Source organism: Mus musculus, chromosome 5, assembly GCF_000001635.26.
Source record: "Mus musculus strain C57BL/6J chromosome 5, GRCm38.p6 C57BL/6J".
Lineage (NCBI taxonomy): Eukaryota > Metazoa > Chordata > Mammalia > Rodentia > Muridae > Mus > Mus musculus.
In genome coordinates this window covers 37800838-37871327 of record NC_000071.6, presented here as the reverse complement: position 1 = coordinate 37871327, position 70490 = coordinate 37800838, and the positions used below count along the sequence as shown (strand labels likewise).

The 70490-nt window shown below is 49.1% G+C and overlaps 1 protein-coding gene, 2 long non-coding RNA genes and 1 other non-coding gene across 5 annotated transcripts, besides 2 other annotated features; 2 read left to right on the top strand and 2 right to left on the bottom strand.

Annotated features, from left to right (window-relative positions):
- Nucleotides 1-19287: 19287 nt before the first annotated feature.
- Nucleotides 19288-45573, bottom strand: Gm33993. Of its 2 annotated transcripts, XR_868361.1 has the most exons (7): nucleotides 45442-45573; nucleotides 37833-38058; nucleotides 36842-36917; nucleotides 27586-27642; nucleotides 25227-25309; nucleotides 24727-24954; nucleotides 19288-20721 (listed from the first exon to the last, which is right to left on the bottom strand). It is a non-coding gene; the product is annotated as a predicted gene, 33993 (long non-coding RNA). The 2 variants fall into 2 exon arrangements; XR_868362.1 differs by lacking the exon at nucleotides 24727-24954.
- On the top strand, nucleotides 35795-40758 carry Gm40288. Its single transcript, XR_868360.3, has 3 exons — nucleotides 35795-36547; nucleotides 38649-38754; nucleotides 38926-40758. It is a non-coding gene; the product is annotated as a predicted gene, 40288 (long non-coding RNA).
- Nucleotides 42108-45659: an enhancer, noted in NCBI's record as "VISTA enhancer mm426". NCBI's record gives its function as "enhancer in: hindbrain (rhombencephalon)[7/9] | somite[7/9] | midbrain (mesencephalon)[9/9] | limb[9/9] | branchial arch[7/9] | eye[5/9] | nose[9/9] | genital tubercle[5/9] | facial mesenchyme[8/9] | ear[3/9]" and the evidence as "EXISTENCE:transgenic organism evidence [ECO:0001131][PMID:17130149]".
- Msx1 (msh homeobox 1) lies at nucleotides 46743-50837 on the top strand. Its single transcript, NM_010835.2, has 2 exons — nucleotides 46743-47463; nucleotides 49628-50837. Exons 1-2 carry the CDS (start codon nucleotides 46995-46997, stop codon nucleotides 50068-50070), a joined length of 912 nt encoding a protein of 303 aa, NP_034965.2. The 5' UTR covers nucleotides 46743-46994; the 3' UTR covers nucleotides 50071-50837.
- Nucleotides 48577-50764, bottom strand: Msx1os (msh homeobox 1 opposite strand). The gene has a single exon (NR_027920.1).
- Nucleotides 51683-52676: an enhancer, noted in NCBI's record as "VISTA enhancer mm425". NCBI's record gives its function as "enhancer in: neural tube[5/11]" and the evidence as "EXISTENCE:transgenic organism evidence [ECO:0001131][PMID:17130149]".

The window sequence follows — 70490 nt, the reverse complement described above, 5'->3', positions numbered from 1 at the left end:
TCTAGCCCATAAGATCTTATTATATAAAGGGGAAACCCATGAAAGGGAGGGGAACAACTACAAACTGACAATGGTCTGGGTGAACCACCCAAGGCAAGGAACCCAGGACAGAGCTACTTAGACCTGCTTCTGCCTCTGACCAGATGCACCACTGAACTCAATTACCTCATTTGTGGAAGGGTAGGACTGGGCTGGAGAGACAGCTCTGCAGCTGAGAGCACTTGTTCTTCTTCCGGAGGACCAAGTCCATTCCCAACACCCAAATCAGATGGCTTGCAACTACCTGTAATTCCAGCCCCAGGGGATCTGATGTCTTCTTCTGGTTTCCTCAAACTCACTTTTCTATGACTCAAGAATCTTTGAAATTGCTAGAATGGGATCCAGGGCTCCTGATCAAACCCCTACCCCGGCCCCCATCAGCACCCTCTGCCCACATTGTGATTTTTTTTTTTTTTTAAGAAGGGATAAAAGCCAGCAAGCTCAAGGAAAGGACTGGTAATCAGCTCATTCTATCTGGAGATCATGGCCACATACCCCTTGGGCCAATGACACCTGCAAGAGGCTAGAAATTGGGTCACTGAGAGCTCAAAACTGGAGTGCTCTTAGACCAGAGAAGGAAGTGTCTCTTTCACAGTTGGGTAAACAAAACAAAACAAAACAAACAACCCCCCATCCAAACAAACAAACAAACAAACAAACACTGCTCTTAAAGTAGAGTGCAAGAGGAAGCAGACACTGAGTTGGAAGGAAGAATACCAGACTCTAACTTTCCAAGTGTGATTCGTTAACAGTGCTGCTTCAAATCAAGGTGTATGGATCTCTGGCTCTTCTCGGCCACACCCAGTCCATTTCCCCAAGGGCATCAGTTTGGTTGGAGGGACCTTAGGGAAACCCCACCAGGGTTCTGGTTTCCAGACCTCAGAATTCCCAAGTCACAGCTGCATGAGGATGGAATCTCATGAGCTCTGTAAATCTTAGCTGATTTCATTGTTGTCTGTCTACTAAAGAGGAAGGAAAAAACCTACCTAAAAGGTTGCCAGCAGGATTTTAGCCTCTCCTATGTGAGTTAGAAGGAGCAAACTCAGAGCTTGAGCAGGTCTGGAAGAGTTGGTGCTTGCAGCAACTAGGGTGGAAAAACCTCAGAGTGAGTAGAAGTCTGGCAGAGAATGCAGAGAGAGGTATTTATTGCCGTAGGAAAGGGTAAAATTAGCCCCAGACTAGAGGCTGTCTTGATACCATCTCACAAAGATTTAAAACAAACCTCAGAAGGAACAAATGGTTTCCAAATTTTACCTAATTGCTCTGTAGAAAAAAAAATCATAACAACAGAACTCAAGCATAGTTGTTATTACAGTCTAGGCCGTAGCACCCTGAACGTGGCTCATCTCAGAAGGTAAGCAGTGCGGGACCTGCTTAATACTTGGGTGGGAGAAAAATGACCAGGAGCAGAGAAATAAAATACATGGCGAGAAAAACAGTCCCCAGAAACAACAGAGCAACAACCACAACATGATACGGATGACAGAGGAAAGAGACAAGAGCCCCTGTGAAAATATCCCAGGAAGAGGAGACCACTAAGCCGCTGAGGTGGAAACATGGAGACAGAATGGGAACCTAAGGGCTGAACTTTAATGAATGACAAGATGTCTGACAGAAAACCAAGCAAAAGGAACATTAACAGCAGCTTAGAAACAAACAAGTGAATTTTAACAGCAGTTTAGAAACGAACAAAAGTAACTTTAACAGCAGTTTAGAAACTAATAAACAAAAGCAACTTTTAACAGCAGCTTAGAAACTACAGCAGGAAAAACAAAGGTACCGAGTGCGGAGACGTTGTAACAGACTGAGTGCGGAGACGTTGTAATAGACTGACATCCAAAAAGAAAACATTGGTGGAAAGACTGAGAAAAAGCACCATCTCCAAAGTACTGCCTGTGATGCATCTAGCATGCAAATGTATGTGGACATTTATGTTAATATATGTAGTGACATGCTAATATATGCTAATATGTGTGTCCAGAAAAGGAGTGCAGATGAGGAAGAAAGAGTAGCTTTAATTTTTCCCAAATTGAGGATAACTGTAACCACAAAGTACAAGAAACATGAAGGAAGCCTTATCAAAGGGCATCATAGCAAAGATAACAAGAGACTCTTAAAGGTCCTTTGTAAAAGGAAAAGATACTTGTAGGGAGAGTGGTATGATAAAACTTTAAAATGCTATATTTACATGGGCTGGAGACATGGCTCAAGTGATTAAGATCACTTGCTCCTGTTCATTTGGATTCCCAGGACCCATGTTGGATGCTCACAGCCACCTGTAACTCCAGCTTCAGGGGATCTGACATTCTCTTCTGGTCTGGAAGGTACACCTGCCCACCCCTCACCCCCAAACACACACACACACACACACACACACACACACGTAAAATCTTTCCAAGGGATTTTTTCATAAATAAAAAATGTACCTAAGCTCAAAATACCAGTAAAGAAACACAATAGCTATAAATCAATACATGAACTATAATGGGATAGTTAAAATAAAAAAGGAAGAGGACAGAAAAGATGAAAAGAACAAGGGAGAAGAATGGAAAACAAATGGCGAGATGGCAGGTTTACAGTGTACATGACCAGTCTGAACACTGCAGTTAAAAGGTAGATACAGTCCCTGTGAATTAAAAAGAGATGTCGTCATAAAATCCACAGGAAAACACATGAGATGGAGACGGGCCAGGCTGGTCCTGAGGAGAAGAAAGCCAGAGTGGTTATTTCCACATCAAGGTAGACTTCATAGCAAAGATCCTCACTAGAGAGAGCAGTGATGTTAAAATAACAGGGGCGGTTGGGCTGGAGAGATGGCTCTGAAGTTAAGGGCATTCATTGCGCTTTCCTTGGTCCTGGGTTCAATTCTCAGCACCCACATGACGACAAACAACCATCTGTAATGTCATTTCCAGGGGATCTGAGGATTCTGTTCTTCCAAAGGCACCAGGCACAGATGTGTGTGGGCTCACACACAGTTTCTAAATCTCTCTCTAGTAGACATTTCTAATACCATTCCCTGTGACCAATTTTTGTTTTGTTTTGTTTTGTTTTGTTTTGTTTTGTTTTGTTTTGTTTTGTTTGAGACGTGGCTAGACTATGTAGCCCTGGATGTCCTGGAACTCACTCTGTAGACCAGGCTGGCCTCAAACTCAGAGATCCACCTGCCTTTGCCTCCCAGGTGCTGGGATCAAAGGAACCAGGCCAGGCAAACATGCTTTATATGACCCAAATCCTTTGAAATATACTGAGATTTAAGATCCAGACTATAATCTCGTTTGCTATATATTTTGTGAGTACTTAAAAAATGTTTATGCTGCTTTTGTTGAATGAAATATTCCAGAAAAATCATTTGGGTTAGTTTAGACTATTCAGCCTTTCGTGTCCTTGGTGACCTTTGCCCTGATTCTCTGATCAGTTATTGATGGTGTTCACACATGCGGCTAGCTGTACTTTGCAGTTCTGTCAATTCTGACTGTGGCTGGTTTGTTTGTGGTACTGGGAATTGACATTAGGGCCTTACACATGCAAGGCAGGCTCCCTACCACTGAGCCATGTACCCAGCACTCTTGAGTTTCTTAAATTTTTGAGATGGAGTCTCACTAAGGTCAACCCTAGAGGACCGTAAACTCTTTCAGTAGCCCAAGCTGGTCTTGAACTTGTGATCGTCCTACCTCAGCCTACTAAGTAGTTAGAGTCACAAACTTATACCTCCAGACTTGACTACTCCATATGTTTTAAGGCTTTATTGATATTGATAGATGCTCTATTGATCGTGTAAAAATATTGTGTCCTTTTGAATGACTTCTTTGCTATTTTATTAATTCAAATTTTGTGGTTTTTTTTTCTTTTGAGACTTGGATTTTTTTATATTTATTTTTATGCATCTGAGTGTATTGCCCCCCATGTATGTATGTGTGCCACATACACCCTTAACATGTATCAGATGACCTGGAACTGGAGATGATTGTGAGCCACAGTGTGGGTACTAGGAACTGAACCTGGGTCCTCAGCAAAACAAGCAAGTGCCCTCAACTGCTGAGCCATCTCTCCAGTTTTTCTTTCTTTCTTTCTCTCTCTCTTTCTTTCTTTCTTTCTTTCTTTCTTTCTTTCTTTCTTTCTTTCTTTCTTTCTTTCTTCCTTCCTTCCTTCCTTCCTTCCTTCCTTCCTTCCTTCCTTGCTTTCTTTCTTTCTTTCTTTCTTTCTTTCTTTCTTTCTTTCTTTCTCTCTTTCTTTCTCTGTTTGTTTGTTTGTTTGGTTGGTTGGTTGGTTTTGTTTGCTTTGAGAGAGGGTCTCTCTCTAGGACCCAGAGCTCAATGATTTTGCTAGACTAGCAGGTTCTGGGTATTCAAGTCAGGCCCTCCTCATCCTTGAGTGTCTGGTACTGCACCGATTGAGCCGTCTCTCTGCTTCCCATAATTACAGACAAATCAAGTTATGATTCTTCAAAGTAGCCAGAAGTTGGAGGACATCAAAAAGTCCTTTTGAAATAGGTGAAAGATAGAAACACAACTTACTAAAAGTTTTTAAATTAGTGAACAAAATAATGAAGTTCATCTGATACTTTCATAGATGCACACCATGTACCTTACTGACATGTCATTACACACCTGTGCCCCCACCGAAAATGTTAAGTTCCCTTTCTTTTTTTTGTCACATATAGACATATAAGAAGACTGCAATATGTCTCTCAAGTACCAAGCTTAATATTCTTTTGAGTAAGAAGACAATATACAAGATTTCCCAAGAGAACCAGTAAAATTTGTCATCTGGATGCTTTTCCCCAAGTCAGCTCTTGGCCAGAGAAGGTAATGAGAGTTAACCCACTGTAGGCTCCCAGCTATGTTGTCCTTGTAGGATTGAAGAAACAAGCCAGAGATATCATCAATCCAAAGCAGTTCAGGCCCCAAATTGAAACCCAAACCCTTGGGCTCTGAAGCCTGGGCTGCTGACAGCGGCTACTAACCACCTACCTCCTGCTGTTCCTTCTCAGACAGCTGGAAGCAGCAATATTGTTGGGGTTTGTTATGTGTAGGATGCTTTTCCTGCATGCATGTCTGTGCACCACATGCAAGGAAGCCAGGACATGCATGCATGTCTGTGCACCATGTGCAAGGAAGCCAGGCCACAGCATCGGATTCCCCTAGAACTGGGGTTACAGACAGTTGTTAGCCATTATGTTAGAAATCAGACCTGAGCCTTCAGGAAGGGTACCCAGTGCTCTTAACCACTGAGCCTTCTCTTCAAGGTCTGGCAGCAACAGTGATGACTTGATAGGTGGATCCCCTGTGAAGGGGTCCACAATTCTTGCATTCCCACCCAGAGTTGTAATAGGATGCTTCCTTCTCTTTTCCATCCTCCTCTGAGTTTCCATGGTACCTGTTTAGAATAGCTCAGTTCCAGACCCTTCTAGAATCTTCCAGGCAGTTCTATGATGCTGTGACTACCTTCTTATGACCTTATTACTTGATACGCTCTTTGCTTTACCAGCTGAGGCAGCCCCTCCTCACAGGACTAGCTAGCTCATCTGTCCGGGCTTGCTGACGCCAGCCCCCAGTGCCCAAAGCAGAGTTGGCCCCATTTGTCTCCTGTGCTGTGCCTCATGGAGACCCCGGGGCGGGACAGGCTGGCTGTGAAAGATGCAGACCTCTGGGAAAGGCGCCAGGATGTCATAGTAAATAATGTGGAGCAGAGCAAGGCTAGTTGGGGTTTCTCTTCTAAATGAAACTTTCAATCAGGAACACACAGTTTATCTTATATTTCACAGCACTTAGTCTGTGAACACCATGGTGGGGTTCCTGAGAGCTGATCCTGACATGTCAAGATGACGCGAAGCACCAAGTCAAGGGCATAGTTTTCTCAACATCCATGACACTCCCACCTAGAGCCCTTGTGGTCCAGAGAGATGTTCAAGTTCTTCTCCCTGAAGAGTTCAGCGCTCACATCCCGATGGCCCAAGCCCAAGTCAGTACACCTGCATCAGTCTCATTCCTTATGGTCCACACTTGCCCCTGCTTTTGCCTGCCACAGAAGAAATACTTGGAAATCAGGGTGGTAGGTACCAGAGTCACCCATATCCTAATTGTTAGGACCCTGAGCAGGCCTCTGGCTATGGTAAAGCAGACTCAACGGGTGTTATGAAGTTCAAGATCCTAAGGTAAGGAGGGCATCCTGGGATGCCTGTGGATTTGTGTCATTACAAGCTCTGGGAGAAGGGTAGAGCGGTCAAGTAAAGATCTCAGAGGTGAGAAGCATGCACTTTGAAGAAGTAGAAAGGTCAAGAAACATGGCTGACCTCTATGAGGCATGAAGGGAATGAAAGAGCCTTAACTGTCCCCTAGGAGGAATCACAAAGCCCATTCAAAGCACAAAACACCAGAACAGCCACTGGTCGGGCAGGTGTCCTTTGTCCCTGTTCCTGCTAGCACAAGACCCTCTGGGTTTTTGAAACTGATGTTGCGTTCCACTCACCAGTGATCTCAAGGTCCTGGGTGTGCTAGGGTGCCTGCCACGTGGAGAGTCCTCTGGGGACCTTGGGGCCCTCCCCAACCTCCCCCCCCCAGATTGCACAGAAGATCTCATTTACATTTCAAATGGAGTCCCCCTTCCTGGTCTCCCCTTCCCAAACCCCCCATTCCATCCTCCTCCTATGCCTCTAAGAGAGTACTCCCCCACCCACTCACCCACTCCTGTCTCACCCCTCTAACATCACCCACCCTACTCTGAACACCAATGGCACTGTCAACTGCTTCCATGTGCACAGTTCACACTATGGGAATTCATTACTGTGGGCAGAAGTGGCTCATTCAGACCCTAGTGCTGCACTGTGCGCCTGGGACATTCTGTGCCTCCTCCGGGAGTTGCAAACTTGGTAGAAGCAGGATGCTTGGGTGTGGTACATGTACCTCTGATGACCCCCCTAACTCTTCATTCCCCTCTCCCCAGGGACTGTCTTCTTGGAGGAGAGTAGGTTGCCCAAGATCATGTTCTTTTCTCTGGGACAGTCAAGGAGTGTGACCAGCCAGTGCAGGGAACACAGCTCAGCTTGGTTCTAGACCAGCTGCAGGGCTTTGGGGTTCAGCCTTGACCGTGACAGTGAACTTTTCCACTTTGAGTGTGGTTCCCTCACACTCTTTCTGCATTTCTCATCTGATTTTCCTTAATGGGTTCCCTGATGGTAACTTGCTAGCAAACTCAAAGATAGCAAGCATCAGGTGGCATTGCTGACAGCCTAGAAAGTCAAACACCTTGAGGACCTGCTAAGGAACAGAGACCTGGACCCTAGGCTTAACAAAGTGAGGGTCAAAAGAGTTGAGCCAAGCTGTTTGCTGGGGTAGCCTTGGGGGGGGGGAAGCTAATTAGTGGAGAGTCTTTACTATTGCAAATACATTTGTTACCCCCAGCCATAAGGAGGCTGTGGGCACTGTAACAATGGCCCACATGTGAAGATCTACAGTATGGGGAGCGAGGGAGCTCTGAGTGAATGTGTATTGTTGACAGGAGCCCAGCCATGTTAAGAACCCATTGCCAAGCTAGGCAGTGGTGGCCCGTGCCTTTAATCCCAGCACTCAGGAGACATAGGCAGACTGATTTCTGAGTTCAAGTCCAGCCTGGTCTACAGAGTGAGTCCCAGGACAGCCAGGGCTATATGGAGAAAACTTGTTTCAAAAAAAAAAAAACCAAAGAAAAAAAGAAAAGAAAGCAGTGTCTCAGACCCATGAGAATGGCAAAGCCCTTCCCCCACAGTGATGTTGGCAAAGAGGATGGCAAAGCCTTCCTCTCTTCCAAGTGTGAATGTTGACAGTGTGTGCAAGTACAAGTGTTTACTAATACCTGACCAGAGAGTGCCCAAACCGACCTCTTCCTGCTTCTTCCTTCCCACCAACTGTAACCTGAGGTTGCTTGCCTACAGGGACCTCCCACTGAGACTAGCCAACCCCTCCCACTGTGACGATGTATGTGACATGTGACAGTAAACACGCCCATGGTGCTGAGGTTCCTGGTTATTGCATAGTTGATGCTGTAGTCCACCTAATCCCAGCATTCACTTAAAGATATGGCATCATGTTAGGTGGCTGGCAAGTGCCATTGCAGGAACTGGATGAGGGACCACCTCCCCATTAAAAGGGCAAGAAAAAAAGGTGTTGAGACCCCATGAAGAACTCAGGCCCTGTCAAACACCTCCCCTGTTGCTTTCAGTAGCCGTAACAACGCTCCTTCTCCCTGTTCAGCACATAGGTACACGGAAGCTGAGAGGGGTAAGGGGTAAGGGGGATAACCAGGCCATCAGAAGTTTCCCTTTCGTTTCTGAGGGCCCAGGGCTGCAGCTCATAGAAGACAGGTACCCCTAGAGCTTCCCAGGACAGTGGGAGAAGTCTGTAGCCCTTCAGAAGGGCTGGGCTGGACTGGATCCATATCAGGGGCCGGACAGGGCAGGCTACATGGCACCAGATGATAATGCCTCCTGTCACCCACGCAGCCTCACCAGCCGTGAGTACCACCTGTGGCCCCAGGTTAATTGCTCAGGAGTACAGGGGCTATATAATTTGGATCAAAAGGCCCTTCTTGGTAGAAACTTAATTGTAGCACTTCATGCTGACCTGAGGCGATCTGCTGTCTCTCGGGTGGTGCCTGCTCGCAGGCCTGCCCTTCTCCTCTCCCAGCCTCAGTTTCCTCCCTAGAAAATATTCCCACCCTGATCACCCCACAGGGCTGAAGGAGGAGATGGAGGGTGGGTAGTCCCAGGGCTACCCTCATCCTGAGTTTACACTGACTGGAAACCCTCATTTTTCAAAATTCACCCTGCAGCCAGCCAGCTGTGCCTGGTTGCCTCTCTGTGTAGGGCATGACTTGCAGAAGTCCTGAAGGCCAGGTCAAGGGCATCTAAGAGTTGCCCTTCAGAAGAGACTGACAAGGAGGTAGTCATGAATAGAGAACACAGCTGCTGGGAAAGAAGCTTTGGACTGGGCTCTGCCCACTCGGAGCAGGGTAGGAGGGGACTAGGCAGAGGAAACCAGATGTGGCGAAAGGCGGTATAGTTGACAGAGTGTTGGTGGGAACTTCTCTTTGGCTATAGCTAGGGGTGGCAAGGGCTTTGCAGGATAGTGGGGTTGTCTGGGTTTCATCATTTGGTTACTAGAAGCCATGGAAGGCTTTAAAGCAGTGGGCAGACATCAGCTCAGTCGGGGACCCCCTAACGCCACTATGGATTGTCAAGTCATGGGGCACTGTTAGCAGAGAGGTCAGCAGGAGTCAGCTGCACAGAGGGAGGCTCCCGGAGAGGAAGGCTGGGCACAAGCATTTCACAGGGAGATGCTCACTAGAGGAAGGCTGGGCACAAGCATTTCACAGGGAGATGCTCACTAGAGGAATGCTGAAGGCCTTCAGACTGGCTGGAGCCCCCAGGATCATCAAGCTGCCTCTGTGATGCTGTTTACAGCAGACTTGGAAGATCATCCAAACTTCCTCTTTCTCCTTCAAATGGCATAATGAAAGCTGTGGGAACCCCCTGATGGTCACTTTAGGACACTCGGCTGCCAGCCACTTCAGCCTTTCCAGAGACCAAATCCTGTGTATTAAATTGTCCCCTGAGAAATGGAGGAGCCATTGGATGGAACACCCCTTGCCTGGAGAAGATGCCACACACAAGTGGCTGGGCCAGTGGGTGTAATAGCTGTAGGGAGTATATGGGGGTACTCTGCAATACATTGGAATGCAGAGAAGGGAGGAGGGGAAGAGCTGCCCTAGATGCTACACCTTGGCTGTGTATACCCTGGCTGCCTTCTATGGCCATCCCTTTAGCATAGGCACCCTCGCTCTGTTAGCTCCCCTCCAGCTATTTGCCCATGGCTCTAATGCATGGCCTCTTACTGTGTAGATTCGTCCATGCCTCATACAGGATGCCTTCTCTCTCTAAGATGGTAGATGTGGATAGGGACAGCATCTTTCCTTTGTTCCCAGGTATGCGCTCTGAACATTAGTCTCCCAGTTAGACCATAAGCCACTGCTTCAAAGAGCTATTGCAGCCACCTGAGTCTCCATGGACTCTCGATGGGTAAAGAGAAGGCATGGGATGAGTGACCCGGACAGGGTACCAGTACCTATAACACAGAGCCTGTGCACAGCAGGGAAACAGAAGGCAGACATAGCAGGGCAGACCAATGGTGCTAAAGGCTAGGACTGCTACCTGAGCTGCCTTTTGGAGCCAGGCTTTCCTGTGTGTAACCAGATGTTGGAAATCAATAGAAGGGTCAGGGAACAAAGTGGGACAGTCAATAGCAAACATTTAAATGCCTTGTTACTGAGAACTAGAGTCGTGAGCCCAGTTCCGCTGGAGCCAGAGGACTTCCATGCAAATCACGGTAGAGCCCGCTCTGAGTTCTCAGCCTTGAGTATCTGGGCTTTCTCATCCCTCCATGTACCCTATAAGGAGTGTTGCAAGTTTCTATGCCTGAGACTGTAGTGGTAGGCAGAAAGGAGTAGGGGAGAAGTGGTTCAGGAAGCTGTGGCCACAAGCTTCCAGGCTGCTCCGTACAGGGTAGTCCTCTGGACCGGCTTTTCAGGGAGCCATAACCATCTACAGGCACCCAACACACTGTTTTGCTGGCTATGCGCTGGCACACTATGTTCTGGCATACTATGCGCTGGCAGCTGAGGTCTCCCAGGCTCCTTGTTGGCCAGGGTGCAGGTGTGACAACTTGTTGCTGTTTGGCTACGGTGCTTATGAGCCTGGCTGTCCCCAGTTCCTCGGTGCAAAGTATTTCTGTGTTCAAACAGGAGTTGTTGTTCACAGCAGGCCGTGCAAAGCCCCAACAGATGGACCTCAAAGGGGGGAGGCAGGAGGTGGAGGAGACAGTTACCATGGTGACAACACCTCATCTCTAGGTTTTTAACAAACACCACCACACAAAACACCTTAATTGTGAGCAAACAGAATTAATGCCAAAAACAGAGCTCTGGCCAGGGTGGCCTTGGATCTCTCTGTGTTTCTCAAATAAATAAGTTGGGCACCACGCACTTCTGCAGTTAAAGCCAACCTGATTTCCCCATGGAGCACAGACTGTGGCTTAGCATTTTCTGGCAGCCACTGGCTTTCAGGATTTCATGCAGGTTAAAAATAAAAACGCAAAGCATGATGGTAATCCTTCCTGTTCTCCCAGCATGGGCATGGTCCACTTGAGGAGTGATTTTCCCACCAGCTCTCCCTGTGGACCTAGACAGCAACCCTTGGAAGCTGCATATTTCACTCCTAACAGCAGCAGAAGAAACTGAGGCAGAGTTGTAAGGCAAGCAGAGACAAGACACAGCACAAGCCTTGGGGTTCCATGCACAGTGACTGTTACTCCATAATTTGTGCTGAAACAGAAAGCTCTGGTTCTGAGCTGTCTGTGCATGGGGTATACAGTGCTCTGGGTATATGCTCTTCACGTACAGTGTGAGGTTGGTGAAGATATTAAATGTCACATTCACTTGTTGGTGTCCTTGTCTCCAGGACCTACCCTGAGGGGACATGTCCAAGTTCATATCTTAGCAGTGATGCTAGTTCAGGCCCAATGGGAAAGAGATGGGTTTTCAAGTGTGGTCACTTTAGTGCATCTAATGTTTGCAAAAGGTTCAGGCTACCTCAGTGGGCTCAGGGAACTGAGAATGGAAAGCCAGTGACTTGTGAGTCTGCAGAAGGATTCCTCTCACTATTGACCAACACTGTGTGACCTGCAAGTGAGACTGAGGTCAAAGACCAGTTATTCTGGGAAAGGGCTATTGAGCTAACCAAGAGCTGGCCAGGGTTCAGGTCTCCAGAGGTGGTGACTCAGCGGTGGGCTTTACCCAAAGTTGGGACCCAGTAGAAAATGGAATCTGATGATTACTATGAACACACTGCCAGGCCTTCATAGACGCTCTTGGTCTGGGTCCCCTCATCTCACTGTGAAGATTTCACCAATTGCTTTGCTACTAACTGGCTGTGTAGGCACATACCTGTCACTCAACCTCTCTGAGCCTCAGGTTGTTAGTGTGTAGCAATTCCCCACAGCCTGTGGTTGTATTGTGAGTTGTGTATTTTGTATTGTGCTGCTATATCCTCTGAGAAAGAAGTGAGCGAAGGTGCCCACTGGGGTGGAGCTATGATGCTAAGCTGTGCACTGCACACAAAGGTCACTTGTGTCACCTCTTCCAAGAAGTCTTCCTAGCTAGTGCTGTCCTCCAACCAGCAGACATCTGTGCTGGCTCCCATACTTCTCCATGCTAATCTTTGGAGTCCCCCTAACTGACCCTCAGTGACAATGGAAACTGTTTGAGAACAGGGTCTTGTGTTCCCCCCTCAATGGGTCTAGCAACATTCCTGGCACACAGAGTTACTTCAGAGAGGTTGTTTTCCCAAGTTCATATGCTGACATCTTACCTCCCAAGGTGGCAGTAGTAGAAGGCAGAGCCTTTGGGGGGTGATGGGACCATGAAGGGGGAACTTTAACCATGTTAGCACTCTTATAAGAGAGCTTCCAGAGAGCTGCCTCCCCCATCCCACGAGGACACAGTGAGAGCAAACTATGAATGAGGAAGGTGCTCTGGCTTGATAATGGATATGCCAGCACCTTGATCTCAGCCTCCAGCCTCCAGAGATGTGAAATGAATTGTTGTTGAAGCCATCTGGTCAACCACATTATCATGTACTCTATGAAAGAAACTGAGACAAGAAAATGCCCCTCAGCAAATAGTTATCTGATGAATGAGTGAATGAATGAATGAATGAATGAGATCCTCAGAATGAGAGAGTTCCCTAGCAATGCTGTGAGGTGGTAAAAAAGACAGTGTCGCCCCATTTTACAGAAGGGGAAGCATCTCTTTGAGAGTTAATTAGACTGTCACAAGGACATGCAGCTGGTCTGTGGTTGACCAAATTCCAAGTGCTGTCATGGGCTGTAGGATGATGGATGCAGACTTGTCCACTCAAAGCACTACTCTGACCCTGGAGGAGCACCCAGAGGAGACACTGGGCCTGCTACAGGCCCTGGGAGCAAGCAAGGACTGTTTCCCACTTCAAAAATACAATGGCACCCTATCCCTGTTCACCTTATTTAATGCTCCAAATTTTCTGCGAGGCCTAATTGAACATTCCTCTGCGGACCCCTCGACGCGGAACAATTAACCGGCCTCTTAGCAGCAAGCGGCTCCCTGGGTAGAACGCTCAGATTTATGTCTCCTGGGGAGGCAGCCTATTAGCTGTGGCTGTAAATCCCAGGGTCCTGGCTGGCAAGGTAGGTTTTAATAAAATCAGAGGGGACAGAGCCAGGCTGGGGCTGCAGATTTCCGGGGGGAGAGCCAACATTTGCCTGTAATTAATCGGGACTCCTTCAAGCTCTGGGGAGATGCCAGGGTCTTAATGAAAACTCGGGAGCTGGAAGCAGCAACTAGTTGGCAGCCATACCAGTTCCCAGCTGGGACAGAGATGCAGAGATCAGGGGGAGCCTGGGTTGCCTCTTCCAAGGGGCCTTGAAATTGGGGCATCATTCAGAGGACTTAGCGACCGTGAGTCAGTTAATCTGAAAACTTTCATGCTAGTTGAGAAAGTGCCTCATACCCCTCTCACCATGGACTGACTCTTGGCCTTTAGGGACCCTTGTCTAGAAATCCTGGGGCTGCCATGTAATCCTAAAACAAGAAAAGGTAAACACCTAGCCAGAAAGAGGCTTCTTGATCCCTAGTCATCCTTGGGTAGTGCTCTCAGCCTTCCTTCCAACTTGTCCCTTCAGCCAGATCTGTACATGTTGAAAGGCCTTGGATGTCACCGGACTCCAGACTGTCCCCTCCCCTCCCCTGTCCTCCTCTCCCCTTTCCTTCCCTCTGAGCCCTTCCCTTTCACTTCTTCTTTTCTCCTTCCTTCCTTTCCTCTCATTCTTCTCCCCTCCCCTCCCCCCTCCCCTCCCCCTTCCCTCCCCTCTTCCCCTCCTTTCTCCTTCCCTTCCCATTTCCCTTCCCTTCTTTACCTGGCCTATGCCTGAAGTCCATACTCTCAGATTTCTGATTCAGCATCTTTGAGAGGTCCCATGGCATGGCCTCTCCAACAGTGATCTGCTGACTGCCTCCTCCCAACTCCCTCCTCCCAGATCCCTCCTCTTCTCAGCATCCATCATCCACTTGAGCAGGCAGAAATTCACCAGCACACTAGGCTCCCTCTCACTTTGTCACCCCAACACATCCTGCCAGCTCCCTCTCTAGACCTCTGACACCATCTAGTTTCCTCCTCACCCAGGCCTCTGTGAGCTCCCACTGTGGCCTGCTCCATTGAGGTCTTTGCCCTTCCATCTGTGTTTCGTTGTCTCTCCAGTGTCCCTTCTACAGGGCACTCATTCTTCTCCCATCCTCCCTTCCCTCCCCTTCCCCCTCCCCTCCCCCTCCCCTCCCCCCTCTTCCCCTCCTTTCTCCTTCCTTTCCCATTTCCCTTCCCTTCTTTACCTGGCCTATGCCTGAAGTCCATACTCTCAGATTTCTGATTCAGCATCTTTGAGAGGTCCCATGGCCCACTGGGACCATGGGTCCCTCAGCTGTGACAGCAGACACTTTCCTGGTGCAGGTTGCTGTGCCCAGTGTTTTACATGCTCTGGGTTCAACCCTCTGGGAAGATGATGGGCTGTTGCCCCGATTTTCCCAGTGGCTTCCCATCCTGGCCTCTTCTAGTCTGTTCCCCACCCCCACTCTCATTATCCTACCCAGTGTCCCATACCAGCTGTTGTCACTGTCCAAAAAAACAGCATCTTCTTATGCCTGTATGCTATCTGCCCCACAAGCTTGCCGTCCCCCAGAGTGGGATCAGAATCCTCTGTTTACCTGCACTGGCACACAGTAGGCATGCTACAAACGTGTGCCTTGAACACATTCTGTTTACAGTGGCCGGGAAACTATGTTGGAGCCACGTGATCTGAAATCAGTGAAGGGATTACCTCTTACAAAGGCCTTTGCTGTCCCTGTCCTGTTATTGGGCCCATTTCCTGGAAACCCTGTGGGTTTTGAATTAAAATGGCCCAAAGGGAGTGGCACCATTAGGAGGTGTGATGTTTGAGTAGACATGGTGTTGTTGGAGGGAGTGTGTCTCAGTTCACTTCCTGCTGCTAGCTGATCCAGATGGAGAATTCTCAGCACCTTCCCCAGCACCACGTCTGCCTGCACGCTGAGATGCTTCCTGTCATGATGATAATGCACTAAACTCTAAAAGTGTAAGCCAGCCCCAATTAAATGTTTCCTTTATGAGAGGCACCTTGGTCATGGTGTCTCGTCACAGCAACAAGACCCTAAGAAACTACCTAGAGCTGGACCCTTCTTGTTTTCATGGAGTTTATATAAGGTCGGGAGTGTGCCAAGAGGGCAGTTTCTATGCTAGGCATTGACAAACAGACAGACAGACAGACAGACAGACAGACAGGGACAGACAGATTTATAAGAGTTCTTAAGAATTAGAAGTGCCATAGTTGTTGTCTAACCATTATTTCATCCAATTATATTTTATAAATCACTGGTCCTAGGGCCCTAGACCATTGGTGATGTGCCTGAGCCACAGCCGTTCCTGACTAAAGTCAAACTATCTAGAGGCCAGGCCCCTCCCTGCACTGAAGCCCATGGGCCTGTGTGTGAGTGCGAGAAGCAGAGGGCTCTTCTCACACTTGACATTAAAACTCAGGGTCTGCTTTTTCCTGACTTTGAGGACCTAGGGGAAAACATTGGTGCGTCCCAGAGTGGGGTCTCATGAGGATGCTCTAGAGAAGGCTTTGAAAACCAGCCAAGCACAGTCTCCAGCCCAAACAAATAGGCCAGGACCAGAAAACAGAAATCCAAGATGTTTCTAGTGATTGTCTTTCATCAACCGAAGGCATTTCATAGATGTTTACTTCAGTCCCCCAAACACTAGGGATGAAGCCTATTCCACAAAATGTCATCTCTCTCTCTCTCTCTCTCTCTCTCTCTCTCTCTCTCTCTCTCTCTCTCTCTCTCTCTCTCTGTGTGTGTGTGTGTGTGTGTGTGTGCGCGACTACCTCCCTCTTTTATTCTTCTTTGATAGAGTCTTTAGCCTAGGCTGCCCTCAAATGCCATACACAAAGATGAGCTTTCCAATTCTTCTGCATCTACCTCCCCAGGTTCTGGGTTTAGGGGCACACACCATCATCCTCTGTGTTACTGGGAGTTGATTGAACCCAGAACTTCACTCAAGCAAGATGCTCGAGCACTCTACCCACTAAAGCACACCCTAGTCCTTCATCAGTTTCTTAAGAAGCTGCTGTGTCAAGCTGGAGTTAAGATACCTGCTCCTGAGAGGCCCTTGGTCCTGTGAAGGTTCTATGCCCCAGTATAGGGAAATGCCAGGGCCAGGAAGCAGGAAGGGGTGGGTTGGGGAGCAGTGGGAGGGCAGAAGGGGAGAGGGGATTCTCAGAGGGGAAACTAGGAAAGGGGATAACATTTGAAATGTAAATAAAGAAAATATCTAATAAAAAAAGATACCTCCTCCTCCTCCTCCTCCTCCTTCTCCTTTCCTCTTTTTGTTTTGTTTGTTCTTTGAGACAGGGTATCTCTGTGTAGCTCTGGCTGTCCTGGCACTTGTGCTGTAGACTAGGCTGGCCTCGAACTAAGAACTCAGGAGATTTACCTGCCTCTGCCTCCCCAAGTGTGTGCACCAAGTTTCCTTGACACTAGCTTTTAATAAGAATAGTGGAGGGTCTGGAAAGTCAGGTAGGTGTACAAGGTAGGAAATGAAGAATTCCGAATGAAAACCACTGTGTATGCAAGAGGCAGATGTCACTGTACCATGGGAGAGAGCGCTTGTTTTACTGCACACATCTGAGACAGTCTGTGGAGACAGGAAAATCCATTACTCTGAAGGCACTGAAGGGGGGCAGACAGACAGGGGCGGGGGCGGGGGGGGGGATGCACACAGATCCTGGAGGAGGTAATGAAGTGTTAGTCTAAACAATTACAGTAGAGAAAAATTCGTTTCTAAAAGACATTGGACAGTTTAGACAAATAAGATATCTTACGAGTTTTTTAACAACAAAAGTCAAACAAAAGAATCACAAGCAATAAATGGGTTCTGTGTGCTTGAAAGCTTTGTTAATAGAACACCAGGTCCAGGAATTCTAAGCCCAGTGCAGAGAATAGGTGGGCTCTAGACTTAGGCCTCCAAAGGGCAGAGGGGGCAGAACTAATGTCGCAGACACTGGGGTGTCAGTGCCTGGGAGCTGGGTGCTTGCAAAATGTTTCTTGGAGCAAACTATGTCTCAAAGAAGATTCATTGCTAATGTTTACCAGAAAATTGTCCCAAGACCTCTCACTGGGCCTTGGGGCTAACAGGTGGACAGTGTGGTAAGAAAAATTCTGTTACTTTTCTTCTCCCTAGGAAGCCTTGGGAGTTCCTAGGCATCCCCCTGTAAAGGACAGCAAGAGTCTCCGGCTCTAGGCCCACTTGTGAAGATGCAGAGGCCAGAGAGTGGAAGGTACTCAGGTAGGCCTGGCCCGATGGGCTGGTTTGGGGCAAAGAAATGATGCTGTGGTTAAGATGCTGTGGGCTACTCAACCCAAGGACCAGGGTTTGATTCCCAGCACCTACATGGGGGCCCGAAACTTCCTGTAACTCCAATTCCACATGATCACATGCCCTCTGCTGCCCTCTATGGGCATGGTATGCAGGCAGTATGTATATGTATATGTATATGTATATGTATATGTATATGTATATGTATATGTATATGTATATGTATATGTATATGTATATGTATATGTATATGTATACGTATATACATATATACACACAAAACATTCATACACATAGAATAAAAATAAGTATCTTTTTAAAAAGATGAACTGGGTGATATAATCTCATCTTAACATAACCTGCTACTAGAGGCAGACAGGTTGGGTCTCCATCATACCCTGCCCACTGCTGGACCAAGTAGATTCTCTGGTGCTGTGTTTAGTAGTTCTTTGGTGTGTTTAATGGGTTCTCTAGTGCTCTATTTAGCACGTTTTCTGGTGCTGTGTAGTAGGCTCGTTGCTGTTGTGCTTAGTCGGTTTTTTACAGTGGTGTTTAGCTCCCTTCTTACGTGTCTTGCCTTTGGATTGTGTATTCTCTTGAATTCCTGCAGACAGGCCCAATACCACCATGTCACTCTGAGACCTTTCCTGTGCCAACTCACCTGTATATCCTATGCTTCCTGGGCATAGTAGGTGCTCGTGGAACAGCAGATACAGAAGCGTAGACTGGAGAGACCTGGCTTTGCATTTTGAAATCCTACAAGGCAAGCCCCACAGCCTTCAATACAGATAGATTCTACCCATGAACAGTGTGATAGGTTGAGCAGACTGGAAGACACTGCGTGGGGGCATTCAGCCAGCATTAAGTCTTCCTCGTCCCATTGTGGTTCCTTGGACCCAGCCTCAGTCCTGCTGCAATGGCCTCGAGGGTCTGCTTTGCCTACTGCTACCACTAGCTTTTGGCCTCTAAAAGAATGGCCGCTGTGGACTTCGTCCAGGCCTTTGCTCACCAGGGGCCTGCCTACACCGCCCTCCTCACACACCACAGGGGGAAGACCTTCCTCTTTCGAGTGTCCCTCCTTTAGGAAACCTGGATGGCCACTCTACAGGTGGATCTAGCCACTCTACAGGTGGGTCTAACCACACCCTCCCCCCACACTGCTGCCTCACAGATGGGCCTCATCCATCCACAGGTGGAGTTACTCATCCCAGGGGAGTCTGGTCACCCACACAGGTGGATCAAGTACCCCACAAGTGAATCATCACCTCATAGTTAAGTCTGACAGTCCTAGATGGACCGCTCTACTTGTCTATCTGTCTGTCCTGGACTTACGTCCTGGGTTTCTTCGGGTATATAGCTCAGGTTAGGCACAAGGAGGGGGTCTCAGGGTGATGTTGCAGATCTCTAAATGACAGAGGTGGCCCAGTAGTGCCCCTTCCATTTGTCACACCCTCTAGATTAAACAGTCTAAAAGACATAGGAACACTCATCCGACATTCAAGAATTTAGCAACTCACTGGCATGGTTACCCCGAAACTAGGAGAACCCTCTTGCCTGCCCTGCACACAAGGCAGAATCTCCCCATCACACAGCCCCACTGCCCAAGAGCCAAGAAGCATAATTATATCTCAATAATTGTTTTGCAGTGTAGGATTTATAATTACTAAATGTGTGATAACTGCGTCTTAAATGCCCGTGCTCTTTAAAAAACCTAATTTATAACGTAAAAAGCTGACACTTCTCTGCCGGCTTTATTTTATCTTGTCGGGAGTCATGGAAGAGTAAGTTATTGAAGCCCTTTCTTTTCCATTCGCCTTAAATCCAACGACAATTAATGTGCCCAATTTGATTATAAACCGCACAAATTAAACAATAAAGAGCTGTCTAATGAGAAATTAATTATGAGACTGGGAAGGGGAGCCGGGCTGGATGGAAGCAATAACTCACAGGCCCTGGCGGCGTGTGTCAGGCTTAACGGAGATGGAGGGTTCTCTCCTCAATGTGTGTCTTTGCTGATAGGACCCATCACAGATCAGTTGATCCAGAAACCATAACAGCCTAGTAATTGAAACTGCTGAAATCAATAGTGCTGACAGCCTTAATTAAATTAAATATGGCCATGATGGGCTCCCAGCGCCCGGTGGCGGATGGGCCACTTGACCCTCCGGCTGCGCCTGCCTGATGGAGTGCAGCCACCAAGTGATGGATCTGACCCCAGGGGACAGTTGGGGACCAGGCTCCTGCTGAGAGAGGCTCCAAGCAGGCCGGGGAGTAGCCACCGCCCCGCCTCCTGATGCCTGGCCTGCCTGCTGCCTGGTGGCTGAGCTGGACAGTAACTCTAACTGGGAAGCCATCTGCTGGTGCAGGGGCTCTGCTCTGTGGGAGCTGTGTCCTGTGAGTGCTAGTGTGCAGAGGTGACCCTTGAGAAGAGGGGGTGCTGAGGAAGGTTGACAGCACCCAGTACTTTCATATTCTGCCCTTGGGAAAGAAACAGGGTTCCGACCGAAAGCCAGAACAGGGAAAGCTGGTCAGGGCGCAGTGTGATATCATACCACCATTGAGGACTTAAAGGATCCTGGAAATGCCTCCCAGCCTTGCCAGTCTTCCCTTTTTACTTCTACATTGTGGGTGGGTACATGGGCATGGAGTTACAGTTAGGTGCATAAAACCGACAGCCTGAGGACACAGACTACTGGGGATTGGGACACAGACTACCACATGACCTGTGAATGTGGAGGGTCCTGTTTAGGTTACATGAGTGTCAGGTGACACAGTGAGCAAGCAGGGACTCAGGTGGTACTGTGAGTGGCTCAGAACCTCTGCCCCAGTCCCAGAGTCTGCTCTTCCTACAGGAGCCCTGCCCACGATGAAAGCCTGTCCAGCGTTTGATGAGCTCTTCTTTCCACCTGCTCCTGCCCAGTGATGAAACTGTGGGCTACTAGCCCCATTTCACAGAAAAGAAAACAGAGGTTCCAAGAGGCTTGTGAGTGGCTGAGTCCCTGAGCTCCAGCTAGAACCTTACAACTCAAGTAACTGTTGGCGCCTACCCAACACTTGAAGTTGAGGTCTAGGAGCCAAAGGAACCCCAGACCTTGGGGTGGGAGAAGGCTCTGTTGAAAAATGGACTCATCTGAGCTCCTAGAATCTGGATTCTTCCATCTGCCCAAATCCTGTGGAAGAGGAAACAAAACAGAAGTGGGTCCCGATACTTTGGTTTTATGGCTGATTTTCTTATAATCCACCCTACCTTGGCACGAAGTTAATTCTTTGTGTGTTCATGTGCATCTATGTTTTCAGGTGTGTGTGTGTGTTTGTGTGTGTGTGTGCTCATGCACACGAGGAGGTACAGAATACAACTAAAATGCCATTCCTTAGGTGCTATCTACTTTGATTTTTTTTTTAATTAAAAACATTTGTTTGCTCTGAGTGTGTGTGTGTGTGTGTGTGTGTGTGTGTGTGTGTGTGATTTGTGTGTCTGAGAGTGGATGTGTTGTGTGTGTATCTCCATGTGTTGTGTGTGTGAGAGGGTAAGTGTAGTATCTGTGTGGTATGTGTGAGAGTCCATGTGTGTCTATGTGGTGTGCGTGTGTGAATGAATGTGTGGAGTATGTGTATGGTATGTGTGTGTAAGAGTATATGTGGTGTGTGTGAGTGTGTATGAGAACGTGTCTGTTTGCCTGTGCTGTGTGTGTCCTTATGTCTGTATGAGAGTTTATGTACATATGAACACAGAGGCCAGAGGCACAGGGTGTGCTGGGTGCTGGGAACCCAAATCAGGTCTTTTGGAAGAGCAGCAGGCACCCTTAGGTGCTGAGCCATCTCTCTAGTCCTAGGTTAAAATTTTAAGGAAGATCTAAAACATACACAGACACAGACACACACACACAGACACACACAGACACAGAGACACACAGACACACACAGGCACACACAGACACAGACACAGACACACACACACACAGACACACACACACACACACACACACACACACACACACACCCTTCCTTCTGCCCCTAACTTTGGAGTTCCTGAGAGAGCAGGAGCAGGCCTACCTTGGTAGAGAGACTCTCCCTCCTATGGAAAGTTCTAGTTGGGTGTGAACTTGGATCCCAGTGTTTACCAGCTGTGTGACCCCGATCACGTCCCTAAACCACATCTGCATGTGGACACATGAGTGACTTACTCTCAGAAGCTCCTATGTGTCACTCAGCAAGCACAGTCCAGCCCCAGTGGAGTTTTCCTGCTCACTGGACTCTGGATCCACTAGCTTTCGCCTTGGATTGAGCAAACGGAGTAGGGGTGGGGGTGTGGACATGATCAGATCCTGAGATATTGCTCTTTCCTTACTCCACCTCCCCAGATCCCCAATGACTACAAAGTGTTGACCTTGTAAACACTGGCTTTCACCACAGGAAGCTGAACAAATAAATATTTTCACAGTTTGCCCTGCCGTCAGCTGGCCTGAGCAGACTTCTTAAAGGACTTGAGCGAGGCCCCTGGGTTCCTCCATGTTAATGTTAGCACTAACAAACTGTCCCTTCATTACAGTCCTGCCAGAGATCAGAGGCCCGGATTATTGAAGGGGACTCCTTGGACATGCCCAAGTAGTTGCTATGACAACTCACCAAAGGGTGAGGGTGGGAGGCAGGAGGGCTGCTGACTGTTGGGAGGCTCCTCATGCCTCCACAGAGAAAAAAATTCCCAGCCCCTCCCAGCACACAGGCTTCCCTGATTTGTTCTCTAACCCCAGGGTCCTGCCATCGACCAACCTTGGTAAGTGTGGAAAGGAGAGTTGAAAGCCAGAAAGCCATACTAATGAACATCCTTAGCCAAGGTGGACATCATCCTAACCCAGCTACTCCCCACAGTGCCAAAAACTCTGAATGCCTGTCCAGATATATGACCTTGAACAAGATCACTCACACTCTCTGAGTGCCCAGTGTATATAACAGCTTTTACCTTGTAAGTCTCCTAGAGAGTTTGGGCACAGCTATCCCAAGCTGCACACAGAGGCCAGGGACGGGGACCAGAGGGCATTGGCATTAAGGTTCAAACTCCAACAGTGCTCCTGTCCACCTGCATGGCCTTGGGCAAGCCATCTATCTATTCTCATGAGCCTTGGTTTTTCATCTACTTCCTTTGGATGAGCATAAGATGCACTATGTGGTTAATCTGTGTTTATCATCACTGAATGTTCTAAGGGCACTCAGTTGAAGAGGGTCCTGGTACCTGTCTGATGAGGCTTGCAGGGGCTTGGCACCTCCCCAAAGTGAGGCATCACTGAGACACAAACCATTGGAATTTACACCTTGTGTTGCCCTCCTTCACCTGAAGCCTGATAGCCAACACGGGGAGCAGATAGCACATACATGTGTGTGCATCTCCTGCACCCCAGATCATGAGCAGCTGATGACATCATAGGTCCACTGGGAGAAGAAATTACCACCGAAAGGAAGAAACCAAACCTGTCCTCAAGTATGTGCCATTAACAAAGATCTGTCCTATATGTGTATATGGGAGCTGTCACTGCCTTCTCTGGCCCAGTATCATCCCCAGACATCTAAAGTGACAAGAGAAGATATGACTCACTCTTCCTGCCTGGGCCTGATGGCAGTAGTAAAGTACACAGAGCAGAGTAGGTGGATCACAGGGTGGTCTTAATGCAGCCTGGTTTACTGAATCATCCAAGCATCTTCTAGGCAGCTCATTCTCTGGTTCAGCTACTGTGACCTGGTTCCCACTTGGTGGTGTTATGGAGGAACTAATACCACCATTAGCAAGACTCCTTCCTTCTGTCCTTTGACCTCCATCCTTCCACTCACTGCGCCCCCCACCCCACCCCATTCACCAGGTATGCTCGGACTGTGCTCAAACTTGTCAACGTGACTGGATTGAAAGGACTAGGAGATTGGTAAGGCACATCTCTGCTAATTACCAAGGGATGTATGGGAGGGGAATGTGGGTGTCACCATCCCATAAGTTGGGCTACCAAATAGAATAAAAGGCAGGGGCACTGCTAACATGAACATTGTGTATATACTTGCACTCTCCCCTCCTCTTCTTCATTTTCTCTCTCTTTCTCTCTGCTTCCTAACTGTCATGTCCTCCCCACTATGATGAACTGAACCCTCTGAAACCATGAGTCAAAATAAGATCACCCATCTACCTACCATCCCTCTGTTTATCTGTCTGTCAATCCATCTACCCACTTATATGTACATATTACATAAGCACCTATCTACCTACCTGTTTGTCTACCCATCTACTCACCCATCCAACATGTATGCATGTATGCTTGTATGTATGTATGTATGTACAAATATGTATACACATATAGATACCCATCTATTCACTCATCTACATATGTATGTATATATATACATATACATACACACACACACATATATAATATGTATGTATATGGTATATGTGTATCCAAATTTACAACAAATTACCAGTCTATCCATTTATCATGTCCCTCCATCAGTCTGTTCAGTAACCTAAATGTGCATGGCAACTGAACTTGGTAGTACCTCTAATCTCAGTATCCAGGAGGCTGAGATGGGACAATTGAGTTCAAGGTCAGCCTTGTCTACACACTCTGACTGTATCAGAAGAACAAACTGGAAAAAAAACCCCAAAACAAACAAACAACCAAAAAGTAAACAAAGCACAGGCTGCAAAGAGAGACCTTTAAAGGACTTCCCCTGTACAGCAGCGGGGACAGGTACGTTTGAACTCTATAAAGCAGCAGGCAGAGGGTAAGTTAGGACAGAGCTGACACCATGGGCTGGGAGGCCACACTGTTTTTCTGGGTCATGGTCTAAGGAAACCCATCTTTCTTTGGGACCCTCCATTTATATGCTCAACATCTTTGGCTGCCTGCACTCCAGAAGCCCACTGGCTTTATTTATACTTCTGGCTCCAAAAGTTCATCCATTCCTGGCAACATCCAGACCAGTGTTCAATCGAATCAGCAGGCCCCATCTCCTCTCTCTCTCTCTCTCTCTCTCTCTCTCTCTCTCTCTCTCTCTCTCTCACACACACACACACACACACACACACACACAGAGACAGAGACAGAGACAGAGACAGAGACAGAGACAGAGACAGAGACAGAGACAGAGACAGAGACAGAGAGTGCCATGGGTACTCAGCCTGCCAGCCTTCTTACAGGAGATGTGGTTTGGGATCTAGGTTGCCATAGTCTCCATGAGCGCAGGGAGCCCATGCTGATCTGCAGCTTTGAGAGAATAAGGGTGAGGCTGGCAAAGCGAAGGGGCCTTCCCTGGAGCCAGGGCAGGAGCGTCACTGTTTTCAGGGACAGGTCCACGACAGACACCCGCAGACACCAGCAAGGAGCTCCCATTGCTCTGGCCACATTTCTCCAGCTTTCTTGCTGCTAAGGAATAAATCCAGGGGACATCAGACATCAGTGCACTTGGCCATGATGGCAAGGAGGAAGGCAAGACCTGAACAGCCCTCAGGTTCAGATAGCCCTTCAGAGATCTGACCCCTAATCTATTCTGCAAGGACTCTCCTCTAACACATCCCTGTGCCATGGAAATGAGGGTGTTTATGCACTGCCTGGACTCTCAGCATGGCCTCCTGGAGCCCCACAATATGACCTTGGCCCGTCTCTAGCCAGTAACCCCCATGTCAAAAGAAATTCACCTGGAACCTGTGGAGGTGACCTTCTGTGGAAACAGGTCCTCTCGGCTATAATTAAGATGATGTCACACTGAGTTACAGAGGGCCTGAATAAAATAAGAGAGACAGAGGACTCACTGAGGCACATGGGGAGAAGACAGCTCTCTGCAAGAGAACAAGGGTTAGGTTGGGTCTGTAAGCCAAGAGCTTTCAGCTACCCCGGAAAGCTGGGTAAGAGTAAACATCTCTTAGAAGCCATCCAGGGGACTCAGGATGGATTTGTGGTTTGAAGCTCTTCTGGTTGTTGAGTAGAGCAAGCCCTGAAGTGTACTTATGTCCATCACTGGCCTCAGTGGTCCTTGCTTCAATCCTCAGCAGGAATGTCCCTCCTCTGAAAGCCTATGCTGGCCCTCCAGTCCTGTTCACTGTCCTTTCTCAGTGCTGATGACATCTGGTGACATGGCCATGTTTGCACATCGTTGAACCCAGTGCCTCCCAGGAACTATGGAACCACAAATTCCCAATACAGGGCACTTCCAACTCCGGAGCTCCCACCCTGGCTGGTGCACACCTTAGGAGTCTTGGAAAATTTTGTTCTCCCCTGTTTGACCTGCGGTCCAGCCTCTCTCTGGGACCTAGGTCCAGTTCTGAGCTCATGACAAAGTGTCTATTTCTGGCAACATGGGCCTGGAGGTGTAAACATATACCTAGTTGAGACACAGCCATTCTTATCTTGGACTTCAAAATAAACTCAGCTCAGTAATGGGCAGTCTCCAGACACCACAGTCCCTCATTAAGCCTAGAGGGGCCTCTGCAGGTCAGTGAGGCTGGCTGGAGACCAGGGAGGAGAACCTGACTTCATTGGGTAGCATCTCAGCTCCCCAGAGAACATTAGACATTAGTTCCTCCCTCTCTACCCTCTCTCCCTTCCTCCCTGTCTCCTCCTCCTCTCTTTTTCTCTTCTTTTGCTCCTCGCTCACCTCCCCTCTTCCTCTTCCTTTCTTTCCCCTTTCTTTCTCCTACATCTTTTCCCTGTCCTTTCCTCCTCTCTTCCATCCCCCTTCTTTCTTCCGCTGTTTTGAAAAAGGATCTCCCCAGGAGCTGGGCAGCCAGTCGATCCTCTAGCACTCATCCCATCTCAAAGCTTCATCAACACCCTTTCCCTGCAACTTTCTCTCATCTCCATGACCACAGCCCTCTCAATAAAAACAGCTTCCTCACCGGTTTCCTTTCTCTGCATCTTTCCTCTTTATTGACTTGCTCTAAAGAATCCCAACAAGCACCTCTCGCTTCACTCGTCCCATCTCCTACAGACAAAGATGGAATTGCTCACCCACCTACAGAACTGTTTGGGGAGGGGGTTCTTGTCCCATCAGCCACCCTTAAGGTCTGGCTAGAACTGCACACAATACAAATTCACACCCTGGTCCTTTAAAGATGGCACCCCCTTCCTTCATTTTCCCTAGCTGACTAGCTGAGGCTCAGGATGCTCGCTCTAGACTCAGTCCCATCTGCTTGGCCCGTTCAAGTTTTCTCCTGGTCATAACAGTACTCACCTGTCTGCATTGCAGCCCATGTGAGGCGATGGCCCTGGATTTCCAGCCCGCTCCTGTTTTTCCCTCCTCTGGTGTCCTTTCCACTCTCTTTCAACTTCACGACTTGTTCTACTTTAATTATTGTTAAAATCTATCTATCTATCTATCTATCTATCTATCTATCTATCTATCTATCTATCTATCCATGCATCCATCCATCCATCCATCCATCCATCCATCCATCCATCCATGAATGACACTGCTGAATCCATATGGTGGTTTGAATAAGAATGACCCCACAGGCTCATCTATTTGAATGATTAGTTGTCATAGAGTGACTACTTGGAAGGAATTAGGAGGTGTGGCTTGCTGGAGGAAGTGTGTCATGGGGGCAGGCTTTGAGGCTTCAAAAGCCCAAACCAGGCCCAGTGTCTCTCTCTTCCTGCTGCCTGCAGGTAAGGATGTTGGTCTCTCAGTACTTCTCCAGTACCTTGTCTGCCTGCTTGCTGCTGTGCTCCCCACTGTGATGAAAATGGACAAAACCTCTGAAACCTATTGCCAGCCCCAATTAAATGCTTTCTTTTATAAGGGTTTACTTTGGTCATAGTGACTCTTCTCAGCAATAGAACACCGACTGATTGTCTGTTTAGTCTTGCTCCTATTAGATAACCTGGAGAAGACTCTCTTCTCTCAGCACCATTGATGTAGTTTATCTATGGGTGAGACCTTGAGAGATTTCCCACATCTCTGCTGGGCTGCCAAATGGTGTCGATGTGCGGGCCTTATTTAGAAGACCACAGTTTTAAAAGATTTTACAAGTATATTCTCTATCTTTAGATCCTACTCACCAGTCCTTTCTTCTGAAGCCTTCTGAATAGAAGTCTGGTTGGAGTCTGGTTGTTGCTCTGTTAATAATGGAATAATAACGTTTTATAGGACAACAACTAAAAAAGGTAATAGTGCTAGTCCTCTTTAAATTCATATATTGAAGCCCACCCCTGCCCCATGGCTCTATTTTGAAAGCGGCCTCTTAGGATGAAGTCACAGGGGTTGGGAAGCCTTAATTTCATAAGCCTGGCCTTTTCAAAAGAAACAAGGGAGAAACCTGAGGGGAAGGCCTTGTGAGCACAGAGCAAGGGGGTGACCCTTTGTAAGCTTGGAAGAGTGTCCTCACCAGGAACCATCCTGACCAACATGACCTTGAATTTCTGGCCTCCATAATGGCTCAAAAGTGCAGAAGGCCCATGCTGGTGGTGTTTTATCCTGTCCACCCAAACGGACAAAGGCAAATTTGCTCACAGACTGGGCTAAAACATCATACATTTAAGATATCGTTGAGTTTTATTATCTCACTTCTGGGGTTTGAATGTGTGAAATGTCCTCATAGGCTCGTGAGTTTGAATACTTAGTTTCCAGTGCTGTTGGGAAAGGTTGTGGACCCTTTGGGAGGTAGAGCCTTGCTGATGGATATAGTTCACTGAAGGTAGGCTTCGAGGTTTCATGACCTCACTCCACTTCCTGTTCACACTCTGCTTCCTGAATGGAGATGCAGTGCGGTCAGCAGTCTCCTCCTCTTGTCTCTATGTCTTCCCTGCCATGACAGACTGTGCTCTCTTAAACTGTGAGCCGAAGGAATCCTTTGCTTCTTAAATTGCCTCTTGCCAGGTGTCCTAGTTAGGGTTTCATTGTTGTGAAGAGACACCATGACCAGGGCAACTCTAATAAATGACAACACTTAATTGGCGTTGACTTATAGTTTCAGAAGTTTGGTCTATCCTCATCATAGTAGGAAACATGGCAGCAGGCAGGCAGACATAGGTCTGGAGGAAGAGCTGAGAGTTCTACATGCTGCTCTGAAGGCAGCAAAAGACTCTAATTCCACACTGGGCAAAGCTTGAGCATGCGGATCCCTCAAAGCCCAGCCTCACAGTGACACATTTCCTCTCACAAGGCCATACCTGTTCTAACAAGGAAATATCTCCTAATAGTGTCACTCCCTGTGGGCCAAACATTCAAACACATGAGTCTGGGGTGGGGGTGGGGCATACCTATTCAAACCACTACACCAGGGTATTTTGTCAAATGAGAGAACTAATATAATCTGGATTTTTTAAAATTAAAAATCAATATGTGGGCTAACCTGTGAAATGTTTTCCTCACAGTAAGAGCCTGCAGAAGTTGTGAGAACAGCTGGGGACAGCTGGAGGACTTCACACAGGCCTTCACTATCTTGATCCACGTGTTTAGACACTGGTCCCTCATCTGCCCATGGAGCCTGACCATAATGTATCTCAGAGGAGCTGTCATCCTGGCTTGGGGTGATTGAGTAGCACCCCCAGAGCCTGTTTTCTCATCTCTGAAGTGGGATGGTGGTCCCTTCCTTCTGGATCATTTTGAGCTAAGATATACTACCCATGATAGTACCTGAGAAGAACTATTTCAATAATTGTCACTAAGAAATTATAAGGCCCTGTGAGTGTCTATCTTAACTTAAGCAAATGAAGCCTGTCTTCTTCACTGAAGTGACTGAAGTCTCCTTGAAGGAAACTGACACTAGCTCCCTGAAAACTCACACACTGCATCATAGTTCCATGCAGGAGGCTTAAGGCAATATTGATGGACTCTGAACTATCTCAGGGATTGGGCTATTATTCAGGGGATTGTGATATATATGCAAAGAGCTTCTTGGGTTACACTCATCACAACCAGTAACCAGAAGACCCTCAACAGAGATCAACACATTCAGGGCACAGGGCTGAGACACCGAGGGGGAGATCTCAGAATATAAAATCCAACTGACATCCACCCAAGATATCACACTGTCCCATTTTACAATGAGGCTCAGACACTATCAGTTGCTTGAAGTCACACTGTGGAGCTGGGTTACCAGCATGAGTTTGTTCTATGCCACCACATGACAGGAATGTGAAAAGTGTTAATTAAGTTGGGCATCTACTGGATGCCAAAATCAAACCTGCTGCCTGAGAAGCCAGCAGTTAACAGAGCAGGCACACACTCTTCCTGACTTCCAAGAGTGGAAACTAGCACTAAAGAAGCACACGTGTGTGTGTGTGTGTGTGTGTGTGTGTGTGTGTGTGTGTGTGTGTGAGAGAGAGAGAGAGAGAGAGAGAGAGAGAGAACACATGCACACACACAGACACACCCCTCATAGAATGAATCAGTTGTTACAGAAGGGTACAGGTTAATTTATAAGATTCTATTGTTTTCCTATAGACATAAAGGAACATGTGAAATTTGAAGTTATAAACACAGCATAATTTACACTCTTTCCCCAAGATGAACTATGCAGCTGTCATTCTAATGAAACACAAACAACATCTAAACTAATAAAAAAAAAATCAGGGAAAAGCTGAACGATGTGGTGCTGATCCCACCCACTGTGTATGTGCCAGAGAAGTCCAGATTGCCAAGGTGCCAGATCTCAATTTCCTCTATAGAGGGGAAGCACTTCCCAGGAGGCTGTGTTGTAGATAGAGAGGACCAAGAGACACAGTTAGCAGTGTAATCCTGACAAGAACAGAACAGTGAGGACCATCTTGCTCACTCCAGACTGGCTGCAAACCATAGTTTGGTACTATCTGGGGGCCAGGCTCTCAGAATTATAAGCCTTCTGCCACTTCCAGTTTGGTCACTCTACTTTCTGGTAGCAATTCCAGATGTGATCTCTCAGCTTCCTTCCTGTCCCTGCCACCATGCCTGCTGCCCCCCCTCCCCTTCCCATGCTGTATCTGACATCAGGGGCTCTGTCTAACCTTTGGAACTCTGTGCCCAAGTCAACCCTTCCACTCCATTTGCTGCCCTTCCTCCCATAAGCCGTCCTGGTGTTTTGCCACAGTGACAGACAAGTGACTAAGTAACTGGCCAAAAGCAAGGTCGTTTCTAGTCTACTGTTACCTTTTAGGAACTATATGGCTTTGTGTTTTACCTTTACATCTTGGGTGAATTTTCATTTATTTCTATTATATGTTCCCCCTCACTCGTTCCCTCCCTCCATCCCTACCTTTTTGCTTGCTGCCATGTAAATACCTAGTTGTTCCAGAAAGACTTTCTTCAGTACAACAAGGTAGTACATGTCTGTAATCACAGACTTGTCTCCAGGAACCAAGAGCGAAAGATGTGGGAAGTAACTCACTTGCTTAGCATGTAAAACATCCTGGATTGCATTTCTAGCAGTTTTTTAAAATTTTTAAAATGAATGTATTATCAATTGTCAATATTTGACAGATAAAGACAGACAAATGCTTATGGACAAGGTATGAAAAGTTGTTTCTTGGTCTGGGTATGTGCCTTAGAGGGTAGACTGCTTGCCTAGAAGGTATGTGGGCCTGGTTCAAGGCCCATACTGCATAAACTGGGCATGAAGATGCTCTAATCCCAGCATCTGGAGATAGAGACAAGAGGAATAGAAATTCAAGATCATCCTCTGCTACATAGGAAATTAGAAGCTAGCTAGTGAAACTCAGACTTAAAAAAGAAAGAAAGAGGTGGAGGGGAGAGGGGAGAGGGGAGAGGGGAGAGGGAGAGGGGGAGGGGGAAGGGGGAGGGAAGAGGGGGAGGGGGGAGGGGAGGGGGGAAGGGGAGGGGAGGGGAGGGGAGGGGAAAAGAAGGAAAGGGGGAAAGGGGGAAAGGGAAAAAGAAGGGGAAAGAAAGAAGGGGGAAAGGGAAAAAGAAGGGGAAAGAAAGAAGGGGAAAGAAAGAAGGGGAAAGAAAGAAGGGGAAAGAAGGGGAAAGGGGGAAAAAGGGAAAAGGGAAAAGGAAAAGGGAAGGAAAAAGAAAGGTGGCCTTAAGCACTGTGTGACAGAGGGATGATGCCTATGTGCCTAGTCCTTTTCTAACAGCTCTAGTCTCAAACACTGCCAACCTCAGGCACTGGGAGCATGCGGTCGGGGCACCAGGAATACTCTCCCACTGCTGACAGGACCAGCCACCTGCCAAACAATTTGACTTGAGGGAGTAAAGAGGCTGAATTTTTTTTTTTTTTTTTTAATTTTTAAATGAAATTCAGCCTCACCAGGCTGGACTTGAATTCTTGCTACTCTTGCCTTAGTCTCCCGAGCTCGGGATAACAAGCTTGTGCCAGCAAGCCTGACTCGGAACTTGCTGCTTTTATTAGGAGTCCACTCCCACAAAAGCTAACCCACTGCACTATAATGTACTAATTCACTATGGGGGGTCACTGTGGGGTCCATACCCTCATGGGCGCCCCCTGCCCCCATACTGTTGTTATAGCGACTACATTCTAGTGGGGGGAGGCGGGATGGAGGAGCATAGAGGAGAAATAGCGTGACCTCAGAAAGGAAGCTTCTGGTGAAAGAGGGCTGATAGACTTAGAATAAAAACACTGGTTTTAAGACCCAGAGCAGGGGCAAGAAATGCGACACCCCCTCCTCCCCTATTGCTCCATAAAGAAGTCTTTTAGTGGGTATAAGCTTACCCTTAGTCCTGAGACTCCTCTGGACTCACTGGCTAGCCTGAGACCCCAGTGCAGACTGGTATACTAACAAGTTCCAGCAAGGCGGAGAACGGGGAAAGCCAAGTGTCAGGTGATAAAGGACATCCAGTAAAGCCATCACTGTGTGTGTACAGTGCTCAAGGGAGCTCCCCTGTCACTAGGAAGTTCCAACCAGGGGCCTAGCCATTAGCCAGGCTTTCGATATCCCCCTTGAAACTGCACTGTTTGGATATAGGCAGACCTCAACTGGGATTGCGGAATTTTTTAGTACTGTGAGACATTTAATTATTTCTCTTTATTTTATATGCATGCATGTTTTGCCCGTGTGCATAGATATGTACCATATGTATACGCTTGGTGTCTGTGGAGCCAGAAGAAGGGTTCCCTGAAATTGGTGTTACAGACAGTTGAGAGTGACCGTGTCAGTGCTGAGAACTGAACCTTGGTCTCTTGGAAGAACAATGCTCTTGACCACCAGGCCATCTCTCCAGGTCCACTAGGAATCACTTTCGGTACTTGGGTGCTTTCGTTCTTTATCTCAGCAGCCTGCTGTCTCAGAGTTACACACCTCTGGCTGGAGGCAAGACTGAGTGAAATCTGATAACAAGGTGAGTCACCATCTGCAGGACTCTCCCCCCCCCCCCCACCCACCATGTGTCCACAGCTCCTCCCCACATGGAGGGATGCTTGGGGAAGAGAGCTGAAGAAGGTCCCACTCTCTGCAGTGACCTCAACTAGCAGCTGCTGCCCCATCACACTGAGCACTTAACAGTGACTGCAGACACCTTGGGAGCCAGCACCGCTTTGCAGACTGCTGGAGGTGACACACAGCCTCAAGTCAGGAAGCTATTCTTCAATTTCTAATAAAATCCCTGAAACAGGGATGACACACAGTAAATCAACTTTCAGCGTTTCCACACTCAGTGTAATCTGTTCAATTATCTGCTGGTGCACGGGTGCGTGTTCCCTCGGAGGATCAGCCAGGGCTGCAGGCACGCCAGCCCCGCCAGTCGTAATTGGAGAGTGTGAGTCCAATGAACAGTACACCCTGAGACTAGATCCACCAGCTAGGTTTGAGGAGCGTTTCAAGGAGGTTGGGAACCATGGAACAGTCCTTTGGCCTTGAATAGAGCTCTGTGCATGCCCAGCATCCTGGGAAAGATGCTCTGAGAATCCACCATGTCCTTGGGACTGTGGGAAAGCAGGGTCAAAATGAAATGTCGCTGCTACCTGGAGTGGCCATCGAGGAATGGGCAGCAGGTGCAGAGAGTGCAGAAGGAAAGAAAAAGTACCTGAGGCACTCAGAAAGGGCTTGGCAAGCTTTCCTGAGGGGCCATCATTAGAGTGCTATCACTTACATGACATAGACAATAGCTTAACCTCTCTCAACCTAGATAGGGGCTCCACCAGGGGAGGAAGACTCGTGTGTCCTTGGGGCCATGGAAAAGTGGGGGTGCTTCCCAGTTGCATCCTCATTTATCGCCTGTGATCCAGAGCCCCCTGTAATTCCAAAGGGTATCTTTTCTCCAGTCTCTGCAAGCCTCTGTCCTCATCACAGCCGAGGTGCCTGCAGATGCATGGGCATTAGGGTCCCCTCAACTTTACAAGATTGACTGAGGACCCTTGAGAGCCAGAGGTCCATTATGACTTGATTCTGTGGACCCTGGGGCCACCCAGATGGCATACTATCAGCTAGTGTCTCCTGGCTTGTTGTTGGAGGGCAGCATAAACTGGCAAATGGGGAATACAGAGATGGACTCATGACTGGGTGAGTAAACTGATGAAGGGGTGGGACATATGCATACATGCAAGCATTCATAGGATTCAGGGATTGGAGGTCGATAAAATGATTGATGGATGGGTGCTCGAAGGCATGGAGAGATGGCTGGTTGGGTGAACTAATGGATGGATGGGTGGATGTTAGATAACATAAAGGTTAATTGTGTGATAGATGAGCAGATGATGGGTGGATAGATAGTGATGGATGAGTGGCTACGTCAATAGATTGGTGGATGGAGGCCTAGGTACATGGGTAGGTAGGAGGATGGGAGGGATGAGTGAGCGAATGTTAGACCAAAAAGTAGATGAATGGTAAGGGAGTGGATAGAGCAAGTGAATGGTGGGTTGCAGGATGGATAGATGAGTGGATACTGTGATGGGTGAATGGATGGTGGGAGGGGTTGGTACATGGTGAAGGTGTGGGTACACAAATAGGTGGGTGAATGATAGGGGCAGAGGTTGGTGGGGATACAGATGAGCTAGGGGGTGACTGTAAGTCACAATTAGGGAAACTGGATCATAATGAGGTCTGGGGAAAGATCGCCAGGTGAAGGAGGAGTGCTTTGTTATCAGAGACAGAAGTTTGTTCTGAGGAAGAGGAAACATTTGAGACATGTTCATTTGTTGTCTTGTTTGTCAAACTGCACTGGGCAGGATGCTGGGTTGTAGGGATTGGAGAAGAAAGGTTCAGGGTTGAGTGGAAGTGACAGGAGAGTGAGCTGAGCGTGCGTGTTGTGAACAGAAAACCTGAGGGAGCCACTCCCTTTCCTAATGTCAGCATATAGACAGCTGCCAATAAGGGCTCAGTGTGGCCCTGTGAGCCTGCATTCTAATAGCCTCAGCACCTGGCACAAACTGAGCTGGCACCTCTTTACCACCTCTGGGCAAGCCTGCCCATGCCTGAGCCTCGGCTTGGGAGCTCCTGCCTGGCTAGGGATCCCTGGGGACTTGGCAGACACTAGGAAGCTGGGGAGAGGGAGGAGATTTTTTTTTTCAATCCCATTCAATTCTCACAGAGATGGGATTGTTCTCCCATTTTGGGAGAAAGAGAAGATATTCAAGATGGAAGACTTTCCCCCCAAGCTCACCCACCCAGCTGTGGAGCAGAAAGGCCAGATTTTGGTACCCAGGACAATCATCCTGGACCCCCTGCCCCTCCTACTAGACTATGTCCCTACTCGGCATGGATGTCCTGTCTCTGTTGCCAGGGTAACCTTCCCAGCCTAGCAGTCACCCCCCTGGAGCTTGACTCCTGCACCTGACATCATAATCTTCCGTGACATCTTAATCAGCTCCCTGGCAACGGCAACAACGGTCTGCAGTGGCATTAACACTCCCATGAGTCAGCAGGGTCTGGACAGGCCCACCTGCCCCGCCTCTGCCTTATCCTGCCTGCCACCCTGACCTTTAGGGAAAGGAGAGGGGGAGGGGTTTGGTTTGGAATTCCAACAAGTTACTCTTGCTTCCGAATCAAGCTTTGCTGAAGAGCCCTGACAGATTTCAGCTTCCTCCTCTATAACACACAGGGCCATGATGACAGGTTCAGCAAACATGCTCTACCTGATGAAGCCCTGGTGGAAGGAAGTGGGCATTCCATCTCCCAAGACTGCAGCAGCATTCTCCCTCTCTCTCTCTCTCTCTCTCTCTCTCTCTCTCTCTCTCTCTCTCTCTCTCTCTCTCCTCTCCTCTCCCTCCTCTCCTCTCTCCTCTCTCTTTCTCTCTCTCTCTCCTCTCCTCTCCTCTCCTCTCCTCTCCTCTCTCTCTCTCTCTCTCCTCTCTCTCTCTCTCCTCTCTCTCTCTCTCTCTCTCTCTCTCTCTCTCTCTCTCTCTCTCTCTCTCTCTCTCTCTCTCTGTAACATGGGTATCCAACCACACCACAGAACTCCCTACAGGGCCAAGAGGAAACACCTATGTCTTGTTGTGGGTCTAATTGTGTGTCCCTTCCCCCAAAGGCCCAACCCCGTTTCTGAAAGGCGTGTCCTTTAGAAACAGGGACCATGGAAGTAAAACATTTAGGATGATGCCATGGAGTAGAGAGGTCCTTAATTCAGGACAACTGGTGTTCTTCCAAGAAGAAACTTGGACACAGTCACAGAAGACACCATGGAAACAGGCAGGGGCTGGAGGGATACAAAGAAAAGCCAAAGGTTTCCAAGGACAGAGGCCAGCCACCCCTGAAGTCAAGAGAGGAAGATTGGTTGGACACAGGGTCTCAGATGGAGCACAGCCCTGCTGAAGCCTTCATTCAGATTGCTGGCCCTTGGGACTATGAAAAGACCATTTTCTGTTGCTTTAAACTGTCCAATTTGGGGACTCTTTCCCAGTTGCCCTGGAAGTCACAGGCGTTTTTAACAGTATAGCTTCTGGGACAGGAGAGCCCTCCTCTGCCTCAGCTGACACAGAGGTACCTGGCTAGCCCCATGTCACTGCTCTCAGCAGGGACTGGGGTTCCTGCACCCAGCCTCCCCTAGTCTCCTGGGATCCGCAACTTCCTCAGAGGACACATAAAGAGTCTGGGCTGGAATCTGAACCCACGGCGAATCCTCTGAATGCTGAAGGTGGCTTCTCTCTCCTCTTCCTCTGACCCCATTTCCCTCCTTTCTCCTCTTACTCCTCTCCCCTCCCCCGAGCCAGCATCTCTCCAAGGGCCTCCCTTACCTGGCAATCACACTCCAGGCCTGGCTCCAGTTACTGAAAACCCTGGGGGTCTGTTTAAACAAGTGTGTCTGAGCAGGAAAATCAAACAGACAGGGACCCTTTGGGGCCACCTCAGGACCACCCCAGGGACTACCGCCTGAACCAGATAAGGCCGGATCCACTTTCACTTAATTGGACTGTGGCCAGGGGCTCACCACTTGATCAGATTGGAGTCTCAGCAGGGATGACGGGCTGTGTCCCTCTCAGGTCAGGTGGGGTGTTCCTGTAGCCCTAGCAGGACAGAGAAGACAGAGGGGACTGTGGTACCCTAAAAGAGAGGACCCAGCTGGATCCTGCTTCTTGCTGACTTGGGAACACCAGGGGGGAAAGCTGCCTTGATACTACCTCTCCTCTCTTGCTTCTCTAGAAATGCCCCAGACACTAACAGGTACTGGCTTCTCCAACTTGCCTACCGAGCCCCACTGGCTGTTTCTAGATACATGGAGAAAACAGACCGGGGAGGCCCTTCAGGAGTTAGTGGCTAATGTGGCAGAGACAGCTATGGGCCTGGATAAAAGGCACAGTCTAACTACTGGGGTTTCCTCCTCTCTGCTGGCAGATGCCACCATACAGATTCAAGTTCACAGAGCGAGCAGCCAAGAAGGGACAGCTTTAAAACATCATTCAAGAAATATTAGTGACCGGGTGGGTGGTGGCGGTACCCGCCCTTAATCTCAGGCCTCAGGAGGCAGAGACAGGCAGATCTTTGTCTGGCCTACATAGTGAGTTACAGGACAAACAGAGCTATATAGTGAGACTCTGTCTCAAATAAAAAGAAGAAAAGGAAAAGGAAGAAAGCAATATTTGTGGGAGCCAGAGAGATGGCTCAGGGTTAAGAGCACTTGTTCTTGCAGAAGACCCATGTTTAATTCCCAGCACCCAGGTGGCTGTTTAATAATTCCAGTTCCAGGATATTGGCTTTTACTTCTGATTTACCTGGTCACCAGGCACACACTTGGTGCACTGACACGCATGCAGGCAGAGCACTCACACACACTGAAAATTGTCTAATCTAAAAATTAACAAAAGAAAGGAATATTTGAACACTGAGGATGTAGCTCAGTGGGCAGTGTTTGCCTAGCATTCAGGAAGCCCCAGGTTTTATCTCCAGCACTGCACAAACCATGAATGGAAGTACACACATACCTGTAATCCTAGCACTTGGTAGCTGGAAGCAGGAGGATCAGGATTTCAAGGTCTTCTTTAGCTACATAGTGAGGTGAGTTCAAGGCCAGCCTGGAATATTTGGTACCCTGTCTCCAAGGAGTGTGTGTCACACACAAAGAGACAGATAGGTGGCTTGACATGGTCCTGTACATATAATCACCCACGGAAGTGATTAAGGAAGCAGTGTTTAGGGTTTGAGCCCATCCTGGGGAAACAAAACAAAACAAAAATATTTTATTCTCATTCAAAAAGGCTGGCTCTGCTTTCTGGCCCTGACCTACCCAAATGCAGCGGGACACGTGGTAAGCATTCTAGGTCAGGGTTCTAGGCTGCTGAAGGACTTGAGGTTGCAATTTCTTAGTAGCCATTCTCTCAGGCCTCTCTAGAGCCAAGGTCTGATCTCAGGATTTGTTCAGGCACGCTGGGGGGTGGAGCGTCCTGTTGCTAGCAACCTGACACAGACTAGAAAGTCATTCACCATAAAACCAGACCCCCCAGGCCTCTGGGCCACTGTGAACAAGGGGTCCACAGCAGGAGCCTCCGAAGTGGAGTGCACCCCTGCAGCGATGAACTCAAAACCCCTGGGGTACAGGGAGACTTCTTGGAGTGTTTTGTCTTGAAGTTGCATTGACACCGTGAGCTATTTAACTCCCCCCCCCCCCCCCGAGTGTGAATTAGGGATTAAAAACAGTCACTATTGAAACTGAATTAGTTAAAAACAAGTTAAGAATAGTATTGGCAATGGTGGTAACTATTATTTGCTTGCTTTTATTTGTTTTTTTGTTTTTGAATCAGGATGTCACATATCCCAAATTGGCCTTGGATTCCAGACCTTCCTGCCTAATCCTACAAGTGGGCTTCTTCACAGCCTCCAAGAGAAAGACCTTTCCCTGCGATGCAAGTAGGCTATTGAGGTTTGATCATTTATCCAAGGTTTATGGCTTTGAGGCTGGACTTAGGTCAGGATCTGAGCTCTGGAAGCTGGGAGGGGTGGGACTTCATAGAGACTCAGGTCTCTCTGTGCACCAGAATTCGCTGAACTGGAGAACTCCCCAACCCTCTTCCGAAACAGCTCTCTTCAGGCTGGGGGAAGAACAATTTAACTTCGGCTGCTGGCTGTTGCAACTCCGCAGGTTCCTTCCCACCTATGCACCTAGGCAGAGCTGGAAGGAGAACAGCTATGGCGCTGGAGGGCAGCTGCCCCGGACTCTGGTTTCTGGTTCTGGCTGCACGGCTAGAAGGTTGGACTCCTGCTTCAATCTAGGAGCACCCGCTTTTCATCTGGGAAATGGTGCGAGCCTCTGAGGAATTATCTGTGGAAATTCACAAGAAAGCATCCAGCCGGTAGCAGGTGCTAGGTGGAAGCCGGCCCCCAGTCACTCTTAGTTCCAAGCATCCAGTTCTGTTCGGTCCAGGTCAGTGAGTCCAGCCTCCCAGGCGTCGTGAATCTGCTAGGGTCAATGCTTCAGGGTACCAGGGTCTTTCAGTCGGCACTGAAATCTTCCTAGACTCTTAGGTCCCACAGAACTTCCTGGCTTAGAGGGACAGGAGATGCCTCAGGTTTCTTGGGCTTTCCTAAATTTGGACAAGCACGGGGTTGTGTGAGCGGCGGGGGGTAGGGAGGATAGGGTACTGGGGAGGTGGTGGTGCTAAATACCTGCATTTTAAAATGGTTCTACCACTTTCTGGCTCAGAGACCTGAGGAAATGACTCCTGCTTGAGCCTGGGTTTCACTATCTATGGAAAATGGGGGCAAAACTAAATTTCTAGTGAGCCTTCCCTGGTCACACCACCCCAAACCTAAAGGAATCTAAACAGGATCACTAGTGAGCACCCCCCAGCTCCACTTACATCTCTGAAACCACTTTTGTGGGCTCGCCTGCGAAAAGCAAAAGTCTCAAACACTTCCACCTTCCAGAGATGACTTAGACTAAACTACCCTTTCCTCAGAGCTGCCTCAAGTTGAGGCGTGGGGTGGATGTGGAGGCTACAAGACCTTTCAGGGTAAGATTAGGGACTCACCCACTCCATCTTGCAGACCACTGGGCTCCATTTTCTGTCTTTCGAAATTTCCTGCTCAGACTCTATTGATTTTCTGACTGCTCATGGAGCGCCAGTGCCTGGAGCATTCGGGGAAGCGTCCAACCACAGGCTCTTCTGGTTGACTCAGGAAGGCTCTGAGAAGGTGTGAACAAAACCCTCCCTAGATAGATCCAAGGATGGCGAAGGCCCCGGGAGAGCTATGCACAGCACCCTTGAGGTGGCTTTCTTTCCTGAACCAGAAGTCTGGAGGGTAAGGTGTAAGAGGGTAGGAGTTGCCAGCAGGAGTGTGCATCTCAGAAGAGACAGCTGGAATCCAGGGCATGAGCCATCAGCCTCTGCTGAAGACACTCTGCCTGCAGTCCTGTCACCCTTGCAGTTTCTGGTCACCTTTGTCACCTTCCAAATGTTCTACAATCACCAGCTATATTTTTAGCTAGGACCTTTGAGGCAGTCAGGTATGAATTCACCTGCTAGAAGGAACTTCCTATACTATCATAGCCCTGTCGCCTTCCTTTTGTGTCTCAAGGAAGACCCTACCCTACAGGAAAGCGCACGAGTGGTCCATGGTTCCGTTGTGGAAGCCGGGATCCAGGAATATGGAAAATCTAGTAGATGGAAAACAAGCAGGAGAGAAGGAAAGGGATGGAAGACCCCAAAGACAGGGCACACTGTCCAGGAGGGAAGCCTGCTCTCTTCCGGAAGTCGCTAGCTCCCTCCAGGAAGAACTAGCTGGGGTCAAATTAGTCTCTTGCAGACTTGAAGGGTGAATCAGAGTGAATCACTCTGTGGGGGCGGAATGCAAGAGCTTTAAAGAAAGCAGAAGCTTGAGGCGAGGTGAGCCAACAACCAAAGGAGATAAGAAAGGAAGCTTGGGGCTGGTGAGATGGCTCAGTGGGTAAGAGCACCCGACTGCTCTTCCGAAGGTCCAGAGTTCAAATCCCAGCAACCACATGGTGGCTCACAACCATCTGTAACGAGATCTGATTCCCTCTTCTGGAGTGTCTGAAGACAGCTACAATGTACTTACATATAATAAATAAATAAATCTTTAAAAAAAAAAAAAAAAAAAAAAAGGAAGCTTGGGTCTCCATGGGGGGTCATGCCTCCAGCTTAGAGACAGAGGTGGGGGGGGGGAGGCTTGGGGGGCAGACACTCAGAGTCAGACTGGAAACAGGATATATATATATACATGTCTCTCAGGGTTCACTAGGAGAGTGGGAAGAAATTTGAGTCCCTCCCATCCACTGATCACAACAGTGAGTGCTAAATCTGTCCTCCTACCTCACCTGCTGAGTTGGTCCAGCCTCCGTGGCCTCCTCCGGAGCCTGATTCTAAGCCCTCCAGCATTCCTCATTTACCTTTCAATTCACTCAGCTCAAGTGAGCTCTGGGTGCCACTGTCTGGCCCTGAACCTTCCCCAGTGCTCTTTGCATTAAAAAGAATTCTTTATTTTAATGTGTTTATTTTAAATATTTTTTTAACATGAACGTTTTTGCCTGCGTGTGTGTAACTGCGTGTGTGTGTGTGTGTGTGTGTGTGTGTGTGTGTGTGTGTGTGATTCCTGGGGAGGGCAGAAGGCTCTGCCTGATAGGTTTCCCTGGAACGGTTCCTCAGGGCAATTGAGCTGCCATATGGGTGCTGGGAACTAAACCTGGGTCCTCTGCAAAGTCAGCCAGGGCTCTTGGCTACCGAGCCATCTCTCCAGCCCTTCCTCAAGCTTTTTCTCGAAGCTGCTCCCTCCTTGCCCTTCCCGCCTGTCTCTGCCACACTTCAAGCTGACAAACCAAATCTCAGAAAAAAAAAAAAAATTAGGTCTGTAACCCAGGCTCGTTTTCTTCTCAGACAGACGTAAGAGCCGGGACATTTGGTAAATTCGGGAGGAACTTCAACAGTGTCTCAGGCTTCTTATTAGGAAGGATCGAAGAGGATCGACAGAGATTAGTAGCTGCAGGATAGAAGATCCCTTTCCCGGACTGGGTGGGGCTGGGGGCGGATCTATCCAGTATGGCAGCGGCACCATTAGTACTTCAGTGCAGTTTGGTTTTTGAAAGGGCCCAAGAGAGGCTGCTCTTGGGAATGAAAAAGGCCAGGCTGAAGAGTTTGGATGGTTCGTACAAACCAGCAATCCCACCTCTAGCTAGCTGTGTGACCTTTAGCTAGGCGCTTTTCCTCTCTGATTTTTCCCTTTCATCCCCGGCCAGCGAGCGTGTGTTTCCGAAGTTCCAGAGTAGAAAATAATAAGTTAGCTAAAGTTTTCAAAACTTCTGACCAGAGGCCTGACACCAAGTTTCTCCAATGCCCTCCAATCCGTACGCCCGAGGCCATGGGTAAAAGCCGAGACCGGTGCTCCGTCGGCGGGCAAAGAGAGGGGAACTCGGGTACAGCGGTGGGCCGAGACGGGGTGGAGGACTTGGGTCCGGGCCCCTGGAGCCTTAGGGTCTGCCTGACATCTCCAGGCTTAAATAACCGTGCGCCTTTGTTATTCGTAGGCAGCAAAGTGGTTCGTTACGCCTGATTGGTCTAATTGCTTTGAAATGAGATATATTATCTATAATTATAGAGTCCTGGTAGGAGCCGGCAGGCCTCCGCTTTCATCTTCCCCAAGTGCGCCCTCAAGTCCCGATCGCATTAATTTGCGCCATTTGAAGAGGGAGCTCCCTCTTCCGCGGATACTGGCCCCTCACCCTCAACCCCCACGAATTTAAAGACACAAGAAAGCCCAGCCGAGAAAGTGGGACCCTAAGCAAGTGGGGGATGGGCGGGAAAGAGCAAGAAGCTGCAGACTCTAGCTGCCAGTTCCCCAGGTGAATCCGCAGGATTGGGGCCCTTCCTCTGAAGAAGTCAATGAGTTCTCAAGAAAGGGAAAAACACCTTCCAGGAAGGGTTCCTTTGGCGGCGCCAGTTCCAGCGCTAAGGACTCCACCAGTTCGGCTAGTCTTTGGAAACCCGAAGCATTTTTTTTTAAAAAATCTTTATCGCCTCTGCATTTTCTGGAACTGAAGATTCTTCTAATTCTTAACTGTGGCGCTTTGTCCTGGAAAAGCTTTAAAATCTTCCCTGAACGAGTGATTCCCGGGCAATTTCTCAAACATAACTTCTAGCCCCTTGCTTGAAGGCAGGGGTCAGAGGCTCGGAGATGGCAGAGAAGGGAGGGCCTCTCGGGAGGTTAGCAGATCCCCCTGAACGAGGCTTTCTGACCAACCATCAGACCCCACCCCCACCCAGGGACAAAATACTTCTTCTCTCTCCCTCCGCTGCCCTCCCGGTGATTGGTGAATCCCCACAAAAATAAATCGTTCCGGGTAATCGGTTTCCATAGCACATCCATTCTATTAAAGAGGACTGTTTGGGGCTAGCTAATTGCCGGCGGATCCCACTGAGCCGCACATAAAAAAAATGTATGCGGGGTTTCTGGACAGAGGCCACAAAATGCACTAGAAAAGGGAGTGGGATGGGGGTGACAACGAACGCAGTACTGAAGGGCCAACCCTTAAGTTTTTCAAACCCAGGGCCAGATAGATACTCAGGTAGTAACAGTTGCCTTTAAAATTGAATTCCTCTACAAGTTGATTTTCTGCTGGCGGGGGGAGGGGGGAAGAGAAAATATCTAGGAACCATATCGAAGCTATCACACACCCCAGTTGTCCTATACTCTAGTCAAACGAGCATTTTGGGTTGCGGGGTAAAGGCCACCAAGGAGAGTAGCGGCCCAGAAATTGATCGCAGAACTAGTCTTTAGGATCTGAACCGGCAAAGGTAATTTATTCGAAGGCAGGCGAGATATAGGGTGCAGGAGACTAGGGGAGACAGAGCGAGGGGGAGGGGAGAAAAGTCGAGCAGGCTGCAAGCAGAGAGCCTGTCTTAGAGTTTTATCTGCCGCGGGCCAGCCCTGCCCTTGCCAGGCATGAATTACGGTCCGTTTTCTCCGCTGCCTGCAGCGACCGCGTCGGGATAGCAGCACCTCCGGTTAGCGCTGCCGTGAGATAACAGGCCCAGCCTGGGCTGTCAGCTCGCTTAACCCACTGGCCAGGAAATCCGCAAAGGTCAGACAAAAATGAGCTCCGAGGTTGCCTGCTCTCATTGATCCCAAACGCATGCCTTTCCGTTTTCGGGAATGAGCCACATGGCTGGGGAACCGGGTTTTTATTTTGTTTCTCAGACATCCTTCTCAGAGTTGGGGTGCATTTTCCTCCCCTGCGCAGCCCTTGGGTAGAGTTTAGCATGGGTCCTGCGCTCTGGAAGCCATCGAGTCCGGTCCCTTGCGCTCTGCAAAAGCGCTCTTGCAACCTTTGCAACCCGCTAGCCTGCGCGCCGAATCCCTGCAGACCCAAATGCACACCGAACCCCAAAAGAATAGACAGTGGAGTTTGAGACCTACTCTAAAAGCCCAGGGGCCGAAAGCAGGGCTCAGGGCTGCGGGCGCAGGCGTTTTGCTCCCTGGAGGCAGGGGCGCGACTTCAAGGGCCCCTGCGCCGGCTGCAGCCTTTGATCCGGCCGCCGCTGGCGCCTAAAAACAACATCCTCGTCTGCCTATTAGGCGCGCTGAGGGATCGTGACAGATTGTTTATCCCCGCAATTAGCGATGCAGCCCTTCTCAGGCCGCCCCCTCCCCGGCCTGAGGCTAGGCCTCTTTGCTCCGACTGCTGCACACTCCGTGAGTTCCGCTGGAGACCCCGGTGCGCCCTGGGGCCCCATTCTTGGGGTTCGAGGCCCCCTCGGTCCTAAAGCAGGAATTAAGACTCTGGGCCAGTACACGAGTCCCTGAAGTTGTCTACACAGTTGCGTGTCACGTATTTTAGCCGTTATGCACTTTTTTTCCCGGGAAAAAGATCGTAGCTACTTGGATTCTCCGATCGCTCCCAAAAGGAAATTATTTTAAGTTGGGGATCGAGGTGGAATAACTGAAAACCCTCACTTTTTGAAAAACACTCCTCGTACTAAAAACACTAGACTAAAGCAAGCCATTTGGGAGATTTATTTCCATTTCTGTTTTAATCCGAGCGCAGAGTGTAAATCGGCTGACGCTATAGAACGAGATGATCTAGCAACTGCCTAATTAGTTCTTAAACTACAGTTCTCCGTACCTTCTAGGCTTCGAGCTAAGGATTTGGCCTACACTGTCGCTTAACTTTCGTTTGCAGGGCTTTAAAACGGGACGGTATGGCTTCTACTTCCCATACACATGGAACAAACCTCAGGGGACCCAGTACAGCGGGCGTCCAGCTGGGCCTAAATGAGCTTGAGTCCCAAGCCCTACGCAGTGCCTCCTCACAGCCTCAGAAACGTAAGAAATCCAGACATTTCACAGAAGCGAGTATTCCCGAACCCGCCCCAGGCCTTCCTATTTCTCCAGGCCCTGTGGGCAGATGTGAGGCTCCGATCTCTCTGGCGTCCGCAGCCCAACCCCTCCCTCCAGACCCCGGACGCCGTCTGGGTAATAAAGTAATTCATTTTCCTTAATCTGGTCGCCCCTAATCTACAGCTTTTTATTGCGCCCAGTTAAAAGGCCAGGGAATTCGCTATCCCTCCGTGCTCGGATAATTACCCCTAAATGGCCACGGCAGCCCCTTGTGTTTCCTGGAGATTAGAGCCCGGCAGTCATCAATGCACAGTCCCGGTGAGCCGCCAATCACCTCCTCCACCTCCCCCGGAGCCGCGAGCCTGGGCCCTGGGATAAGAGGCCATATAAAGAAAAGCCCCCCCCCCCCCAACTCCCCAACAGCCTGTTCGAACCCAGTTTACAAGGTCTTCTGTGGTCCCCACTCCAACTTTCCTTCTTTTTGTATCAGTCAAACAAAACAAAACAAAACAAAACAAAACACGTTTCCTTCGAAATCGGGCAAACAAAACTTCTTAAGCCTTGCACCAAAGATATACCTCCAGGAACTGCTTATTTTTCCTACTGGCCCATCAAATGGGCCTCCACTCTGCACCAGCAGACAGACCCACAGTTAGTGAAGTGTGATTGTTTTTGAGGATTCATTGTCTGAGGTCATGTTGAGGCCAGATTGTTGGTGGGTTCTGTTGGTCTTATTTCGGTCTTCACCCAAGGCATCCAGTGGCTTCTTTGGCTAGTAGCAGTTCTCTGGTAGAGGTGTAACTTTCTGGAGAAAAAGTACGTATAGGGAGGGGGTACGTGTTTGCATGAGAACCAAACTCATTTCCCAGATCATGTTACTTGTTCCCGTACCCACAGAACCAACAGGACCTGTACTTTCTTTGATTAACTTTGTCCAGCCCTGGAGACAAAGGCCCATTTTTACTCCGAGGTAAATTTTTGAAGATTGGAAGACATAAGACACTTAGGGCGGCTTTTTTAAAAAAAGAAATTAGTATTATCCCTTGCTACTCTGACAAATAACTATGAACATTCAAAGCAAACACCAAAAGAAAAAAAAAATTGTAAGTGAATTGTGGTCGAGAAAGGGGGCCAGAAGAGGGAAAGGGGACAGAAAGAAATAGCACAGACCATAAGAGAAACTGTGGAAAGAAAGTAGTCTATGGAGAGGAACAGAAGAAGTGGGTAAAGGATGGTGGAGGACGACTGGCAGAAGAGAAGGACTAGTAAAGAAAAGTCCCTCTGGAACTTGGTAGAATCCACATCCAGGAGTGTGGGGGTCCAGCCGGACCGATGCCCACCTGACTTAGCTAGGCGGAAAAGCTCCCCAGGTACCTCCGGCTCTGTCCCGCCTGTGCGGGTCAGGCCCTTCCCCGAGCGCCCCCAGGCCGAGCGCGCCTCGGGGCACGAGCACAGCCCAATGGTTCTCTCCGGACCCGCCCCCTCGCGCTCTGATTGGCCGCTGCCACGCTGGCCTTGCCTTATTAACAAGTTCTCAGGGGAGCGGCGGCGGACCCGGAGCCGGCGAGTGCGCCTGGGAACTCGGCCTGAGCGGCGCAGGGATCCAGGCCCCGCTCGCTCGAGTTGGCCTTCTGGGGAAGCCGCAGGAGGCTCGCGCGCGAGAGCCGGCCGGGCCAGGAACCCAGGAGCTCGCAGAAGCCGGTCAGGAGCTCGCAGAAGCCGGTCGCGCTCCCAGCCTGCCCGAAACCCATGATCCAGGGCTGTCTCGAGCTGCGGCTGGAGGGGGGGTCCGGCTCTGCATGGCCCCGGCTGCTGCTATGACTTCTTTGCCACTCGGTGTCAAAGTGGAGGACTCCGCCTTCGCCAAGCCTGCTGGGGGAGGCGTTGGCCAAGCCCCCGGGGCTGCTGCGGCCACCGCAACCGCCATGGGCACAGATGAGGAGGGGGCCAAGCCCAAAGTGCCCGCTTCACTCCTGCCCTTCAGCGTGGAGGCCCTCATGGCCGATCACAGGAAGCCCGGGGCCAAGGAGAGCGTCCTGGTGGCCTCCGAAGGGGCTCAGGCAGCGGGTGGCTCGGTGCAGCACTTGGGCACCCGGCCCGGGTCTCTGGGCGCCCCGGATGCGCCCTCCTCGCCGCGGCCTCTCGGCCATTTCTCAGTCGGAGGACTCCTCAAGCTGCCAGAAGATGCTCTGGTGAAGGCCGAAAGCCCCGAGAAACTAGATCGGACCCCGTGGATGCAGAGTCCCCGCTTCTCCCCGCCCCCAGCCAGTAAGTAGCCAGCCCTGGATGGAGAGCGAAGGGGCCAAGAGGGGGTGTGGGGCCCGAGGGCGCCAGGCCGCGCGCCGGCGCCGGCTTGTCTCGGGCGTCGGCGTACCTGCAACTGGGTACCTGGAGGCCGTGCAGAGGTTGCGTTGGCGGGAAGACCGCCTTTGAGCCTCTTCCCACTCCCACCCAGGAAGAGAGTTAGAGGCCTAAAGCAGGCAAAGCTTAGTCCGCGCTCCTTGCCTTGGCTCAGTGCCTCCGAGCCTGTCACTTCACTTGTAGCGCGCGGGTGTCTGTGGACCTTCTTATTCTTCCGGTAGTCAGGACACCAGGGGTGCCCTGCTTCTCCACCTGACCCTAAACTCAGTTATTTTGCACCTCAACTTGGATGGGCGCAGCGGCCAGTACATCCTAGCTCTGCGGAGTTTCACTTTCTACTGGTAGACAGCCGTAACCTCGCGCTCCCCATTTAAAGAACCTCTCAAAGGGTTCCGGAGTTCTGCAAAACTCCTGCCCCACCGCGCATCTAATTTTAAGCAGAAACTTGGTGTTTTGGGCGGGTGGATGATTTAGCAAGAGGGGACGATCGCGGACTAGGGGGGATGGTGGTGGTGGTGGAGACAACAAGACAACCAAAAGAGCTCCCTATTAACCACTTTGCTATAGTGTCCGAATGTGTTGGACCAGGCTTTTGAAGCGGACCCAGCAGCCAGCGACGTGTTCCAGGATAGTCCTAGGTCCTTGCGGCCCTTAGGCTTCCTTTCCCCAGCGAACCCGCTCGAAGATATTTCAGGAGCACGGGAAATTCCCAAGTTTTCCTCGTTTCCTCCGATTATTTCGCCCTACATAATAGCGTTGCAAATTCAATGGCGTGATGCTGAGGAACGATTTTTATCTGGGGATTAAACGTCTTTGAAAAGACAGCCCCTCCCTGGGCCTAAAGCTTGAGGAAGGTGGCCCAGAGCCGGGCTGTTGCTGCTGACCAAAGTGACATTTCCCTATGAACCCACCCTTCTTTAGGGCGGCCTGGTGGAAAACGACTCTGGGGCCAACTTCCCGGACTTGCTATGGCCTGAGCTGGGAGAGAAGTGGGGATGCTAACTGGAGATTTCGTTTGACTTACATCCTGGTGGTCTGAGGGCCCAAAGGATTATTGTTTTATTAGAGCTTAAAAAAAAAAAAAGCATAGCTAGGCAAAACCCGAAGATGTTCTCAATAACTAAGTGGTGGGGAGCGTGTGGTTGAGGTTTGTTTTATTCTGTAATGGTTTTGTTAGGCATAGCAGGACTGAAACTCGGTCCCCTAACTAGGCCTGCCCAACAGTGACAGCACTCTATTGGAGATTTAAGCTTTACTCAGGAAACTGAAAGAAAGGGCAGGTGGACATAACCAGTTTCGTCAGACTGGGGACCCTGCCCCCCAACTCCCGATACACACTATGCTTGATGTGGTCCCAGGCGCTGAGGTTTGGAGAGGCTGTAGGGAAAACCGAGGGCAACTGAAATGGCAGATATCTACATAAACAGCCCCATACATATTTTAGAATTGTCACAGTGTGACTTCTTGGATGGCTCTCTAATTTGATTGGCCCTAGAGCCCAGGAGAAACATGTTGTTTGATAGAAAGTGTGGAGTTTCAAGATCCATTCTATGCGATGCAAAGGCCTAGCCCCAACGCGGTGCATTTGTCGGGCACAAATACAAGTGTATGTCTATGGTATGAAACCTGGGTGACTTTGGACTGGGCAAAGGGCCCCTGAGTGTTTTATGACCACCCCCTGCCCCCAGCCTTCATCTTTCCAATGTGAGAGGCGCAGAAGAGGCACCTGGTGGGGAAGGCTTGACTTTAAGGTAGGTTGGCACTGTCTCTGCTCAACTGTATTCCAGCGTTGAACATGCTTAGATTTCATCTAGCATTTTAGCAGGCAAGAGAAAATATTTCTCAAGTGCCTCACAGTGCCCAGCACAGACGCGTCTGAACGAAATTAATACCTGGAATGTTTTCGGTTCCTTAGTAAAACACCCCAGCAAGACTCTCTTTAACTCCTTGCTTTTTTTTTCCCCCTCTCCTGGCCCCCTAGGACGGCTGAGTCCCCCAGCATGCACCCTACGCAAGCACAAGACTCTCTTTAACTCCTTGCTTTTTTTTTCCCCCTCTCCTGGCCCCCTAGGACGGCTGAGTCCCCCAGCATGCACCCTACGCAAGCACAAGACCAACCGCAAGCCCAGGACGCCTTTCACCACAGCTCAGCTGCTGGCTCTGGAGCGCAAGTTCCGCCAGAAGCAGTACCTGTCTATTGCCGAGCGCGCGGAATTCTCCAGCTCGCTCAGCCTCACCGAGACCCAGGTGAAGATCTGGTTCCAGAACCGTCGCGCTAAGGCCAAGAGACTGCAGGAGGCGGAGCTGGAGAAGCTGAAGATGGCCGCGAAACCCATGTTGCCGCCTGCTGCCTTCGGCCTCTCTTTTCCTCTTGGCGGTCCTGCAGCGGTGGCTGCAGCTGCGGGCGCCTCACTCTACAGTGCCTCTGGCCCTTTCCAGCGCGCCGCGCTGCCTGTAGCGCCCGTGGGACTCTACACCGCCCATGTAGGCTACAGCATGTACCACCTGACTTAGGTGGGTCCAGAGTCACCTCCCTGTGGTGCCATCCCCTCCCCAGCCACCTCTTTGAGCAGAGCAGCGGGAGTCCTTCCTAGGAAGCTCTGCTGCCCTATACCACCTGGTCCCTTCTCTTAAACCCCTTGCTACACACTTCCTCCTGGTTGTCGCTTCCTAAACCTTCCTCATCTGACCCCTTCTGGGAAGAAAAAGAATGGTCGGAAGTGTCTAGGTTTTTCGAGAAAAATCTAGATTTACATGCGCAAGTTATAAATGTGGAAACTAAGGGTGCAGAGGCCAAGAGATTTATCCGTGGTCCCCAGCAGAATTAGAGGCTGAAGGAGACCAGAGGCCAAAAGGACTAGAGGCCATGAGACTCCATCAGCTGCTTCCGGTCCTGAAACCAGGCAGGACTTGCACAGAGAAATTGCTAATCGGTGCTTCAAGAGATGAGCCCAGCCCTATAGAAAGCAAGGAGCCCAGCTCCTTCCACTGTCAAACTCTAAGCGCTTTGGCAGCAAAGCATTGCTCTGAGGGGGCAGGGCGCATGCTGGTGCTTCACCAAGGTAGGTTAAAGAGACTTTCCCAGGACCAGAAAAAAAGAAGTAAAAAAAAAAAAAAAAAAAACCAAAATCTGTTTCTATTTAACAGTACATTTTCGTGGCTCTCAAGCATCCCTTTTGAAGGGACTGTGTGTGTACTATGTAATATACTGTATATTTGAAATTTTATTATCATTTATATTATAGCTATATTTGTTAAATAAATTAATTTTAAGCTACAAGAAATGATGTCTGTGGGTTTAGTTGTGTGTTTTATTGTCCCTTCTTTCTCTTCACATATAAAATTGCATTCCTGTTTGGTGGTAGTTTTACACTAGCAACTTTCAGCAGTGACAGGAAGATGTACAGCCACCATCTTTTGGACACACAGGAGAGATTTGCTTTATTAACACAGTCAAATGGAGAATTGGAGCAATTACCTAGGATAATTAGGCTCAATTTTCCAATTCACTTTAAGCTGAAATAGACACTTGCTCTTTCTACCAATAACCCACTCTTCCTCCCACCCCACCCCCCTTTTAAACTGTCTATGAAAACGAAGTGACTTGGCTTGATGGTTTGATGACTGTCAACAGCTAATCCAGACAATTCCATCCCCTCGAACCTGTTTTTCCTACTGAAGGGGTGGAGGTGGGGGCCTGGGCTAAACCTTCTAAACAGTCACCAGTGTGGAGACAGTGTATGAAGTTTCATTCTAAGCTACTTAAAGAGCTTTGCGCAGCTAGCCCAGCCTAGCTCCACAGAAGAGTACTGAAAACCCGGGGCTACCCGGTGCCCCGGCCCTGCTCTCCTGCCCTCATAAACTGGGTTTTTCTTTTTATGTCGTCAAGTTCAGGCTTCCAAGAAAAACATATTTGAGTAAGTGCAAGTTTAATATTTGGGGGAAAATTCTGCAAGGATACGAAAGACAGAAAATCACTCACCCTGTGGTCAATAAAGGCTACTGTGTACCCCCAGCCCCCACTTCCCTTTCTTGTGTACCGAACCTCCCCCTTGGGTCGCATCAAATCTAGGTGCTTCCCCAGATGGTTGAAGTTTGAATATCCAAATGTAAGAGAGCCCTGGGCAACCTAGTCCAGAGCTGTCAAGAGGGGGAACCCAGAACCCTAGTACCTGGTGTTGGACTTGGGAGGTATGAAGGTCTCCACAATTAAAGCATAGAAATTGTGTCTGCTCCCAGGCTCAGTTTGGCCTGGGAATTTCGTGAGAGACTGAAGCTTCCTGTAGGCGTGGAAGTGTTAGGCACTGGCTCCAAGCAGCTCCAGAGGTGGTCTTGGGTCCTTCAGCCTGCTGTTTTGGAGTTAAGGCTCCGTTTCTCTGGCTATTTGTCACACCCTCTTCCCTAAAAGAAGAAGAAGAAGAAGCCTGTCGCTGGATCTTGGTCCTACAACTGGGACAGTCTGGAGGATTCAGGAAGTGACCCTCAGTCTCTGGGCCTCTGGAAGCAAATCTAGGACCTGGGTCCTGATGGAATAACCACACCTTCAAGGTTGGGATCTCGAACCACATGCTCTGTAGAGGCACTTGGAAGCTTAGATGTGCATCCTTCTTGCTGTCAGCCACACAGATTAAGCAGTTTAGGGACAGCCTTGTACAGTACACCCCGACCCCAGTGATATACTGGTCTCCTTTCTAGAAAGGCCCAGGAGACTGATTCAGAGCAGTCTCTTCGTGGGTCTCAGTTCATCCGTGGTCTAACCTGCCTCAGAGCCTGTGTGACCTTTTCATATGCAGGCAAGGTCATGCTATCTTGCTGTACTTCAGTTTTCTCACCGGGGAAAGGGTCTGAGAATCCTCATTAACCTCTGTTAGAATTTGGGGAATGTGTTAACCTGTACTGGATACTGCAGAATATTCCTGGCGACTGCGTTTGCAACTGGCGCTGTATTCTCCCTTTCCTCACTCAGAATAGAGCAATGGCGGGGTAGGATTCTGTGTCTCCTTCTGCCTCCTCTGAGTTTAGCAATTTAGGGTCGAGGCAAATTTAGAGCAACATAATTGCTGTAATGAGCAACGGTTCGCGTTCTGCAGACGCGCAGTGGCTCCAGCTAGGCGGTAGCTGCAGGCGAGGCGGGCGCGCCTCCTCTTCCCCCTCCCGAGCCTCCCTGGGACCCCCGCCCGCAAGCGCCTTGGCCTTTGGAGGCAGTCTTGGGCTGGGGTTTCCTTCCAGTACCGGGTCCGTTCATTTTTCTGCTTAATTTTTTTTCTTTCAGCAGCCCTTTCTTTGCCCCATTTCCCAATTCTCTTTCTAGACTCGGCGTGTACACAGAAAGTGATCAATAGGTGTTCGCTGTATCTGAGCAGCCCACTGGTTTGACGTCCAGATTTGGAAGCCGCTGTAAACACAGTGAGGCAGAAATTTGCGGCCGGGTGGTGGATTCCGCTTCTTAATGGCGGTTGCAGTAACTGGGGTTCCTTGTCTATTCAAGCGAAAGTGATGTCTATAGCGGGCCCTTGACTTGGTCCTTTGCGGATCAATGTTCTGATCCAGCTAACGTGTGGTCTCGATCACAGGGGGCGGGGGAGGGCACTGGGTCACCATCTAGGGCACTGGCGGGCTGTGGTAGAATAGTCTGTTCTTGGGATCTGCTGTGTTGAGCGTTACTTGTGCGTGCAGGCTGTGTCTCTCCTTCGCTCAAACCCAGATTTCTACAGTTTTTTGGGGGACTCCCGTAGCCCAGAGAGGTAGCGGGATACACAGCTAATGAAGGGACAGAGTAGGGATTAGATCTGACTTCACTTGGAACCTACGTGTTCCTGATCCCAAGCCTCTGTAGCTGAGGATCATTGGATGCTATGACAGTTCTCGCACAAAATGTGGGTGTCCCGGGAAACTAGCCACGGGTGATCTGGGCCCCAGTTGTGACTTTAACTCCTTTTCCATGACCACACGCAAACACTGTTCTTGGGGGCCTGAGAGGGACGTATCCCTTGCCCGGCAGGCTGTCTGCACTTGTGTTTTTTTTTATTTGGTTGGGAAGATCACCGAAACTCAGCAAATTCTGTTTCTGACGACGCCACAGAACTGGAGCGGCCGCTCCAGCGTGATAACTGGGAAGGGGTGACACTGGGCAAGGTCGGGGACTTGGTGCACCAGAGCTCTGGTCTTGGGTAGCTAGGCTTAGGCGGTCGCAGCCCGGGAGGCTGGGTGGGGCTCGCATTCAGAGTGCCTAGTTTCTGGGTTACGTGGCTCGGATAGCCGATTCTGGAAGGACAGCCCAGGCCGCCCAGGAGACTCACAGAAGACCAGGCGTCGTACCGTGGGGCCCCTTTAGTGACCCGAGGCCCCTAGGTGAGCCCGACTGGTTCAGGTCTGCGCCCCGCCAGAGCCCTCAGGGGCGCAATGGGGAGCTGTGAGGAGAGGCAGCGGCCGCCTTTCAACTATTCGGCTGGCGCCCGCCTGGCCAGGCCCCCGGGGCCGCAAGTTCTTCCCGGCTCCGGCTCCGTCCTGTCCTCCCAGTCGCTCTCTTCTTCACAACAGTCCCCCTACCCTTCAAGCCATCGGGAGCACCTGACCCCACCTCCCACAGCCAAATGTTCACTCTCCTCTTCTGCACCCCCATGCTTGCATCCGGACTCCTCGGGGGATCCCTTCACTCTGTTCGACAGCTCGGGATCCCCGGTTCTCGCGGCCCTACAGGGCCCTGGCCACACGCCTGCCGGCCTCCGCCACAGCGCCACACCGCGGTTTCAGCCTCCTTTTCTCAATGTCAACTGCCGACAAATCCCCTTGCCCAATGCCGAACACAAGCAGAGCCTACAAAGTGCTTGTGCACACATGACCCATACACATCGTCGCAACACACCAGCACACCTTTCAGCAAACACACAAAGTCAACATGTGCATCCCAGACGCACAAGTCAGACTCACATAGATGCCCAACACATGTCTAACCATCACACATCATACACAAAATCAGTAGATGGCACATACACTTCAACAGACACACCACCTTGGGCAGGGCACGCAGCCCACAGCCCACAGCCACACAGCCACACAGCCACACAGCCACACAGCCACACACAACCGGCAGAAGCATACATTACACACACAACCAACACTCATCCCCAAAGCCTACTCGCTAGCATCCAAGACAAGGCCACCTTCTAATGTCTCTAGAAAGTCAGAGACTTTAAGGCCTACTGAGAGAGACAGACTTTCATGAGGAAAAAGAGGGATAGGAAAGAGACAGGCAGATGAAGAGAAAGAATTCCTTTGGTGTGTGGAGAGATTGAGGGAAAGATCCAGCAAAGCCTGGTAGAGAGCAGAACGGGTCTCAATGGGAGATGTGGAATCACAGCATTCTAGCATCCTAGGTGCTGGGGGCAGGCACCAGGGTGAGCACCAGAGGAGCACTATGCAGAGGCACACATGTAACTGTTTATGTACGAGTGCTTTGGCCCTCATACACATGTGTGTGCACGGCCAGTTCTAGGATATAGAGCTTTCATGGGTGAGGTTGAGGAATGCTGGGAAGTTCTTCCCTTCAACATAAGGAGCCTTCGTCCCCCTTCCCCAGAGCAGAGCTTCTGCCCTGCATTTGGCAAAGCCTCACATGCCTTCCCAAGATGGGGCTCCTAAGGGACCTGGCCCTGCTTACTCTTGGACAGCACTCGGGCCCAGGATCAGGACCATCTGTCCAGCATGTCAGGCAGGCCCAAAGATGTGGGTGCTGCTAGGAACAGCCAGAATACCACTAGATACTGCAGTCTGTCAGTGTCTGATTGTCTGATCTGCAGTTGTCTGCCTGGAGATCCTCGTTTTAGACTTTTGAGGCCATGTGATTTGAGGCAAGTTCCTTAAGTTTTCTGGGCCTGTCTCTTCTCTATATGCCAAGTGTAGGATGCTTCTGTTTCCTTGTGGTCACGGGAACAACAGGAAAGGCTTTGCAATGTGTGTGGCCCTTCCACCAACAAATATCCATGGTGAAATCTTAATAAAGCAGTCAGAATTGTGTCCTGGTCTTCCAGGAGACTCCAGAGAGCCAGAGTGTGCCAACCACTCAGGTCTGAGATGTGGGGCTCAAATCTGGGTCTGTCCCTAGCTGGATGGTGACCTCTACCTAGCAATTTACTACATCTCAGAAGCTTTGATTATACCCATATGGCCTTGCGCAGGGCACATAGCACATCTGAACAGGCACAATGATCAGAGTTCCCTTTGGGCTTTAGTTAGAAGAAAATTTAAGGGTCTGCCTGCCCTCCATTCCTGATCGTTGGGGCCAGAAAAAAAAAAGGGCCACCATACCACCTCCATCTTGGTTTTGGACAACCCTTCAGCGATACATTGTTGCCGTCCATGGGCTATCGATCTCTTTTTGACACAAGAAAATCAGACTGGAAGGAGTTGTGGGATTTGGTCTAAAATTTAGGCTGATTGAAGCTAAGTGTTCAGTGATGTATTCAGGACACCTTAGCAAGTAAATAGGAATTTCAGGAAGAGATGAACCTTCAAAGGCAACAATGGATAGCATCCTCTTGTCTTCCACAGCTGGCAAGCTCAGCCTTCTGCAGGGGCGACTCGTGAACTGAAAGCTGAAGTTAGGGGAGTGGGGTTTGAAGTCCGGGTTCAAAGAACATCCAAGAAAAAGCTTCCCAGAGGTAGGTATCTGTGCAAGGATCCTAAGGAAAAGCCATGCTGGCCAGGTTGGAACTAGCCTCTGGTAGTTGAAGCTTATAGCCCATAGGGTATTGGTGGTATTTCCCTGTCCCTCTGAGCACTGTAAAGAGAGATAGCCTCAAGGTAGGAAGGGCATTGGGATCCAGTTCCCTGGAAAGTGATAGTGACCTGCTATAGAAGTTGCTGGGAGGTGCCTCCTTCCCCCATGAACACGTATGTCTTCTCTGTGTGTGTCCCATAGTAGTCCAAGATGCCAGGAGAGACATGAACTCTTGGAATGAAAGACCCAAGGCTCAGAGAACCTTCTTTTCAGAGCTCCTGCAGCTGGGCCATGAGACCCAGGGCCTGATCCCCAGCTCCATCCAGGAGCCTCTGAAGCTCAGTTGTTGCTGTGCATCTGAGCCTCGGCTGGGAGGTGGAGTCGGTCAGAAACACCCCTGATCAACTGCAGTTCCCAGTCCTGCCTGCTTGCTTCCTCTGACACTGCGATGATCTCCTTGGCCCAGCTGGGTGCCAGCTGTGTGGTCTCAGAGCTTAAGTCATCCAAGCCCTTCCCTGTGTCCATTGCATAACCTAGGGAACCTGAGGCCTACCCTTCCCAGCTCCAGTGCAGGGAGAGAAATGCAGTGTATTGATCAAGGGGCATGTGCCAAAGCCTGTGCCAAGGTGACTTTAATCCTGCAAAGGGCCAGGTAACAGAGGGGTGAGTGTTAGCACTGCCACCCCCTTGTGGCCACAGGTATGCTGTCACTCATCAGAGGTTCAAACTGAGAGGGTAAAGGAGTCACAGGTGGGTGCATTTCAGGAGGCTGTGCAAATGCCAGGATGGGGGATGAGGGTGGAGGTAGGTGTGGGTGTGGGGTGTTTGAAGGGAAGAGAGGGACACTGGGGAAGGTCTGCTCCAATTTCCTGATTCTGCCCTTGCTGCCTACTCACTACATAGGAGTGGGGACTCGAGTCTCATTTCTGGCCCTGTAGTCATCTCTTTCCTTGCTCTCTTCCTCCCTCCACCCCTAACTAGGATTTTATTCATTCTTTGGATTCTGCTGTTGAGCATACCCATCAATTTCCTCTTTCCCAGTATATCCTGGTCCCATCATCTCAGAGCACACATTCTCTGAGCTGGATTCTGCACCAGGGGCCTTATAGGTGGCAAAGGATGTAATAGTGTGCCTCTAGAGGGAAATCCTGCATCAGTCAGGCATCACTCCCAAGGGCACCACGCAGTGAGCTGGGGAGTCAGGATTCTCGCTCGGACTCCCAGCTTTCCCTGGGCTCAGTGGGTGTATGTACCTGCCCACTGAGGAAGGAGGGACAGCCAGTGGTTGCTCTTCCCAAGGCCTTTCTGCTCCCCACTCTCACCAGCACCCCAAGAGCCAGATCTCCAGATGACATGTCTTCTAGTCTCCTTAGGGGTAAGTAGGGCTCCTGTGGCCAGGCTGTGGGCTGCGCAAGTGGAGTGCCTACCCCGATCTGCTAGGTCAGCTTCTGCGTGCACCTCGTGGGCAGGTCCATTGGTGAGTTCCTGGGGCAGAGTTTGTTGTGGCCCCGTTTCTGGCAGGAGATCCCTGGATCTCCTTGCAGCCGTCTGGGGAGCTAGAGAAGGACCAGAGTGTCCTGTGTGGACTCTCCACACCCTTTTCTCAGTTGTCCTCCTTCCCTTGCTTTATATTACAGTTGTAGATACCTTTGGTTTCTCTGAGAAAGGGTCTCTTGTGTAACCCAGGCTGCCTCACACTTCTGATTCTCCTGCCCTCCCCTTCCAAGTGTGGGGACCACTTGCTTCTTCTCTTATTTTGTTTTAAACGTGATGGATCTAATTCTTCAGGTTGAATGGTATAAGGTGGTTGGGTTGGTTTCCAAGGACACAGGTTTAATTCACCAACATTTATTATGCAAAATGAGTGTTTTTCCATGAAGGTGACTAGCACCAAGGACAGTGAAAGGTAAGCCACCAAGCCAGGTCAGCTTACAGCTCGGAAAGGGGCTGTGTTAGTGTTTTTGTGACCAAACCCTTGACAAGCTACTTAAGCTATTTAAGGGAGAGAAGGTTTATCTTGGCTTACACTGTAAGAAGGGAAGGCATGGTGGCCTCTGGGAGCTGAGAGCTAGAGACAATGGCTTGAGCTTCCTTTACTGCCCTTTGGTGACTTGATGTAGCCAGAAGGTCAGCATTCCAGGTAGAAGCAGCAATTGCAAAGTCCCTGAGGTAGGGCTGTCTGTGCTGTGCCTGAGAGGTAACCAGAGACCAGAGAATTCACGCAGTAAAGGTGATTGGAAACCACAGGGACATAGGAGCTGAATCACAGGGTTTGTACATATGCATGTATATACATGTGCATGCATGTATATACATGTGCATGCATGTGTGCATCTGTGTGGAGGCTAGAGGTTGACTTTTGGGTGTCTTCCTCTATCACTTTCCACCTGATAATTTCCAAGAACTTGAAATTCACTGGTTTGGCTAGACCAGTCAGCCAGCGAGGCCCAGGGGTTCCCCATCTCTCCCCTCCCTCGCAAGCACCATGATCAGAGGCATACACTGCTGTTCCCTGCTTTCTGTCACTGCTGGAGATTGAACTAGTTCTGATGCTTTTTAATTTTAATTTTTATTCTTATTTTGTGCATATGGGTGTCTGCCTGCATGTATATTTATGCACCGTGTGTGTGCACTATTCACAGAGGCCAGAAGGAGGCTGTGGGTCCCCACTGGAACCGGAATTGTATCTGGTTATAAGCCTCCAGGTGGATTCTGAGAACTGATCCTCTGAGAAAGCAGCCAGTGCTCTTCACCCCTGGGCCACCTCGCCAGCCCCTCTCACACTTTTGGGACCCACACTATATACCAAATAAGCCATTTCCCCATCTTATCCCATAGAGGCTTGTGGGCTAGGGTAAGGGCTACAGTTTACTGTGAGCAAACCAGGAAGCCATTCAAGTGTAGCCTGTGGGAAAAGTGATCTAAGTTAAATAATCATGTAGTCCCTTCCCACAGCACTTATGGAAGCAGATAAGAAGAGCAACCAAGCACTAAGGGGCATCACTAGGAGCAGGTTTGGGGGTTTTATATAGCCCAGTGTCTGCTCGCTACTTCCTGTCTGTCTACTTTCTACTTCCTGTCTACTCTCTACTTCCTGTCTACTCTCTACTTCCTGTCCACTCTCTACTTTCTGTCTACTCTCTACTTCCTGTCCACTCTCTACTTCCTGTCCACTCTCTATTTCCTGTCTACTTTCTACTTCCTGTCCACTCTCTACTTCCTGTCCACTCTTTACTTCCAGACTGTGATCACCGTGCCTTTCTCTCCAGCCACTATGCCTTCCTAGTATATGCCGGGCATGGTCCTGGGGCCAGGTTGCAGCTTTTGTGACTTAGATGGGTTATCCACCCATGAGCAGTCAGAGCTCCCATAGTGCCGTGCATGACTGGATTCACATCTTATCTCTCTCATCCACAGTGGACTGTGAACAGGACAGCCATAGACTGAAGGGAGGGGACAGGGCTTCCAGTAAAGGAGGTCAGTAGGAGGTACTGCTTCTGTGACCTCATTAAGCCAAGAAGTTTACTTTCTAATTTAAGTCTCCCACTGACCCAAGAAGCAAGGAACCAATGGAGCCCTCCCCGATTCTCACACTCTGACATCAGAGCTCTCCCCATCCCCACACTCTGATATCAGAGCCCTCCCTCATTCCCACACTCTGACATCAGAGTCCTCCCTCAACCTCACATTCTGACATCAGAGCCCTCCCCCATCCCCACACTCTGACATCAGAGCCCCCCCCATTCCCACTCTCTGACATCAGAGCCCTCCTCCACACCTCCCATTCTATGATATCAGAGCCCTCTGACATCCTCTGTCGACTGTAATCACCTTCTTCTTCTTCTTCTTCTTCTTCTTCTTCTTCTTCTTCTTCTTCTTCTTCTTCTTCTTCTTCTTCTTCTTCTTCTTCTTCTTCTTCTTTCTTCTCCCTCTCCCTCTCCCTCTCCCTCTCCCTCTCCCTCTCCCCCTCCCTCTCCCCTCCCCCTCCTCCCCCTCCTCCTCCTCTTCCTCCTTCTTCTTCTTCTTCTTCTTCTTCTTCTTCTTCTTCTTCTTCTTCTTCTTCTTCTTCTTCTTCTTCTTCTCCTTTTAAATCTAGAAGACCTCTAACTTTTCCTTAAAACGTCTTCTATTTTGTGGCATATGTGGAAGCATGACACTAGGAATTGGCCAAGTGTAGGTCAAGCTATTGAAGTGAAGCTGGCTTTCTGGACCTGGTCACTAGCGGCCAGCTGTTTGCACTTGGGACTGTGTTTGCAGGTCTCTGAGTTACCAGTCTTTATTTAGGCAGTAGGAGCTGGAAGGATTTCTGCCCCCACAGAATTGCCATAGGGGAGCAAATGAGTTGAATACGACATGATCCTAGCAGTGCTGGGGACTCTCCCTGAGCCGGCTGTCATGGCAGACTTGGCTGTTACCTATGCTTTCCATGACTTACAAGAGCTGACTCTGAAGCCATTGTCGGGGGCAAAGCCCTGTCTCACTAGGAACTTTTGCCCCGCCATGAAAATCTAGGGCTCTTAGTTTCTACCAGGCTCCATGAGACAGTGGAAAACCATTCCTGCAGGGGGGTGGGGGTGGGGTGGAGAGTAGGAAGGTGGGGGACATTGTATGTACTCCAGTGCAGGCCGGACCAGGCCACCCAGTCCACATGCAGTTACAGAGAGAGGATGGGGGTTTCTTCCATGCATTGGGAGGAAGGCAAGAGCCGTTTCCCTGTGCTGAGCATCTGCTGGGGTCCTTGTGTCTGTTCCTCCACTTAAGTCACAGAGACAGCCCAGTGGCGTGGGTGTCTTCTTCCTGTCCCTCAGGGGATGCTGAATTCCAGAAGTATTGAACCAATTGCTCAAGAACCAAGTCTGGAATTAAGGTTTAGTTTGTGCAAGGGAAAAGCACACATCTCTTCAACTTGCTTATGCCAAAGCTTGCTGAAAGGGCCTTCAAATTTCAGAATATGGTAGAAAAATAAGAATTAAGTAAAACACCTAAAGAAGATTGTTGGGAATACAAAACAAACAACGAACTACCCATTTCCTGCTGGCTGTCACGGAGGACCGGACTGTAAGTGACAGGAACTCTGACAAGCAGCCTTGGACTTTTCGTTACTGGCTGACTATAAGAGAATGTTAATGAAATGTTCTGAGGGTTTCTTTTCCTTGTTAAAATCTCATTTCAAATAATTCCATTCATCATCCTTTTTTCTTTCTTTCCTTTTTTTTTTTTTCCGTTTTCTTAAAACAAGGAACAAAAACAAATGTTTTCCGAAGCTTCAAACCAAGACCTCTGTGTGGGTTTCTCTCCTCCCCCCCAACTATCCCATGCCTTTTCCCAGCAGGGAATTCCCTCCCCCTCCCTGTCTGTTCTAGCTCTCAGCATCCTGCGGTCCCCCTGCTGTTCTCCTCAAATGCCAGCCCTGACCCCACAGATGAGCAGAGTCCTGGGTTCAAGATGGGCAACTATTTTGCCACGAAAGCGAATTTTTATTTTAATATAAAGTACACAGCACATTTTCCCTGTATAAGGAGGGACCCATAAGAGTACAAATGACATTCTCATTGTTTTCCGTAGCTTTTTAAAGGTTTGCAAAATTAATTTAGTTTTGTTAAAAGACACTACACATAGTTTAAAGGTCAAATGGCGGGGTAGAAAGACTTACAAAGGAAAAGACCAACCCTACCCTACCCTCACCTTTCCCACTCCCAGCTTTCTTTCCAATAGAACCACTGCAATGCGGAGGGAGCCCCAGGAGCCATAGTTACAAGATGGTTGTGAGATGCCCCATGATGGTGCTGGGGTCTCAGTAGGGGAGGAGAGACAAATGGTTAGAACAGGCGATGGGAAGAAGCTACTGAAGAGGCATAGTCTAGAATTTGGAGTCAGTGTGGTGAGTGACAGAAGCCACCAGAAACAAATGATCCCTACCTGGCCCAGAAGAGTTACAGCAGCAGCTTGGCTTGCCTTGGAGAGGTTGAGCCCCTGGGAACCGGACCCATATTTGTATCTCCTGGGTTTTATCCCCAGATGAATGGAATGAGGGCAGAACCATTCCAAGATACAGTCGAGGAGAAGGTTTTTATTGTAGACATGAGGGAGAGCAGAGCCAGAGGCAACTGGGAGAGTCCAGTGCAGGGAGAGTAAGTCGTAGACTGAACCAGGCTATGAGAGGAGAGGGGAAAGGAGAGTCAGAGAGGAAGTGAAGAATGGAAGAGGAACGAAGACCAAGAGGAGCAAGGGAGTGAAGGGCTGAAGCAGCGGGGCTGTACAGGGATGAGAAATGAGGAGGGGATGCAGGTGGTGGTGGGGGGAAGGGCAGTCCCTGAGCTGGAGAAGTTTAGGGTAAACAGTGGTGGTGGCATGAGAAGAGCTGATAGAAGCCACGGGGACTGAGTGAACCTAGAGGCCAGCATCCTCTTTGGTATGCCAAAAAGCAGCGCAGTTATCCATTTGTCCTGCGTTGTTAATATTTAATCTCAAACCTCGGTTTCTACCCAGGCTTTGATCATTTAGTTCCTGGATCAAAGACACACACACAACATTTATTTTTATAATAAGCCTTAATCATCACTAGAGCTGGGCAGATACCTACTCTCTATGCTATTAGAATCAATTTCCTATTGTTAATCCAGAGCTGTTATTTACTATGTTTCACCTGGGCTGCTCTTAACTCCAATTGGCCAGTGCTCAGGGCCATGCTTTCTTGACTTCTAACCCATGGCGTCTTTCTCTTCTCTTCATCCTTTTCTCTTCCTCCTCTTGGTCTTCTCCAACCCCAAGCCCAGGAACACTAAGCCCTGCCTATCTCCATTCTGCCCAGCTATAGGCTGTAGGCATCTATATTCACCACTCAGAAATAACCTGGGGGCAAGGTCACACAGTGTCACTTAGGTCTTTGTGTGGACTCTTTCCTGCCTGGGTCTTGGGGCTCACACTTAGCATTATAATTCATAGTAACAGACCAAACTTAACAGTCCTGGATTGCTTTTGGAACTGACATATATGCATTCATTTATTTAGCACACATGTGAGCATGCACGTCCCCGTGGCAGGAGTGTGAAGGTCGAAGACCACTTGTAGGAGTCGGTTGGTTCTCTCTTTCCCCCACATGGGATGTGATCTGGGGACTGAACGCAGGAAGTCAGATTTGGCGGCAAACACCCTTGCCTGCTGGGCCATCTCGCTGTCAGCTAGATCTTTAACTTTAAACGACGTCTTTGGTGTTCTTTTTCATCCTTTATGCTTCCGCTTTTGTTCCTTTATTGTCAGTATCGTCAGTGTGTCTTGGGAAGAGCGCATGCGTGCGCAGTCGGAAGGCAGGATGGGCCACTAGCAGCTCTCCTGAAGTCACCGACAGAAAATCCGGCCAGGGTTCTTGCTCTAACCGCCACGGTCTGATCCGGAAATCCAAGCTGAGTGTGCTGTCAGTGTTTCTGTCAGAACCCAAAGGACACAGGCTTTATTAAGTTGGACTAAGCGACCTTGAATGGATTACTCAAGACTGTCTACCCAGTGAAACTCACCATGCTAGTTTTTCTACATAAAGGAAAAAAATAAAATAAAATTAAGACCTTAAAAAAAAAAAAAGTTCCGCCTTGCTCCGCACGTGGCTGGCCCCAGTGTGGAGCACTGTGACACGTCCCCAGGCAGAGTATCTTACTCCTTAGAGACTCCGCAGTGTGAAGCTGTCTCTGCTGCTTGCCATCTTTCCCCCATCTCTGAGTCTGTTTCTCAGTTTCACCTTCCCTTTTCACCTGGAAAGACGCATGCGCAAAAGTAGCAGGAGTTTCCTGGGCACGAGGAGGGCTCGTGGACCTGAGTAGCTAATAAAACAGGGATCCACGCGCATGCATCGGGACAATCCAAATTATAACAAAGAGAACATGCGAATCCAAGCTGAAGGCGGGATCCCTGCTTCTAAACTGTTGCTCACAGGTTTTTGAGTATGCGGCCCTTACCTTGAGATGGAATATATCCCCTGGCAAGGCCCTGTGGCTAAATCCCAGCGTCCTAGCCCCTCAGAGCCACTAGTAAGGAGTGCTACCAAAGAAAACAGGCCAATTTCAGTCAAACAAAAGAAAAAGAAAAATATGTTTTCTTCTTCTATGCCTGATGTCTGAGTAGGGCGGGAGAGGTAAAGCGTCCATTGTTAAAATGGCGAGATATACCTGTAATCCTGACATTTGGGAAGCAGAGAGAGGTAGGAGGCTCTCATTTGAGGTCACCCTGTGCTACATACTAGGTAAGAAAAGAAAAGGGAAGAAAGGAAGAAGAAAGGAATGAATGAATGAGTGCACGTACATGTGAATGAATGAATGAACGAATGAATTACTTTTTTTGGTGAAGATTGAAGGGACAAGGAGAAGACGGAGGGAAAAACAGATTGTGTTGATGCAAACCTCAACTTGGGGCCACTCAGTCAAATGTGGAACCAGAGGTCACCCTGGAGGTCTTGTCCTGTGATCTCTCAGGCCTGGTGAGAGCTCTATAGGGAGCCTGTGTGCTGGTTAGTGTTTGGACAACTTGTCCCCAGGGCTTTGGGATTTAGCTCAGTGGTAGATCACTTGTCTAGCAAGCACAAGGTCCTGGGTTTGGTCTTCAGCTCTGGAAAAAACAAAAAACAAAAAAACAAAAAACAACAACAAAAACAAAACAAAACAAAAACCAGACAAAATGACAACTTGTCCCAAACTAGAGTCACCTAGGAAGAGATAACCTCAGTTGAGGAATTTTCTCTACTAAATGGCCCATTGGCATGTCTGAGAGGCAAATTCATCATCAATATATGGGGTGCAGCCTATTGTGGGTGTTCCCACCCCTGCACAGGTGGTCCTGGGTGCATAAGACAGCAGGCTGAGCAAACCAGGCGAAGCAAGCCAATAAGCACTGTTCGTCCATGGCCTCTACTTCAGTGCCTGTCTCTAGGCTCCTACCTTGGCATCCGTCATCGATGGGCTGTGATATGGAAGGGTAAGGTGAAATGAGCCTTGTTTTCTTTAAGTCAATTTCTGTCGTAGTGTTTATAACACTAACAGAACCAGCAAGGACCCTGTGCATGTGGGTGGTGGGTACACAGTTTGTCTGTCTGTCTGTCTGCCTCCAATCTTAGAGCAGAGGAGGCTCCTGTTGTGCCAGCAGAGTAGCCTCAGACACTGGGTGCTCTTGAGATAGGGGCAGGGGTATCTGGTTTTGTGACTGCAACTTCTGGGCTTCCCTGGACCTTCGTTTCCTTCCCCATGATGTGGAACAACCACCAATATAACAGAAGAAAAGTTCTCGGTGCAAGTATAGATTTAAAAAGACACTCTTTATGATAGCAGCGATGCCAGAGAGCCATCAGTATGTCCCATTCTATCACCCGACTGTTCTGGGCCACTGCTATGTTTTAGTGCTTGTCTTTGTGGTCGAGGTGAGGGCTGCCTCCTGGTAGGTATCTTTCATGGTGACTGCTCAGTTTTGCATAAGGCCTGGCCCATGAGAGCTTAATAAAACTTGGCTGGCTGGCTGTGCTATTGCTGCTGTTGATATGAGACAGCAAGAGAGGGCCTTGGTTTTTTGTTCTATGAATAGAACATTACTTAATCTCCATCTCCCTCTCCTCACCCCACTACCGTGTGTGTGTGCGTGCGTGTGTGTGTGTGTGTGTGTGTGTGTGTGTGTGTTATGGAATGGGTATGGAGACCACAGAAGACTTTATGGAGTGCCTACTCTCCTTCCATTGTTACATGGATATCAGGGATCGGAGTCAGATCATTAGAGTGGCGTTGTAAGCGCTTTACCCATCGATCCACCTTGCAGCATCTTCCTTTGACTTTAGAGACAGAATCCCTCACTGGGACTTGGAATTTGCCAAGCAGGCTGACAGGCCAGCAAATTCCAGATATCCTCCTATCATTTCATCCCAACACTGTGATAACAGGAATCACTCGGGGTATACAGCCAAGCCTGGCTGTTTACACAGGTGGCAGGGATTGAACTTAGGTCTTCATGCCTATCCAGCAAGCACTTTACTGACTGAGCTGTCTGCGCAAGCCCCACAGAAGAGATTTGTCTCAGTGTCCTGTGGGGACCCTTGTCTCTCTTTCTCAACATTATCAGGCCCAGCTCTGTCCAAGGTCAGACTCTCTGGCACTGGGGTCCTCCAGAGCCCCAGATCCAGCAGTGGGCTGAAGTCATCACAGCTGAGATTAGAAGCAAGCTCATGACCCACATGAAAAGATGTCAGCATCAGGAGGAGGGAGGAGATATGTTTTGGCTGGAGCGCCCCCTGTGCCATTGAGCGGTCTTAATAGAAGGAGTTTAAGTAGTTTTAGTTTTTCCTTCTTTTTTTTTTTTTTTTTTTTTGCGTGCAGATTATCTGAGAACGGTTTGGCACTTGGGAATTTTCCATTGGCTTGAGCTGAGCATACTGGCGCCAAGAAAGGAGAGAAGAAAATCAGACAACGTGGGCCCCGGTTTTCCTGCCAGTCTCAATTTGGGAGACTTTTTCCATCCTTGGGGCCATTTGTGAGAAATTAAGCTCAGAGGCCTTCTAGGGAAAAAAAATCTTTGGACTTTTGATTCCCCAGTGTGGAAATTTTGCACATTTGAATATTAAGTAGTGACTTGAGAAGGGTGTGGGAGGCGAGGCCAGAAATTCAGCATGTGCTTTTTTTTTTTTTTTTTTTTTTTTTTTCTTTTGTCATGGGAAGGCAGTGTGGTTTTTGCAGTCTGAAAAGGCTTTGTCAGAATGTGGCCTCACTATCTTCTGAGTGGGGTAGGGAAATGGTGTCATCTGGGGCCTCAGTTTCCTGCCTCGGAAACAGAATGATGCTATTGAGTTTACCGAGTTTTTCTCTGGGGAGCAGCAGTGGGTTCCATGTGATTGTTTTCCCCCTCCCCCTCCTCCTCTTCCTCCTCCTCCCCCCCCCCCACTTAGCAGAAATGGTGGGTTTTTTGTTTTTGTTTTTGTTTTTTTCCTGTAGGAGCATTTCCAGGTACCTGTTTAATTACCTCTTAAAGCTTTCCTGGTGTCAGGTAAGTTGCTAAGGCTCTCAGGTGGGCCCTGGGCTATCAGTGCAGAACCAGCCTGTAGTGCGTCTACTATGGCAGGTGCCTCTGGTATCCACCACCCTGATTAGCTGGGCTGGCCTAGTGTAATTACAAGTACTCTTAGGATGGAGAGGCTGTGGGGACACAGTCAGAATAGAGATGACATCATAGAAGTGGAGCTGAGCAGGCAAGGCTGCCATCTTTGAAGGCAGAAGAAGTAGCATGAGCCAGGGACCACAGGCACACTCTAGGAGCTGCAGAGACAACAGTGTCCCATTACTTCTGTCACAGTCCATCCTCAGACCATCCAGGCTGATTTCAGAAGTCATATATCTCCATTGAACATACATAATGACTACTGTTAGTTTGTGATAAGTAGCCTTTATTTATCATGAAGGGGTATTGGATTTTTGTCAAAGGCCTTTTTGGTAGCAATTGAAAGGATCAACCGTGTGCTTTCTGTCCTCATTTCCACTTATGTGTTGAGTTATGTCTATTGATTTACACATGTTGAACCATTCCTGCATTTGTAGGATGAAACCAATTTGATCGTGATGAATGACCTTTTTGATGTATTATTGATACAGTTTTCATTGTAGGCGTACTGTTTCTGGGATGAAACACCATGAGCGGATACAAGTTGGGGAGGAATCTTACACTTCCTCATTTTAGTCCATCATTGAAAGGAGTCAGGACAGGAACTCAGGCAGGTCAGAAACCTGAAGGCAAGAGCTGATGCAGAAGGCATGGAGGGGTGCTACTTACTGGCTTGCTCATCATGGCTTGCTCAGCTTGCTTTCCAAGAGAATGCGGGACCACCATCCCATAGGCTCGGACCTCCCCCAATCAATCACTAGTTAAGAAAACTCTACAGCTTCATCCTATGGAGGCACTTTCTCTATTGAGGTTCTCTCCTTTCAGGTGACCCTGGGTCGTGTCATGTTGATGTAAAACTAGCCAGGGAAGTTTGCAAGTATTTTTGCATCTAATTTTACATCTTACCTCATCAGGGAGATGGGCTGATCTCTCCCAACCCTTCTTTCTGTCCCCCTCTCCCTTTTTGTTGGTGATTATCTGGGTTGCGTGTGTAGCTATCTGGCTTTAATGGCTTTGTATAAAGAATTAGAAGTGTTCCTTTCCTTTCTATTCTGTGGACTAATCTGAGTGGTGTTGGAATTAGTTCTTTGAAGGTTGCTAGAATCCTGTGCTGGATCTGTCTGACTCTGAGGAATTATTCATTATCCATCATCCATTATCCAGTAAATAAGACCACTACTTATTTTTTTGTAGATTCATTTATTTTATGTGCGTACAATTACATTTCTCCCTTCCTCTTTCTTCTTCTAAACCCACCTGTAAACCCTCCTGCTCTCCTTCAGATTCATGGACTCGTCTTTCACTAACTGTTATTGCATGCGTATGTGTATATGTACAGACACATATAGCCCTAAATGTAACCTGCTCGGTCTGTATAATCCAAATCGTATACGTGCTTTCAGGGACTGATATGTTCGTCACTGGACAACCAGTTGTGTTTGTGCTTCCATGGGACAGGCCACCTCTCCTGTGTCCATCCTTCCTCGACGCCTGTAGTTCTAGGGCTGAGGCCTCCCGAGCTTTTCCCTGTCAAGCTTTTAATGCCATCCAACATGAGCAAAGCACAACACTTGCCTCCTGGGGACACACGTAGATGACCTGTGTGACACAGAATAAAGGCCTCTGTAATGTTTATATCTTGGGAAAAAAACCCCACAAACTATTTCCTCCCCTTGTAGCATTCAGTGTGATTGAATTCTGATGGAGACACAAAGGGACAGGAGCAAGCCGTGTCACAGGGTGCTGAAATGGCAGAGGAGTACTTGGAAGCACACGCTTCCTGCTTTGCCTCAGAACAGTCAGCCTTCCTAGACTCTCAGGTCCATGTGACCAACTTCTTCCCTTTGAAATTGCTGGACTATACTTTGTACTATACAAGGTTGCTTGGTAAATCAGCTTGGTAAAAACATCTGGATCCTCGGTGTCTTGCATTTTTTCATGAGCCATTGCTGTGAGGAGCATCACTTACAGCAAGAAGTAGGGATGAGGGCAAGGGTCCCATGCACGATGCTGACCCTGGATCCCAGACACAGAGCCTCTGCAGCATTCTGAGAGCCTAGAGTTAGTGAGCAAAGCCCAGGTGAGGTTCAGTCTCTCCCCGCTGATGCGGCTGGGCAGAAGCTGTACAGATCTGCTTTCTGTAGCCAGAGCTGGGGTCAGTTGTGTACGAGGCAGAAAGAAAGGAAGGGGCACGCAGCAGATAACAGTGCTTTGTCTCTTTCCTCCTTCCCCTAAACTCCGACTTGTGTTGCCAATGTCTTCGTCCATGTGGGGAAGTGCACTGGAGCATGGCTGACCTACCACTGAAGCAGTGGGAGGCGCTAGAGCCACCAAAGGACCCTCTGATTCTCAATACCTGGCTTCAGTTGGTGACTCCTTCAGTCTGGCTCGCTCCCTTCTATGCATCAGCAGTGTTCACCAGCAGCCACTCAGCTCCATAAATTCTGTAGTTCTGTAGTTGCTGCTTCTCAGACACTTCTTCTCCTATTCACTTTTTTTTTTTTTTTTTTTTTGGTAACTAAACTACTACAGACTGGGGAGCTCAGACAGGAGGGAATCTATGTTTGTACGGTGATGTGGCTTTGAAGTCTCAGATCAGCATGGAAACCAATTTGGATCTTGGTGAAGGATCTTTCTGTCACCAAGATGTCACTTTTCATACACTAACCCCACAAACTCCCCATCCTCATGACTTCATGAGTTTTCTTCCAAGTCACTGCCTCCAAATGCAGTCCATTGGCAATTCTGCCTGTATCACATAAACAGGGAGATCAAGGGGTATCTCCAACAACCCTACTTCCTCAGCATCAGAGATGAATGCCCCCTTCCACTCATCTGTTGTCTCCATGAAGATGGGGTATTCACAGACACTGGGTTCTACAGGTGATATGGCCCCTGCCATCTGAATGATGGGGTCCATTCTAGATTTCCACTCTTAGGATGATATCCAGTATTATTTAAGGGCTGACTAAGATTAGAACCCAAGGTAGGATCCTTTGCAGAATATAAAAGGATAGGCTTCTGTTGAGTTTGTTTTGTCCTGCACTTGGGTGGGTTGGGTGTTTTGACTCAGGGAAACATTTGGTTCTATTACCAC

Bases quoted from the DNA above. Each gene is read 5' to 3' on its own strand.
- Msx1 (NM_010835.2), top strand. From the start codon at position 46,995: ATGGCCCCGGCTGCTGCTATGACTTCTTTGCCACTCGGTGTCAAAGTG. The intron at 47,464-49,627 runs GTAAGTAGCCAG...CTGGCCCCCTAG, and splicing joins CTTCTCCCCGCCCCCAGCCA to GACGGCTGAGTCCCCCAGCA.